We start from the raw sequence: 72,089 nt of genomic DNA on the forward strand, positions 1-72,089 counted from the left end.
TTAGAATGTTGAAAGAGATGGAGATTGGAGATGATGAGGAGGAGGTTAACATCAACATGCTAGATGACCAGGCTGGGGAGGCAATAGAGAATGAGGAGGAAGTGGTTTTCAGTCCAATTCCCACCACAAACACAACCCAAGCTCAACCCATTCTGCAAAAATGGGGCCCAATTCAGGCACAGAGGAAGAGCTCCAGAATTGACATTGGTGGGAGAACAATCATGAAAATTGCTATAGGATCAAAGAAAGTTCAGAACCTTGAAGAACCTAAAGGTAAACACAAAGGTACAATTAAGAAAAACTCATTTGAGAATTTTCATGATCCCGCATTTATTTCTGTAGCTAGAATGGTAGGGGTAGAGATTGATGAACATAGAGAAAGCTATGCTTCTGTAGTCTCTAAGAGAAATATCCCTAAGGGGCCTACAGGGCCTAACCACTTAGGGGGAAAAATGCTCAAGCAGAAAACATAGCTAGGAATTCTATACATAACACTTTAGGAAAAGATGGTGTAGAGAACTTAGACCCCCTGGGTAAGCCTGTTGGGCTGAAAAATTATGAAACTGGCTTAGATTCTCCTGTTACACCTGTGGGGTTAAACAGGGTCTCTACTGCTGCTGATGACCAGAGTATTATCTGGTCTAAAATCTCCAAACATGGGCGGGGCAAGCACCCCAAGAAAGCACTCTTTTAATATGAATTGTTTATTCTGGAATATCAGGGGTATCACTACCCCAGAAAAAAAACATGTATCATTGATACACTAACTAAGACAAATGCTAGTATAGTTGCTTTTCAGGAAACCAAGAAAGAAGAGCTTACTACTGCCTTTCTTAAGTCCATTAGTGGAAACAAGAATTTTCTTTGGCATCATCTCCCTGCTGTAGGCACTGTTGGAGGTGTTTTGGTTGGTGTAGATGCAGATATCTTTGAGGTTCTGCAATGGAGCTCACTGAATTACTCTGTGTCTTGCAACCTGAAAGTTAAATCTAGTGGGACCTGTTTTAGAGTTATAGCTGTTTAAGGGTCCCCATATGAGGAGGGTAAAGATGCTTTTATTTCTGAACTCCATAGCCTCTTTGTAGATGACCAAATGCCCACTCTTATAGGGGGAGATTTTAATCTAGTTAGATACCAGCAAGACAAAAGCAATGGTAATATTAACCACCAATGGGCTGATAAATTTAATGCCTGGGTGGAGATATGGAGTCTTCTAGAAATTAGGATGTCACGTAGGAAATTCACTTGGGCTAATAACCAAGAGAATAACATCATGACTACCATAGATAGGATTTTTTGCACCACTAAGCTGGAGGCTATGTTCCCTCTATGCACCTCCCAAGCTCTCCCTAGAATTGGGAGTGACCATACTCCCCTTCTATGGGATTCAGGGTTGGGGAGCAGTCCTAGGGGCTCCAGTTACAAATTTGGAAAATGGTGGTTGCTACATAAAGATTTCAAAGAATTGGCCATCAAAAACTGGACAGCTCCAGTCAAAAAAGGCAAATCAATAGATGTCTGGCAAGAGAAAGTTATAAGATTCAGGAAATTATCCAAAGCATGGAGTAAGAATGTAGAAGCAGAAATTAGGAAGAGGAAAACTGTCCTCACAGAAGAGTATGATGAGTTGGATATCAAATCTGAAACAACTTGTCTCTCTGATGTGGAGAATGTTAGGATGCAGAATATTCTAAAAGAGCTTCGATATATCTGGATTAAAGAAGAATAAACCAAAGCTAGACAAAGATCTAGGGATAGAGATATACTAGAGGGAAACAGAAACACCAAATACTTCAATGCTGTAGCCAACCAAAGGAGAAGGAAAACCCTTATTCATTCCCTTGTTGGTCCTGATGGTTCTACCTCAGACACAAGAGAAATGCTTAAAATAGCCTCTGATTTCTATAAAAATCTCTTTAATAAGGAAGATAGAGGAGGTTTCAATTTAAGCCAAGATTTTTTCTCTGATGAGGAGAAAATCTCTGAGGATAATAATGAAACACTCCAAGCTCCATTTTCTGAAAAAGAGGTGAGGGATGCCATCTTTGGTTCATACTCTGATGGAGCACCTGGACCAGATGGCCTATCCATTCTTTTCCTTCAAGAATTCTGGGAAATTATCAAGCAGGATATCATGGCCCTGTTTGATGACTTCCATGCAGGAAATCTTGACATTTATAGGTTAAACTTTGCTATGATTACTCTCATTCCTAAAGAGGAAGATGCTACTGAAATGAAGAAGTTCAGACCTATTAGTTTGCTGAATTATATTTTTAAGGTTTTTACTAAGGTGCTAACTAATAGGCTGGCTACTCTTATGAATTTCCTAACCTCCAGCAACCAGTCAGCTTTCATAAAAGGGAGATTCATCCTTGAAAGTGTAGTGACAGCTCATGAAGTTTTGCATTCTACTTATCATTCTGATAATTCAGGTCTCGTTCTTAAATTAGATTATGAGAAAGCATTTGATAAGGTTAACCTAGATTTCTTAATGGAGATTCTCCAAAAAAAGAAACTTTGGTCCTGTTTGGACCAAATGGATTTATCAAATTACTCACATGGGCTCTGTGGGAGTTAAAGTCAATGGGGTTGATAGTGACTTCTTTGTAACCAACAAAGGACTAAGGCAAGGAGATCCTATATCTCCTTTACTTTTTAATATTGTTGTAGATGTGCTATCTAGAATGCTCATTAAAGCAGCTTCTCATAACCTGATAAAAGGGCTTTGTTCTGACCTTATCCCTGGTGGAGTGATATGTCTGCAATATGCAGATGACACTATCCTCTTCATGGACAAAGATGAACCTAAAGCTGCTAACCTGAAAATGATCTTGACTTGTTTTGAGAGAGCATCAGGTATGAGAATCAACTATGCTAAGAGTGAACTCATTCCTTTAGGGGTTGAGGGGGAAGAATTAACCAACTTTGTGAATACCTTTGGATGTACTGTTGATACATTTCAGGGATTCCTTTACACTATGATAAACTGAGGAGGGAAGATATCCAGCCTCTTATTGATAAGATTTTAAAGAGGATGGCTGGCTGGAGGGGGAAGCTACTGTCCTAGTCTGCTAGACTAACTCTCATTAAAGCTTGTTTAGCCAGTATTCCTATATATCTGTTGTCCTTCTTTAAGTTTCCTAAATGGGCCCTAGATTTGATTAACAGTCAACTAGCTCATTGTCTTTGGAGTGACTTTGAGGGGAACAGGAAGCTTCATCTGGCCAATTGGCACCTAGTTTGTATGAAGAAAGAACATGGAGGATTAGGGGTCCCTAACATCAGAGATCTTAACCTGTGTTTGCTGGGTAGCTGGGTCAAGAGATATGCCCAAGATGAGGGCAGAATCTGGAAAAGCATTGTACACAACAAGTATATTAGGAATGCTCCTAATATATTTGCATGTAGGCCACAGGCCTCCTCCAATTTTTGGCAAGGGGTTATGTGGGCTGCCAAAGCTCTTAAGTTTGGCTATAGATGGGTAGTAGGAAATGGTAGGAAGATTAGATTTTGAGAGGATATCTGGTTTGGAACCTCCCCACTCTCTGTTCAGTTTTGGCCTTTATACTCCATTTGTCGCCAGCAATGTGTGACAGTCTTTGAAGTTTGGGATGGGAGTAACATTAAACTTACTTTTAGGAGGATATTTACCCCTACCATGATGGAAGAGTGGTACTGCCTTGAACAAATCATAAAAGAGACTGTGCTCAAAACAGATGATGATGCAATGGTCTGGCAGTATGAATCCAAGGGGGTCTACTCCTCTAGCTCTCTGTATGCTATTATTAATTTTAGAGGGGTGAAACCTGTCTATATCCCTTCTGTTTGGTCCATTGTTGTGCCTCCCAGAATCCAGGTTTTTCTCTGGCTCCTGGCGCATAATAAACTTATGACTAAGAACAATTTGCTTAAAAGGGGGATAGATAGGAATCCTGACTGTCTTTTCTGCTCTGAACAGGAAACTGTAAATCACTTGTTTTTTGACTGTGTGGTTGCAAAAAACGTCTGGGGTGCAGTCTCCTCGTTTCTTTCCATAGAAGTAGGATCTAGCTACTTTTCCATTGCCAAATTTTGGCCTGCTAACAAGAAACATGAAGTACTTAATGCTTTTTGTGCTTGTGTCTTTTGGAGCTTGTGGAAAACTACAAATAAACATGTTTTTGACAATGCAATCTGGTCTGATGTTAAACAGATCTGGTGGCTGGTCTGGAGGACCCTCAAGAGGTGGATGATTCTGTACACCAAGGACTCGCTCGAGAAAATGCAGGGGATACTACACTGGATATCCTGCATACTCAAAAACCCACTCCAATTGACTTTGAAGTGAAAAGGAACTTGATGAGCACTGGAGGTGCCACTCATGCCTCTTCCTACTCCAAGCTTAATTCTGGGGCTGGCAAAGAGGGGTTCCAGAGTCCAGACTCTTCAAGGCCGAGTGATCCACCATCAAAAAAGGCGGTCCAGGTGATTTCCAGTCCTTCGTCGCCCCTCGACTGGCCTGGCACACCAACTCAACCCCTCAAGAAGATGTAGGGGGGCCTTATGGAGCATATCAAGGAGGTCCGCAAGATGCTTGATGCAGAAGACATGAGGATGCTGGCTGATGCAGGTGGAATGCGGATCTCACTGCTGTAGTGTTTCATCAGTTTTAGTGTTTTCAGGTTTGGGGGAGTTGGATTTCTGAACCTGTAATAGGTTGCAGGCCTTTTGTTCTTTACCTTGTTTATTTTTGCTCTTTCAGAACATGCGTTTTTTTGAGGCATGCATGGTTGTTGGGACTGGCTTGGTTTCATTTATTTTGAATGGAACCGGGGGGCGACAAAACCCCGTGATGATCTAAAAAAACTTGGGAGGTGGTAGAGTAACATATTCCTTGGGCCTTTCTTTCTCGAGAAGCGCGAGGGGATAAGTCTGCACTGACGTGCGAACCTACGACGAGGAAGCAGGTTCGGTTTGGACAGAGCAAACGGCATGGCCGCGCCGGGAAACGCCATCACGGAATGCAGGCTCGCCATGCCGCCGAGATAAGGACTGGACTGGAGTGGAGGAGGGGGCCCTCTCGCGCGAGCGTTTTTGTTTCTCCTTTTCTCGGCGACAATGCATCCACAACCCACTGGTGCGTCCATTCTCGGTTTCTTGGCCCAATACGGTGAAGCCATCCCATTTGCATTTCGAGCTTTCGGCCCATGTGATAAGGGCATGGCCGAAAGGGCACCCGCCGCGCCGCGGGCGCGTAAGATTCGGCGACCGGCCGACCTATGCTGCGGGCGTGCGGAAAAAGCACGCAAAAATCAACCGAGACGACGACTCCATGGGGATGCGCGGAGCCGCGCGCACGGGCGGGCCGCGCGGCACACGGCTGCACGTGGGCATCACGGGCACGGCAACGGCCGGACGTGCCGCCTCGCGCGCCCGTCCACACGTCCAGTCAAAGCACTCATCACACGAATCGGACACAGATCGCCAGTGCCGCACGACTGCGCCGAACCGAACCAAAGAACGGAACGGAGAAGAGTTAAATACATCATGGGTGTCTCAACTTGTCCGGCGCGGTCACTTTAATACCTAAACTTGTAAAATACGCAAAAGTGGTGCTATAACTTGTCGCATAGTGCATATACGGTGCCTTCGCCCGTATGACGCCATATGTGTTGTACGCGTGATGTGGCAGCTGGCGGCTGCCCCACATATCAGTGTGTGCGAGTGTCGCCTGCACCGGTGAGGTGCGTGCAAGTTATTTTTTCGAAACACCCTAAGGTTTGATTAAATGTGATAAAAACACCCTCGCTTATGCTAGTAAGCGGGAAAAACAACAGTCACTGTTTCGATCTTGGTACCTGCAGGTTTAACAGTATGTACACTAGCCACTGGGACGACGAATACTTTCTGAACAACTGTTAGCTGGAACTAATATAGTCTAATATAGTCTACGTATTGCTCTGCAATTTCCATTTTTTTAGTATGCTGTTTGGTTTTATGATATGCAAAATTAGAAATACAATAATTACCTTAAATCTTTATTCTGTAGTTCGAAGAGGTAAGCATGACCTTTTTCTAAATTTATGTGGATTTAAACAGTTCAACATATATTATAAAATATTGTGTAAATTTTTATTTATTATGTAATGTTGCATTTTAAAAATTGTTCAGCGTGTATTAAAAATGATTGTGTAAAAACAATAAAATATGTTAAATGTTTTTGTACAAATGTAAGAATAGTTTTACACAATAAATTTTTATTACATGTTCAACATTTTTCAAGAATACGTTTACAATTTCTTAATACATGTGAGAATTTCCAAAAGTATGTTGAATTTTTTTTCAAATGCACTAACACTTTTTTAAGTTAATGGTGGTTGTAATATTTTCTTATATTTCTTTTCAAATGGGAAAAATAATCAAAAACTAATCACGAAATTGGAAAAATAAATGGAAGGAAACCTTGTGCCGGTCCACAAGACGCCATTCTGAGCATCTGGATTCATATTCCGGCAAGGCAACTTATTATTTTTCTTCCTGTTTATTATTTCACACGGTATCACTCCTTTTTATAAATAGGAATCCGTTTCCATACTGCACGTACCACTACTATCGGCACATGTGCGCACACTGTGTCCTCAGGTACTTGTCTTGAATCGAGCCGGTGCACTTTTTTCTTTTTTTATTAGTACTATTTTATCCACGTGGAAACCTGATCTGACAAGTGCGATCAATGCAATTCGTCATATTTAAATAAAATGCGAGGTGCTTTTGCAAAACAACCAGCACGATCCACTCACAGCCATTGACATGTGGGCCAATGCCATGGTGGCACGCCATGTGTGCAGTGCATACGCCTGGATACGGATGGAGGCACCATATTTGAACACTCGAACAAGTTACAACACCAGTTTCATGTATTTTACAAGTTTAGGCACCAAAGTGACCGCACCGTACAAATTGAGGCACCCGTGGTGTATTTAACTCAATGTAGAACCTCATGATGAAATGTGGCGGTGAATCCCTAAATAAATTGGACGCTGAATCAACCAAACCGGCTGCAAGATTTTACGCCGGCAAAACAGATCCAGACCCAAAGGCCAACTCCACCGCGCGACCCTATCCTGTCCGGCCCCGTCTGTTTGGGGTAAAACGGACAAACGAGGCGGCCCAGAGCGCGACGGCCCGGACCCATCTGGTTCGTTTTGTGTCCGGGCCGACCAATTTCGAGCGCAAACTTGCGCCGGGTTTGGGCCGCGGCGGACACCAAACGGACGCGCGCCTCGTCCGCGTCGGGGCCGCGTGGCAGGCGGCCACCTACCTCCCACCCGCCCACATCAATGCGCACGCGCGGGCGGCCCCGCCTGTCATCCGCCCAGGCTAGGGGTCGCGGCCCTTCTTAAATGGGAACCGTGGACCGGTCGTCGTCCACACTGTCCCACGCCACCCCGCGGCCTCCTTGAAACCCGACAGCCCCAGTCCCAAACCCTAGCCAAGAACTCGCCGGCCGGCCGCCCGCCGCCATGGGGCTATGGAACTACGGCCGCAGAGGCAAGCACGACCGTGAGGCTGGTTCCTCGTCGGGACGCCGTTGCGGCTCGGTGAAGAAGGAAGAGCCCGTGTCGCCATCGCCACCACGTCGGGCCCCCGCGCCGCCCGCGTTCTCCATCGCGCCCACGGCCGCCGGCGAGCGCGACCGGCACTACATCGAGGCGGCCGTCTGCCGCCGTTATTGGGAGACGAGCACGCCGCTGCCCTGGAGCGACGTCCACCTCCCCAATAATTGGCACCTGTCGGCCGACCGCGTGCCGATCCCGCCCGTCCCGCAGAGCGGCCGTGCGTGCCGCCAGGAGATCCAGCGCCGCCGCCTCCTCCTCCCGGACGACCTCTACTACGACGAGAGGTACGCCCCGACTCGGCATTGTGGGACACTTGGCTCCGCGATGAGCACGACGTGCGGCGGGCGTCGTTCTTCGCCGGCACGTCGACGGGGCCGCGGCGGCCACGTGAGCCCCGAGCGGCTCCCCAGGCGCGCGGGCGTACGCGGGTGCGCGGCCTGACGCCCACGCCGTCGCCATCTCCATCGCCACCCCCACCTCCTCGCGTGACGGCGGAGGAGGAGGCCCGGCTCATGGCGCGTGTGCTGGAGGACTCCATGCACACGCACAACGAGCTCCAATGGGAGGGCCTCGAGGAGATGACGACCCTCTCCGCGGCCGGCGACGTCGCCATCCCCAAGCTGAAGATGGTGCTGAAGGAGGAGGTGGTGGAGGAGCCGCCGGTGGCCGCGTTCCACCCTGACCTGGTGGGCCAGGGGTGGAGCTGGTCGTGCTCCGCTGAACAGATGGCGGCCGCCCTGGGGGCCATGAACTGGTGCCCCACGCCGCCGCGGTCGCCGGAGCGGGAGGCCTCGCCTCGGGAGGAGGTGGTGCAGGCACCGGCCCACCTGTGGACGCCGCCGTACTACGTCGACCTCGTCAGCGACAACGACGACACCGGCGGCCAGTGAAGACGGCCACGGCCACGGCATCGACGGGCGCGGGAGGCGTTTTTTATTTTGGTTTTAAGTTAATTATGAAACCGGGCCGTTTAAGTGGACTGAGAAACTGGACCGTTTTGTAGCCGTAACCCCTATATATGTTTTATGTTTTTTTAACTGCGTTTATTTACTTTTTTAGTCATTTCATTTAAGTTTTTATTTTTTTTATTCACGTCCACCCCGGATAGGTTTTGGGTGTGGCCGCGTGTTGGACGCACCCATGACCCATCGGACAAACGCGGACACGGGCGAACCCATCGGTGCCAAAAAGACAAAATCCAGCCAAACCGGGCGTCTGTTTGGGGTCGCGCGGTGTAGTTGGCCTAAATGACTTTACATTTCGAAAACGCCGATTGGACGGGAAAAAAAAATGAACAGACGGACGGCGGTGGTTGTGGGGCTGCATCGCCAGAAGACATGTGCGTTAAATCACCTGCTAGCCCCCTGGGAACACGACGGAACACGGCCAGGCCCCGCTTCAGGGCCCATCTGACTCAGCCCAGATTGGACTGAAAATGAAAATTCCCTTGAAAAATGAATTGCGAAGGACATCCTCACTTTTTTTTAATACGGTGCAGACGCAGGCGTTCATGCCTATACATATATATATACTCATCCCTATAAACGCACGCACGTATACCCAACCTTTATGAGCACCCCCGAGTGACTGAGCTGACGCATCAATTTAAGATTGACGAAGCCGCCACACACGCCTTTGTAATCGACGGGAACATCTCCTCCTATCAAACACACATCACCGAAAGACCTGAAATAAATTCAAAAAACTGCGAGCACCGGTGTCAAATCTAGGACTTGAACCTTGATTGGCTAGGATACCACTGTCCTACTTATCATCCAATCACATGTTGGTTCGCCATCCTCACCTTGTCTGATGGCGATCAATGATGAAATGGAACATCGTATGTGTGTCACTTGTCACAACAAGCGAACTTTAGTGACATTTATTCTCATGTGCAAAAGAAATGAGTGAGTTTGTTTGGGCTTTTTCGTAGATTCATTTTTTCAAAACAGTATCATATGTCTTAAACCGTGCGTTTAAATAATGTTTTCACCGTCACATTCCTTACGTTGAGATCTTCGAAATTAGATCACATTAATCTAACATTTTTATGTGAAATTATGCTTTCGAAGTGAACTAACATGTTCTTCCAAATTGTACTAACCAGTGCTCCCAAATGAAACTAAATTGTCCTTCCGCGAGGAAGGAAGCACGATTTTTTTAGGGAAAATGTTCTATATGTGTTTTAAAAAAGTTTCGTGCGTACTAAAAATATTCAACGCATATTATAAATAGTTCAATTGGCATAGATAATCATATTATGTTAAAAATAGTTCATCGTACATTAAATAAGTTCATTGTATATAGAAAAAAAATCTATGGCAGATTTTAGAAAATTGTGTAGTGAGTAATTAAAAAAATGTTCAGAGTGTACTGAAGAAATGTTTGTAGTATATAGGAAACCAAAAGAAGAATAACCATAACAACAAAATGAAAAACTAGGAGGATAGGATTTCTTTCCAAGCAGGAGGAATGGGTGTGTTTGTCTTGTGGTGTTTTTAGATTCATCTTTTCAAAACGAACTATATCGTGAATTGTGCATCCAAATTATAAACCATTTGCACCATTACATTTGTTATGTCGAGATCTTCAAACTAGATACATTTCTTACATTTTGGACCTCCGGCCCAATAAACTCGAATGGAGGGAGTACTTAGTAACATATTAAGGGATTAGAAATGAAAAAAATTCAATTTAGATTAGGAATCTTATATTTGTATTGTTTCCCCTTAAAGGAAAAATGAAAAAAATGAAGAATATAATTTTTTTAAGAAATAATGAATAAGTGCCATTGTTATTACCCTCAAACAAGAAAGAAAATATAATAAAGGAAAACAAATTGTGACAAAACTTGCACATGTTTACACAGAAAATATGTTTTTTACAATGTCTATGAATATGCATATGATAGCGGATTTTCACAGCAAATAATTTTTCTACTCTCTTCGTTCCATAATGTATTGCATCCAGATTTCTGAAACCTCACAAACTTTGACCAAGTGTGTTGTGAAAAACATTTACATATAGAATGCCAAACATATATCATTAGATTCATCATCTGATTTAATTTCATATTTGATACTTTTGGTATTGTAGATATAAATAGTTTTCTCTATAAATTGGTCAAAGTTTGTAAAGTTTGACTTTTCAAAAAAAAACTATATGCACTACATTATGGAATAGAGGGAGTAATGAGGAATGAAATTTTGCATTTCTATTACCATTAAAAAGTAAGGAAATAAAATAAAAACTAAAAATTAAAATATTGATGTTTTCTAAGAAATAATAAATTTGTGGTATTGCTATTATCCTTTAAGAAGAAATAGAATGAAAAAAATAATGATCAATTTTGTAGACAATCTACATAAAAATTGCGCTCTATTTAATATGCAAGTATAAGAATATAATACTGGAATTTTTGCAAAATAAAGTAGTTTGCTAAGAAAGAATGAATTAATGGCACTGGTATTGCAAAAATAATGATGTTTCCTAAAGAAGAATGAATTAATAGCATTGGTATTACCCTTTAACAATAAAGAAACTAAAAAAATCAAAAACAAACAATGACAAAATTCGCACATAGTTTACATTTTTTTTTATAATATGCAAGAATAAGCATATAATAGTGAAAAAATGTTTTAAAAGAAGAACCTAAGAACGAAAGGTGTAGTTGATATACCCTTAAATAAGGGTGGAAATGAAATAAAAAGTAGAATAGAGTTCAAGTTTCGAAGAAAGAACTAACCACTGGCTTTGGTATTACCCATCAAGAAAAGAGAAAATAAAAATTACTCCCTCCGTTCCTAAATATTTGTCTTTTTAGAGATTTCAAATGGACTGCCACATACGGATGTATATAGACATATTTTAGAGTGTAGATTCACTCATTTTGCTCTGTATGTAGTCACTTCTTAAAATCTCTTGAAAGATAAATATTTAGGAACGGAGGGAGTAAAACTTAATCATGTAATAAAGTTTTTTCATGAAAAAATAATTAGTTGTATTGGTATTGCCCGTTAATATAAATAAATAGATAGGCAGATAGATAATCTAATAAATGGCAATAATTGCACACAATATTCGCAATTTTTTTAATATGCAAGAATAAACATATAATTGTGGATTTTTTGCAAAAAAAAATTAAGAAGGAATGAATTAGTAGTATTGATGTTACCCTTTAAAAAAGTAAAGGAAATAAAAACTAAAGATCGAAATAATGAAGTTTGTAAAAAAATAATAATTAGTGGCATTGGTATTACCTCTAAAAATAAATAACATAAAATAATAAATAAATCAAAATAATAAATTTTCTAAGAAAGAGTTAGTGACATTGGTATCACCCTTTTAGAAGAAACGTAAAAAAATACAAGACAAACAATGAAAATTTTACGCACAATATACAAAAAGTGTGAAAAATAGGCATGTAATAGTGAATTTTCACAAAAAGAAAGTTTTCTAAGAAACAATAAATTAGTGGCATTTGTGGTACCCTTAAAGAAGAAGAAAATTAAATAAAAACTAAAAATCAAAACAATGAAGTTTATAGGGAATAATGAATTAGTGACTTTTGTATTACCCTTCAAGAAGAAACAAAATGAAAACAAATTTAAAAGTCTTACACATAACTTTGCATTGAAATTGCCAATTTTCTGGCATCCACAGAATAATCACATAATACTTCAATTTTCACACAAATTGTGTAATTTTTGTATGTACTCATTTACACTTTCCCAACATCGTAAAAATACCCACGAAAGAGAAATAGATAAAACCAACAAAAAAAATGTGAGGGAGAACTTCATTCAGTGACTCCGCGATCGCCCTCTAAGCGATCAAAATAAGGTAAAGCTTGAAGATAAAGACACATAAAAACTGAAGAAAACAAGAAAGTGAGAAATTGGAAGGCTGGGTCATCAAATGGGCTTGATAGAAGTCGCTCGTTCTCACGGGTGAAGCCCATTAAGAAATTGACTGCCCAAAACAGAAGTCAATAAAAAATTCCAGCCCAAAACAAGACACACCACTCGACGGGAATAATGGAGTACAAATCTTGGGGCAACAATCAACGGTTAGAAAAAACGAGTCACCCAAATTCAATTTTGTGGCAATACGTTTAACTAGAGTGATTACTTATGACAACAAATGATTGGCAAACTCTTAACAACATTTGACGACTATACCCATGAGTTATTTCCAACCTTGCAAAATCAAGGATGATCATTTTTGCTGCTTACAGATATCTATTCCACTGCAATGACGCACGGAAAGCAGAGATACGTGCACTAATGCAGGGCATGGCCCTAGCCCTATAACATCCCGAGCTTCCCGTTGTCGTGTTGTCGGATTCGTCCTTGGCCCTGTCGATTTTCAGTGGTGATTCACTACTTCAGTCTCGATATGGTCATTTAGTTTTGGAGATTAATTCCCTGAGAGAGAACCAGGAGTTTATTTCGTAAAAGCTTCATCGTAGCCAGAATAGAGTTACAGATTGTCTGGCAAGATATAGTCGTACTGAACGTAACACAACGGTGTCGCTACACAGAGGGCACCATGTACCCAAGAATTCTTGCCTCTTAATTGTAACTCTATTATATTGAAATAAAACTTTTTTTATCCCAGCAAAAAGAAAAATCAACAGGTGCCAACATAATCTGTATACGCGAAGAAACTCGCAATTACTAGAAATCCAAGCCCAGTCCAAGCATCCATCCATCCCACTGGATGGTCCAGTTCACCCCCATCCTCTCCAGCCTCACCCGTTATAAATAGCGTGGATTCCTCAGTCCTCGCACTCCCCACATTCCCCTTCTCTCAGTCTCCACCACTTCACCCTCCCCTCCAAGCATACAACACTTCAAGAAAAAGCGCAAACCCATGGAGTTCTACGATGACGAGAAGTGGAAGTTCTCCAAGAAGAGCCGGAACAACGGCAGCTGCAGGCGCGTCTCCAGCGGCGGGGGCGGCGGCGGCGACCCGTTCCTCAAGAGGTCGGCCAGCACAAGGGACCAGGCGATCGGCCGGCGGGCGAGCGCCACCGCGGCCGCCTCGGCGAGCGGGTGCGCGGCGCCTTCGTTCTCGAGCCGGTGCGCGGGGCTGGTGAAGGAGCAGCGGGCGCGCTTCTACATCATGCGCCGCTGCGTCACCATGCTCGTCTGCTGGAAGGACTGCTCGTAGCCATGGCCTCCCGCCGCCGCCGCGCTCAAGATCTCCCCCGCCCCCGCCCGCCGTTTCTCCCCCGGATTAGCCACAGTACAGAGGCAAGAGATCGAGGATGTCGAGTAGGCGGCTAATTGGGTGATGTATGTACAGATCAGCCTCTTACTAGGAGTCAGTCTTGTTTTTCCTTCCTTTTTTTCTCGTCCCATTTCTGGGACGGTTCTTGGAGAAACTACTACTAGTGCTTGATTAGTTAGTGATTAGCAGCAGAGTAGTTAGTGCTGCAACCTTAGAGGAGGTGGTACTGTGGGCAAGTTTTGGGATCGCCATCTGAAGGAGAGGGAGGATCTTGTTGTTGTTGTTGTTCAGCTGCTGCTGCTGCTGCTGCAGAGCAGAGGCTAGCTAGGAGAAATCTGAGACACGGCTGGGCTAGCTAGGCCTAGCTGAAATCTAGTGGATCTTCTTCTACTCCTACTATTGTACTCCTACTGCCAGTGCAAGGCTGGAAAGTTGTGACTACTGTATGATGTATAGGTAAAGAAATGAGACGCCACAGCATATACTAGTATGTGCTCATCCTCCTCCTCCTCGATCTTGTCATTTCTCCTGGCCACGGCCCACGGCAAGGATGCTAAGTAGAGAGTTGCAAGTGGACATAAGAGGAATCAAATGGATGGTGTGGTGGAGGAAGACGAAGAAGAGAAGAGTGGTGGTGAGCAGAGGAAGAGCGTTTGCTTTGGGATCAGGGAGGGGGCAGTAAATGGGGGTGGTGACGGTGATGGCATCCTCTCCCTTGTCCTCACCCTTATGGGACTGCCATTTCCGGCGTGGCCAGCTGACGCCACTCCATTATTGCGCTCTCCCTCGCCCTCAGACTAGCCAGAGTAACTTTCAGCAGTAATATAGAATCCAACTCAGCAATTTTGCTTACGTGACAATGAGTTAATGAGAAGAGAGGTAGCTGTAGTAACTTAGCTAGTTACTGTAACATCACATGTCCCAATGCAATATGAGTCTATAGCCTAATAAATGAAGCTCTGCATGTTACCACACTTATATTACTATCCATTATGAAGGTAATAACATAGTCTAGGGATATGTGTATGTTACTCTCCATTGTGGCTAGTCTCAGCTTGGAACAAACGCAAAAACAGAGTGACCCAGAGAAATACGCACACTCAGCCATGAGTGCCTCACTTGGTGGTAGGAGTAGTAGCTAGGACGCTCTGATCTGAGGCCGGCCGGCCGATGCAGTTTTTAATTTCGTGTGCAGTCACATTGCGTCAGTGGAGTAGGCCTCGGAACCCATTGTTAATAGCCGGGGAACGGGGGGTTGGAGCGGTAGATCGATCAACATCAACGGAGGGAATCAAAGCATCAAACAGTGTGCAAGGCAGGTTTTTGCTAGCAGTACCACTAGCACATGCCGCTCCTTTCGGCTTTGCCCCTCTCGCTCGCTCACCCTGCTGCAGGTGAATCGGGCCACGCCTCTCCTGCCGATGCACGCATGCAGACGCAGTACTCCGCCGATCGATCATCATGCCCCTCTGCGCCGCACGGCGACGCCGCCATTGGCCGCGGCGCGGGAGGACGCTGTGCGCTCGTGTGGACTGGATCTCGAGGGCCGGGGTCGCCTTCGCTGTTCGTGCACGCACGCACGCACGTACGGACGACGCGCCGCACGACGACGGCCCGTGATCTCTAGCAGCTGGGGAGGCGTTTGGCGCGCACCGGGCAGCACCTGAATCTTTACCTACACACGCCTGCACCCGCAGATGCGCCAAAGCGTACGCGCGCACCCGCATGCATGGCGATCACAATCTTCCGATGATCGTCTCTTCCAAGCGCACGGCAGCGATCAATCCTTCACAGCATCCTGGGATTTAGGCAAATCTGCGCTGCAATCAGTACGTGGTCTGGTGCGAGGCGTCGCCCGGACGAAACTCTTTGCTGGAACGGGTCGGCAGCGTGACGGGGACCTGGCTACGGGCAACAGAACAGGTAGGCCCGGGCGTTTGGGCTCTTGCGAGCGCAAGCAGGAGCAAGCAATTAGTCTGCTGTTACAGGTTGGTGGCTGGGGAAAGCTACGTGAGGTATCGTCAAAAGAGTAATGGAACTCGTGTCAAAAATAAAAAAAGAGTAACGGAACTGTGGTGGTGCCGAACTGAGGCCCCAAATTGAGAATGAGAAGGAACTCGATCCGGTCCACCACCACGGCAACCTACCCTTTTTCTCCTTCGGATCGCGCGAAAACTAATCTTTCTCATCGCACAAACCTAGGCATGCCGGTTAGTTTACGATATCGGCTTACTCCTGCCCGATTTCCCAAGAGACAGACTGAATCATCTCGCAGAATGTGGCAAAGTCAGGTCAAGAGAAGACGTGCGCTTTCAGGCTTGCTAAACTACTACTACTAGTACTAGAAGTACTTTTATAAGTAATTAGCCATGAGATGGACTCGGGTCCCCTCGGTGGGTTATACCGGACCCCGGCCGGTTGACGGAGATGCATGGGCTCTTCACGCCCAAGCAGAGCGCTGAGATAGATAGGGAGATTATCACGGCTTTTGCTGCCACGGCGGACATGGGTGCACTGTGGAACTATTACACCGCTGGTACTTGTACCAATCCACCATCATCAGCTACTAGCTGGGAAACGTTACCCCCGTGGTGCAAGGCACAACCCAACCCAACACAAGGGGAAGGAAAGAGCGCAAGTGGTCGACCCAGCACAGGAACGAACACTGTGCCTCCGTGGCCCCTCCTCTCGTGTCCTGGGCGAGACAGTCCATGTGCCCGGCCCGCACCAAACACCGAAGTGACCCTCCCTATCTTGTCATGCCCTGCCTGGTACTGCTAGTAACAAGTCTAGTAATAGTAGTGGTAGCAAGGATAAGCACGGCTCGGCAATTACAATCGCCATGCGTGCCACGGCAGAGCAGGCAACTGATTAGTAGATCAATCGGCTGGAAAAGCACTGTGCCAATCATTCATGCCCATTGGCCAAGACGATACGATGCTCGCTTCACTTGCCCAAGTGACAGGGACCGACCGTGCAAATAAAAACGTGCTGCCTGGGGCCATTTTCTTCCCGGTATCTATAGAACGAGAATTTATCCATCTAGACCCTAAGAGATATATCCTCTAGTATACATATAGTATGAAAGAAAGGAACTAAAAAGGGAGCGATTGGATTATGGATAGCGGGAGCACTGTTACCACGTATGACTATATGATGAGGATGGAGCCAGATGCTTTGCTTTTTCATCATGTCGCCGATTGCTGCTGGATTCTTCGAGTGATTGCTCGCTAGATACTCTGATGATTGTAGCCGCCGGCCCAAGATGCACTTGTGGAAAACGGCATGATATATTTTTGCCTTCCTTCGGTAACGGAGAAGTTTGTCCCCGAATCTTTGCGATCGGTAGTAAAATCCATGTCAGAGCGCGCGTGCTAAATCCTGTCGCACGTTCGTTTGACTCGATCCGGCTGGCGCTCCTCGTGCGTCGTTTCTCTGGGGCCCCTTGTTTCGGTTTCATCTTTGCCACAACTTCTGTAAACATGTCTGTGTTCTTCCCCCTCAGTCGCCTTATGCATGTGCTACATCAGGGTTTGCAGATAGTTATTAATCCATGTAGTAGTACAGCAGCATATGTAGTTTAGATCTACTGGCAGAAATGTGCCGTTGAACGTACTACTCCGCTTCTTTTCCCCGGGGCCATTGAACGTACTTTTTTTTTTGAAACGGAATGGCGTGCGCGTGCCGTTGAACGTACTTGAATGGCCTGCTCTTACCGGCGGCAAGGTCGTCCTTTTTCTTTTTGCAGAGTATTCTGCGCAATAACACAGACGACAAGGGGGATTTGTGATCTCGGGGACAATAGCACCGGTGACAAATCAATTGGGTACGTTCCCAGTTCTAATTCACACAGAAGATGCCAGAAAGGAACAACAAACCGCATTTTTTGGGAAGCAGTGGCGAGGCAACGGAAGTGTGATTGCACGATCGTTTCCTTTTGCCCGCGCAGCGCAAAACGAGACGAGGAAATGCAGGAAGGAAGGAAACGCCTCCCGGCAACGCAGCACGGGCCGCGACTTTTTTCCCACTCGAGTACACAGCGGAACGAAGCAACCACCCACCCGTGCGCGCGGATGCGACAGATGGCAACCTTTTTCTCCGTGCTCTCGAGAGTTGCCGCCGCATGCACGCACGCACGCACTGAGACGTACGCAGGTGGAGCCGGAGAGGACGGGCTGGGTGGGTCATCATTCAACATCGAAATAGGTTTCAGCACCACCGCCAGCAGATGTGATGATGCTCCAGACCGCGCGAGATGGAGGTGAATACACAAGCGGCATGGATGGATCCCCACACGCACGCACGCGCGCGCGGCGTTGCCGGCTTGAGCTATCCAATCGGCCGCGGACGTCCGTGCGTGCGGGCGTGGAGCAGAGTGGAGACGGCACGCTCGCTAGCTCCCAGACGGCGTCCCCGAGCGTGAGCTGGTCGTGCCACCACATGTACTACATGGACGTGCGTCCGTGCGTGCCCGAAGATCAACGCTGCGCTGCCGGCTGCGACAGGGGCGGGATCATGGGCCGTGACGCTGACCGTTGACCAGCCAGACACAGCGGTGCGCGGAGCCCACGGACGGATGCATGATGGGCTGGAGGCCGTCCGGCGATACGTAACCAGCATCCCGGCCGGCGTCCAAGCATGCACATAGAGCCGAGGAACCGCGACAAGGCTCAACATCACACGTGGGAGTGGCGGCCCCACGCTCCCCCACCAACCGGACCTGGGCCCGCCCCGCTGATTTCGACGCCCCCGGACCCCGGCGGCCGGGACCGCGACGGCGTACATACATACTGCCCTGCCCTGCCCGTGGGTGGCGCGTCACGTCGTACGTCGGCGCCTCACGGCGTGGAATCCACGGCGGCGAGCCGGGGAGCCGGGCCACGTGCGGCGGGCCCTCGCCAGCCTCTGTACTGTCTGTCACGGCACGCTCGCGGACGCATAGCCCCGGCACGACGTGCGTGCTCACATGAATGGCGACTGGTTTCACACTCACACCCCACACTGAAAACCTGTGTAGAGTACGTACTTCCTTTTTATGTGAGTTCTCGCGCCTGGCCACTGGAAGATCTGCCGGTGGACTCAACAAGTTCCAGAGAAATTAGACCACACCCACGCAGCTGCTCAGGGAGTAGTACGCATGCGCATGCATGTGCACGTGAGAGAAGATGGTAATACTGCTGCACAAAAGTGGGTGGCTTTGACTATCTGTGACGGATGACCACGCACGCACGCACGCACGACCAACTCCACTTCCATCGTGCAAGTGCAGCGCAGACGGTGCAGGCGTGCAGGTGACTACTTGAAGGCCGAGTTGATTCTGGCACCAGCACAAGGCTGCTCTTCGACTTGCTATCTGCTTTGGAGTATAAGTAGACTTTCACACTTGCGTGTAGTTTTGCCCACAGCCAATAAATGTGGAAATGGACAAAACTATCCCTTTTGTGAAACATCAACACAAAATGAACGCAATCTAAAAATATTTTATAAAATGCCCCTCTTTTGCATTACGTCCGGTGCTAAGGCGCCATGATAGCGATATCTAGCATCGCCCCCCGGCCTAGGACGCCATGCCAAATAGCATGGCGCCCTAACCCGGGGCGCCATGCTATAGCCCCGAGTGTCATGCAAAAGGGCCACTTCATGAAATATTTTCAGATTTGGGTCATTTTGTGTTGAAGTTTCGAAAAAGGGTCAGTTTTGTCTATTTTAACCCAATAAGTCTTCTTTACTTAGAGCATCTACACCCGGAGACCCTAAATCCGCCTCAAACGTCTGGGCGTACAGTCCAGTCAGTGACCGATAAGAAAAAACGACCTAGACGTCCGCCTCAAACCTACCTCAAACGCCCGGGCTGACCGGCACCCCTCACATCTAGCTAGGCCAAATATGGGGTGCATATGGGGAGGCCCGGGCGTGACCGAGCACGTCTGCCACGTCGAACCCAGCACACGTTGGCCCACCCGATCCCACAACTAACTGTCCCCATCAGCTCCCCGGACTAAAACCTAACCACTCCCCTTCACCCCCAAGCTCCCGTCCGGCGATCTTCGACCTTCTCCGGCATGGTAGGCAGCGGATCTGACTCCGACCGGTCTGGATCCATCGACGTCGACTGGGGTGTTGTCGTGGAATTGTCACGGCAGATGTCCTCGAGCTAGGACTTAGTCGTGGAGCCATCGCAGCTAGGAAGCTTGAAGGGGTTAAACGGGACAAGGAACACGAGGATTATACTGGTTCGGCCCCTTACAGTGAAGGTAAAAGCCTACGTCCAGTTGAGGTGGTATTGATTAGGATTTCGATGACCAGGGAGCTTAACTGCTATGCCTGGCTCTCGACGAGATCTTTCTTCTCCCTAAACCGCCGTCGGGTCGTCCCTTTATATAGAGAGGTTGACGCCCAGCAGCTCTCAGAGTCCCGGCCGGCTCATAAGAGTGTCCGGCTCGGACTCTCAACTATTCTTGCCTTACACTACAAGTTCTATCATAATGGCGGTTGTAACTACGGGCCTTAAGCCATATCCGGGTCTTAATCCCATCTTTGGCCCGCCGTCTTCAAGCTTGGCGCCGGGCTTCAGGCGATGACCATTATGAGTAACCCGGCCCCTCCTGGTGGGTGACTTTAAGGTTTATATCCTCAACATTAGGCCCCAGATTGATTTGAGCCGGCTCATGTCAATCTTCAATCCTTTCGACAGAAAATCTCCGGCTTACAATTGTGTGAAGGCCATACCCGCCGTGACGTCATCTTCTGGATTCCGGGTAACCCGTCGTGACGTCATCTTCCATTAAGTCCATTTTTTACTCCACCATATCCGCAACGGATCTTATCTTTAACTGCCGTCCCGAAAATCGAGGCGTTGTTACGGTGAGATAACCGCGCCGTGGCCTCCTCGTTTCTCGCACCCACTTATGAGCTTGCCCTTATAAGTAGCCCGGCCCAATGAGCCTCCAGTCACTTCGCCACCTCCATCTTCTTCCTCTCGCCACTGTGCTGCGCTCGAGCTCCACCGCCGCCGCCGCCGCCGCCGCGGGTCTTCCTGTCTTCACCAACTCCGGCCGCTGCATCAACCTGTCGTGACCAGATAACGGTGGCGATCTCCGCATCTCTCCAGCACCCGTAAGTCCCCGTTACTCCGTAGAGTAGATCCACATTAGGTTCTTGGCTGTTCTTCCCGTGTTCTTCGCCGTTCATCGCGAGCCCTTGGTAGATTTCATTTTTACCACCCTTCTTGATCTTCAGACTGTATAGACTGTTGCGGTAGTTGTTTCACTTCCATTCCCAATGTACATAGATCCCCTTTTACTGCATAGAGGCTCCGTTCGAACCCGCGAACTTCTTCTGCGTCTGTTTTAGGTCTAGAAATTTTCCTCTTAAGTCGACCATTTTGATCCAAATTAGTTACTGCGATGTGTGAAACCTGTTTTCACCACACTTAGTAAAAACTGCATCTGTTGAGTCATGGCGGCTTACATGTCCGGCTCAAAGAAGCCACGCGCCGTAAAATTTTCCGGCTCATTTATGATAAAGCTGTAGACAATTGAATTACTCTCAATACCACCAGCGGCTTATATAACCCGATGCATTTAGCTATATGTCATTAGGCCCCTTTCATAAGCCGCCACTTTAAACATTGAACTGTAAATTTCCTCCGGCTTATAATTAAACCGGACATTTCCTTTTATCATATGCTTCCGGCTTTCACCATGCTTCCCAAAGCTCCCAAAGCACCCATCACATGCAACTGGATGAGGTCCAACGTCACTGACGAAACCTTAGCAGACTTTGTGAAAACGGGTTACCTGCCCAAGAAGGACGTCATGTCTTACCGCGCCCCTGATCCGTCAGAGGAGAGACCACAGCCAAGGGACGGGGAGGTGGTAATATTTGCGGATCACATGAGCCAGGGCTTCGCACCGCCCGGCTCAAAGTTCTTTAGAGATGTACTGAATTTCTTTGATCTGCGGCCACAAGACATAGGACCCAATTCCGTGTCAAACATATGCAACTTCCAAGTATTCTGCGAAGTCTACCTTGGAGAAGAGCCCAGCCTTCTGCTTTTTAGAGAGCTATTCTATTTGAACCGCCAGAATGAGTGCGCCAACGGACCAAGCCTGGAACTTGGTGGAATCTCTATTCAACGCCGGAGAGACTGCCTTTTTCCTTACGCCGAGCCGCCAAGCCACCCAAAGGACTGGAACCAGACGTGGTTCTACTGCCAGGACACTTCGCCGGCTGACGAGAGCCCGCTGCCCGGCTTTCGTCCCTCACGCCTGGAACCAACTCACCCTCTGTCAGACAAGCTATCGCAGGCGGAGCGCCAACCTCTGATCCTCACCATCAACAAAATCAAGGCTCTCCCGGGAAATGGCCTCAATGGAATTGATCTGGTCCGGGTCTGGATCTCGTGGCGGGTGATCCCCTTGAGTCGCCGCCCCGGCTTAATGTGTGAATACACAGCCGGAAAGATGACCCCCTGCGACACAGCCGCAACGATCTTCCTGAAGACGTTGCTGAAGACATGACCAAGGCCCTCTTGAATGAGAGCTTGGCAGACTGCGGGAGGACCGGCTTAAGCCCCTTCTGCAAGACCAACCCGGCTCCAGCGGTAAGCCGCTGATCTAAACATCTTATTTTCTCCTTTAGATAGTTTTCATCTAAACCTTAAGAAATCTTCATTGTATTTTTTCAGGCTGATGATAAATTCTGGAAGGTCAAGTATGACCATGAGGCGGCCAAGAAGGCCAGGAAGGCTAAGAAAGCCGCCAGGAGAGCCGCTCCCCGCAAGAAGGGAAGCAGGCCTACTGCTTCAGATCTGCTCCAACTAAGCGACAGCTCCGAGTCAGAGGTAACCCCTGAACCTGTAAGCTCTTGCTGTATTTCTTGTTTATTTCTGTCCACCTTATCAATACTGTTCATCAGCAGGATGACACCAGAGCAAGTAACCCGGTGATTGAAGAGGTAATGACACTTTCCTCCGACTCGGAGCCCTTGCCAAGGCTGAAAGTCCGAAGAGTAACCCGGAAAGTAAGATTTTCACATCCTTTAGCTTATCAAGATCCTCAATTTCTTTTGAAGCGACAGATTCATGAGAGCCGGCGGCACACCCGGACAAACAAGGACGCTGACCTCTCCTCCGGTTTACCTGAAGCGTCGAGGAAACACAGGACCGAGGTTATCTCCCACTTGTACCCTTTTCATCCTTTGGCGGGTGTTATACGTCAACCGCTCAATTCTTCTGATTCAAACTATCAGGAAACCTCACCTTCCTCTGGTGACTCGATGCAATCAAACCTGCCGGCCTTCAAGACCGTACCCGGGTAATGATGATCATCTCTTGTTGTGCTTATCTTTACTCATACTTTTGTACTAACCTTTTGTCCTTTCAGTGCCCAGGCAAAGCTCAACAAGAGGGCGAAGAAGAACAAGCCGGTCGAAGAGCCGGACTTGCCTGAGCCGGAGGTTGCAGCTCAAGAACCGCCAGTTGCCTCTGCTCCTGAAGCCACCGCTCCAACCGACAAGCCAATCGCAGAGACTTCTGCTAACCCGGAGACCTCCAGCCCGGCTCAGCCGGCCGATGACCCGGACGTGGTAATCACCCAGACGGAGTTTGTTGAGCAGAGGAGACCTACTGCGCTGGCCAAGTGCTCCGCCAAGGAAGAGTTGCTAGAGCGCCGCCGGGCCAATCTGGACCTCACCAACTATGCTCACTTGAGCATCGGAGAGATCGTCTCCGGCTATGTTAGTCAGGTGCACAAGAGCCGGGATTTGGAGATCGACATGGTGAATTAGATACAACAAAAGTCTAAGGTACCACTCTATTGCTTACCGCATAGGTATCTTTACCATACTCTAGCGCCCAAGTCTACTACTTATGATAGAATATGTTGTAGACTTAAGTTCCGGCTTACTTCCATGAACCGGTAATTTGTAGATGGAAACTTTCAACATGCATTAGCCCCCCAAGTGCCAAGTGTCTTTGCTTGGAAAGTGCTTGGGACTTTAAAATCGCATAATAATTGTTCAGGCTATAACCCGGAAATTGTGCAGGCCGCTTGCAAAAAATTTGAAACTGATATCTCTGAGCTGAAGAGCCGCTTGAAGACTCAGGAAACTGAGACCCGGAAGGCCAACGACAAATTTGAGTCCAGTATTGCTGCTCAAGAGAAGCTGAAGAAGAACTTTGAAGCCGAAAGGAAAACTTGGGCCGAAGAGAAAGCTACTCTGGTGAGTCGGGCTGAACAGGCGGAGAAGGCTCTGTCGGAGAGAACCACCGAACTCTCCGGCTTAAAATGCCACGTGTCACAGATGGTCGCCGCAATCTTCGGTAAGTCATTCCACCGGCTCTCGTCAAGTTTATAATCTTGATGTCTCATAACTCCCATCATTGCCAGCTGCTTATCTTACTCTGTTAAACAGGCCCCAGAAGCGCCAACCTCAATCAGAGCGTGCTGACCAAGCTGAAGGCCGTGTACACCCTGGTGGAGCAACTCTACACCGGGTCACAGCGCGCCTTGGTCGTGGTGGCCCTATCCAATGAGGTTCCGACTCACCTGGCGGAAGTACTTCGTCGGCTGGCCGTTCTTCCTCAGCGTGTTCAAGAGCTGCGACGGGCCTCTGCAAGAGCCAGAGCCATAGCTGCTCTGAGCCGGGCCAAGGCTTTCCTTCCAGAGCTAGACCCGGCGGACATTGCCCTTGGCTACCCCAGCTTGAAGGAAGACGGCACCCCTTTCGACCAAAAGGACTTTGCTGCTTGTGTGAAGATCGTGCGCCCGGTGGCCACCCTGATTGGGAATGACACTGATCTGACCAAGTACCAGCCGGGCTACGATGCAGAGAATCAGAGGATCCCCACTCCGCGTTATGAAGCCATCAGCTTAGTCCCGCCGACTCGTAAGCACACCTTTTCCCCGGACATTAACCCGGCCGGGTTAATTGACGAGGAAGCTCAGTTTGAAGCTTTGAGCGGCATTGACTGGAAATCGTCAACCTTCCAGGTCTTGTGAACAGCCGGAGGAGCGGAGAGGGATGAGCCGGAAGCTTCAACTCGACAAGCATCTTAACTTGTAGGCGGCTCATGACTACATCTTTAAAACAATGCCTCATCTTTTGGACTCGGGGAGTCTTGTAATAGAGTAGGATCAATATTTTAACTTTGTCGTGCCATCGTGCACCTGTTGAATGCTTAACTCCATTTGAAGTGGCTTCCTTATATTCTTCCGGGTCATAATTGATCATTCATTTTCCTTAAGCTCAAATAGTTGTCTTTAACTATCCTGCATAGAAAAACAAATCACAAGTCTCCTGGCGGTTTACCGTACTGAGAAATCATCGTCTCATATATATAACCCGGAATATGAATCTAAATCACCCAAGACCGGTCCTCAATTAAATCCTTGATATAACCGTAATAACATACTTACAGGCCTTCAAATCCGCTTCCGGTTTGTATAACCCGGATAATAAGGTTGGTACCTCAACTCCGGTTTACCTGTCTTGATAATACTGATTGCGTGTAACTAACCTTGTGAATGAATCAAAGTTAAGTCGGCGGAATAAGAATCGCCGTGTACACTGTTGATACAACCAGAAGAACTTGTTGTAAGCCGAAAAATCAAAACTTAGGGGCTTTCGGTTCGAATACGACCAGAGACCCGTCCCAAAGGGGTTAAGCTAAGATTCGAATGCGATCACATAGCCCCCAGTGGGTTCGACGATGCCAATCAAGAGGGTACCGACAGCTATGTTCTCTTGGGTTCGAATACGACCCATGTTTGAACAGGAAGCCCCCAAATGACCTTGAGAATTGTTTAACGACGCTGATTCGAATACGATCCACGTCGGTTCCCAAAGGGGTTGAGCCATGATTCAAATATGATCAAGGAAAACTCCCCAATGAGCTCGGCACTTTGCCAATCAAATCGATATCGACAACTATGTTCTCTTTGGTTCGAATATGACCTATGTTTGAACAGGAAGCCCCCAAGTGACTATATTACGTACGGCTAGATTCGAATACGATCATAAGCTGGATCCACCTCCAAGTTACCATGTGATCTTGCAATGGAAACAACACATTTACCTTTGGAGGAGAAAAAGGACAGAGGTCATGCTTTATTGCTTATCATAATATATACATGGCTTATAGAAATATGTACATTACGAGAGCCGGTGGCTCAAGTGTAATAAGGCCGAAGCTGAGCCATGTTCCACGGCCGACGGGTCTCCTCCTCCGACTTGCGTGAATCTTTGTGCTCCCGAATGTCAATGAGGTAATATGACCCGTTGGGCAAGTTCTTGCTGACCACAAAGGGTCCTTCCCAAGGCGGGGATAGCTTGTGCGCATCTGTTTGATCTTGGATGAGCCGGAGCACCAGGTCACCTTCCTGGAAGACCCGGGACTTAACCCGGCGACTGTGATAACGGCGCAGGTCTTGTTGGTAAATCGCTGAACAAGCTGCGGCCACGTCACGCTGTTCGTCCAACAAGTCAAGAGCATCTTGGCGCGCCTGTTCATTATCCGCCTCAACATAAGCCGCCACTCGAGGCGAGTCATGACGGATGTCACTGGGGAGGACTGCTTCTGCTCCATAAACCATGAAGAAAGGCGTGTTACCCGTAGACCTATTAGGAGTAGTGTTGATGCTCCATAACACGGAGGGTAACTCCTCCACCCAACAACCCGGCGTCCGTTGCAAAGGGACCAAAAGCCGGGGCTTAATGCCCTTCAAGATCTCCTGATTAGCTCTCTCAGCTTGACCATTGAATTGAGGATGAGCCACTGATGAAACATCAAGTCGAATATGCTCTCGTTGACAAAACTCCTCCATGGCGCCCTTGGACAGATTGGTACCATTGTCAGTTATAATGTTGTGTGGAAAGCCAAAGCGAAATATCACCTTTTTCATGAATTGAACCGCCGTGGCCGCGTCACACTTGCTAACTGGCTCTGCTTCAACCCACTTTGTGAACTTGTCAACTGTCACCAAGAGGTGGGTCTTCTTATCCTTGGACCTTTTAAAAGGCCCAACCATATCAAGCCCCCAGACTGCAAACGACCAAGTGATTGGTATCATCCTCAGCTCCTGAGCCGGCACATGAGCCCGTCGTGAGAACCTTTGGCAACCATCACATTTACTGACCAAGTCCTCCGCATCAGCATGAGCCGTCAGCCAATAAAAGCCATGACGAAAAGCTTTGGCCACAAGGGATTTTGAGCCGGCATGATGGCCACAATCCCCTTCATGAATCTCACGCAAGATCTCTTGGCCTTCCTCAGGGGAGACACAACGCTGGAACGCTCTCGTAACACTGCGGCGATGCAACTCACCATTGATAACAACCATTGACTTAGACCGCCGGGTTATTTGTCTCGCCAAAGTTTCATCCTCAGGTAAATCTCCCCGGGTCATGTAAGCCAGATAGGGCACTGTCCAGTCCGGGATGATGTGGAGAGCCGCCACCAATTGTGCCTCCGGGTCAGGGACAACCAAGTCTTCCTCTGTGGGCAACTTAACAGAAGGGTTATGCAAGACATCCAGGAAAGTATTAGGCGGCACCGGTTTTCGCTGAGAGCCCAGCCGGCTTAAAGCATCGGGCGCCTCGTTCTTCCTGCGATCGATGTGCTCTACTTGGTAACCCTGAAAGTGTCCAGCAATGGCATCAACTTCACGGCGATAAGCCGCCATAAGAGGGTCCTTGGAATCCCACTTGCCCGATACTTGTTGAGCCACTAAGTCCGAGTCGCCGAAGCATCTTACCCGGCTCAAGCTCATCTCCTTAGCCATCCGAAGACCATGGAGCAAGGCCTCGTACTCAGCCGCATTGTTAGTGCAAGGAAACATCAACCGTAGCACGTAATGGAGCTTGTCACCTTTAGGGGAAGCCAATACAACTCCAGCCCCCGAGCCCTCCAATTGCCTGGACCCATCTAAGTGAATAGTCCAATATGTGTTATCCGGCTTTTCTTCGGGCACTTGTAACTCTGTCTAATCGTTGATGAAATCCACCAAGGCTTGAGATTTAACCGCAGTGCGTGGTACGTACTTCAGACCATGAGGCCCGAGCTCTATAGCCCACTTAGCCACTCTTCCTGTAGCTTCTCTGTTTTGGATGATATCTCCAAGGGGAGCAGAACTAACCACAGTGATACGGTGACCCTGGAAGTAATGCTTAAGCTTCCGGCTTGCCATGAACACACCATAAACAAGCTTCTGCCAATGTGGATACCGCTATTTGGACTCGATGAGCACTTCACTGATGTAATAAACCGGCCACTGAACCGGATGCTCCTTGCCCTCTTCCTTGCGTTCCACCACCACAGCCACACTGACGGCCCGTGTGTTAGCAGCTACATACAGCAATAAAGGCTCCTTGTCAACCGGAGCAGCAAGGACCGGGGGCTCAGCCAGCTGTCTCTTCAAATCCTCAAAAGCAGTATTAGCAGCATCATTCCAGACAAAGTTATCAGTTTTCTTCATCAACTGGTACAATGGCATGGCCTTCTCACCCAAGCGGCTTATGAACCGGCTTAAAGCAGCGATACGACCCGCCAGGCACTGGACGTCGTTTATACATGCCGGCTTAGCCAGAGAGGTGATTGCCTTGATCTTCTTCGGGTTAGCTTCAATACCTCAGTTAGAAACCAAGAAACCCAAGAGCTTGCCTGCAGGAACACCAAAAACACACTTGGCCGGGTTAAGCATCATCTTGTAGACCCGGAGATTATCAAAGGTTTCCCTCAGATCGTCTATCAAGGTTTTCTCTTCCCTGGACTTAACCACAATATCATCCACATAAGCATGAACGTTGCGCCCAATCTAGTTATGAAGACAGTTCTGCACGCAACGCTGATAAGTCGCCTGTGCACTCTTGAGCCCAAAAGGCATAGACACATAGCAGAAGGCTCCAAAGGGAGTGATGAACGCCGTCTTCTCCTGGTCCTTAACTGCCATTTTAATCTGATGGTATCCAGAATAAGCATCCAAGAAACTTAAGCGCTCGCAACCCGCCGTAGCATCAATGATTTGATCAATACGGGGAAGAGCAAAAGGATCAGCCGGACATGCCTTGTTTAAGTCCGTGTAGTCCACACACATCCGCCAGGTGCCGTTCTTCTTGAGTACGAGCACCGGGTTAGCTAGCCACTCCGGGTGAAAGACTTCAACAATAAAGCCGGCCGCCAAGAGCCGGACCACCTCTTCACCAATGGCTTTCCGCCTCTCTTCATTAAACCGCCGAAGGAATTGCCTGACCGGCTTAAATTTCGGATCAACATTGAGAGTGTGCTCAGCGAGTCCTCTAGGTACACCTGGCATGTCAGAAGGCTTCCATGCAAAAATGTCCCTATTCTCATGGATGAACTCGATGAGCGCGCTTTCCTATTTTGGATCCAGATTGGCACTAATGCTAAACTGCTGAGATGAATCACCTGGAACGAAATCAACAAGCTTAGTCTCATCGGCCGACTTAAATTTCATTGCCGGCTCATGCTCCGTGGTCGGCTTTTTCAGAGAGGTCATATCTGTTGGGTCGACATTGTCCTTGTAAAATTTCAACTCATCTGTTGCGCAAACAGATTCTGCATAGGCTGCATCACCTTCCTCACACTCCAAGGCCACCTTCCGGCTGCCGTGAACCGTAATGGTCCCATTGTGACCCGGCATCTTGAGCTGTAAATACACGTAACACGGCCGTGCCATGAACTTGGCGTAAGCCGGCCGCCCAAATATGGCATGATACGTACTTCTTATCTTGACCACCTCAAAGGTCAATTTTTCCACCCTGTAGTTGTACTCGTCTCCAAAGGCCACTTCCAACTCGATTTTGCCAACTGGATAAGCCGACTTACCAGGCACCACACCATGGAAAACAGTGTTTGACTGGCTGAGGTTCTTATCAATCAACCCCATACGACGGAAAGTCTCATAATAAAGAATGTCGATACTGCTGCCTCCATCCATGAGCACCTTAGAGAACTTATATCCTCCCACCTGAGGAGCCACCACCAAGGCCAAGTGACCCGGATTATCAACCCGGGGAGGGTGATCCTCCCTACTCCACACGATAGGCTGCTCAGACCATCTTAAATAGCGTGGAACTGCCGGCTCAACAGCATTCACAGCCCTCTTATGAAGCTTCTGATCTCGCTTACACAGACTGGTGGTAAATACGTGATACTGTCCACCGTTCAGCTGCTTCGGATTGGTCTGATAACCCCCCTGCTGCTGTTGATGACCCTGGCCAGACTGCTGATTGAAGCCCCCTTGACCGTTCTGAGGATTAGAATTTGAGCCGCCGCCCGGGCCATGAAAACCGCCAGCGCCTGAGCCGCCGCCCGGGCCATTATTACCGTTAAAGGTATTGGAATTCTTAAAGGCCTTCATGATCGCGCAATCCTTCCATAAATGAGTAGCTGGCTTCTCCCTAGAACCGTGCCTTGGACAAGGCTCATTCAACAGCTGCTCCAGCGTCGGGCCTGACCCGCTGGCTCGGGGAGGTGGCCTCCCCTTGCGTCGCTGGTTATTACCCTGTGAGCTGGCGTTGGCCACGAACTCCAGGCTGCCGTCGGCCTTACGCTTGCCACCTCCTTGGTTCCCCGGGTTATGCTGAGGACCCTTGCCATTGCCGTTCTTCTTTCCCTTCCCTGTCCTTTCATCATCTGAAGCGGGGTCCTTGGTACTATCAGAGTCGGCATATTTGACGAGAGCCGCCATCAGCGTACCCATATCATTGCAGTCGCGCTTAAGCCGCCCGAGTTTCATCTTCAGGGGCAGGAAACGACAATTCTGTTCCAACATTAAGACTGCAGAACCGGCATCCATCTTATCAGATGAATGTATGATCTCTTTGACCCGGCGAACCCAATGTGTCGTAGACTCACCCTCCTGCTGTTTACAGTTAGTCAAATCCACAATTGACATGGACTGCCTACAGGTATCTTTGAAGTTTTGGATGAAACGGGCTTTCAGCTCAGCCCAAGACCCGATGGAATTCGGTGGTAGCCCTTTTAACCAAGTGCGGGCAGTCCCATCTAACATCATGGTGAAGTACTTGGCCATCGCAGCTTCACTGACCTCCAGCAATTCCATGGCCATCTCGTAACTCTCGATCCAGGCCCCGGGTTGTAAATCAGCCGTGTAATTAGGCACCTTCCTCGGCCCTTTGAAGTCCTTGGGTAGACGTTCATTACGGAGAGCCGGCACTAAACAAGGGACACCTCCGGTCCTCGTAGGGATACCCACGTCGACGGAAGTCGTCGGATAAGCCGGGGGTGTCTGGTAAGCCGTCAACTGAGGCGCCTGCTCCGCCTCTTGTCGCGCTCTGTCTTGGTCCGCTGCGTGAAAGACTCCGTTATGAGCCGGGCCATGGCCATGGGGCGGGTCATGGCGTCAGACATTACTTGAGCCGGTCGCAGAGACCATGTGTCTGCTGTAACTCGGACTCCGGCCTGGACGAGGGGTTGAGTGGATCCTGTCTCGGCTGTAAGAATACGCCTCCTGCTGTGCCAGCGCTGTCTGAAGGAGTTCTCTGACCCGGCGGGTTTCAACAGCCGTTGGAGAGTCGCCGTCAATTGGGAGAGCCGCCAGCCGTGCTGCTGCGGCGACCATGTTCTCCAGCGGGTTAGCATAATGACCCGGTGGTATTGGCACGTACTGAGGCGGGGCAGGGTTCACTCGGGGAGGCCCCATCACTTGTGGCTGAACAGGGGTCCCAGACCCGGGCACTATGACCCCCGGCGGGTTACTAGACCCTGCACCTGGCATGTTGAAGAGGTTTCGAGGATCGTAGACCGGAGGGAGTCGAGATTGGGCCTTTTGATGCCTCCTTCTCATGACCTCATTGGACGCGTTCTGATCCATTGTGAGCCGGAAGGACTGCGCCTGAATCAGCTGAGTCTGGGCGTCGAGAGCCGCCCTCTCCGCAGCCATCCTGATCCCTTCCGCTGCCAGATCCTCCTTGGCTTTCACTAGATCTAATTTTAATTGCGCCATCTCCGCGTCATGCTGAGCTTGATCCGCCGGGTCGACCGTGGCGGTCAACAGGGCCGTCATCTTGTCCGTGAGATCCATCAGCACCTGAGCCGGCGAGGGCACCGGATTTCCTGACCCGGCCGCAGGGTTTTGAACAGGCTGTGCACCGGCCATGAAGATTCCAACCCGGCTCGGTGGCTCAAAAGGGTCCGGAATACTGTCATCATCGGAACAGCCCCTGAGCCTGCCATCTTGAAGTTGATACAACGAGTTTGGCTCATCTGTGGACGACTCGCCGTCAGAGCCGGCGGCCGTCTCATCACCAGATCCATCAGAGATCCCTCCATGGACACATCCCACAAAAGCATGCCTCAAGGCAGGCAGGGCCCGGACGGGTCGTGCACGCTGAGCCGTCTCGATGAGATCGGCGCAAAGATCCGGCTCGGGGCCCGGCTCACCAATCTTGCCAATGAAGACATGAATTCCGCCGAAGGGGACCCGGTACCTGTACTCCACTGAGCCAGCGCCGGGGCCCCAGTTTGCATCGTCGATGTAGAGCTTGCCGCGACGACTCTTGGTCATCCGGCCCACAGCGTATCCCTTGAGCCCTTCGAAGCTGCCCTTCAAGAACTCAAATCCACCGTGCGCTGGCCCCACGGTGGGCGCCAACTGTCGTGGAATTGTCACGGCAGATGTCCTCGAGCTAGGACTTAGTCGTGGAGCCATCGCAGCTAGGAAGCTTGAAGGGGTTAAACGGGACAAGGAACACGAGGATTATACTGGTTCGGCCCCTTACAGTGAAGGTAAAAGCCTACGTCCAGTTGAGGTGGTATTGATTAGGATTTCGATGACCAGGGAGCTTAACTGCTATGCCTGGCTCTCGACGAGATCTTTCTTCTCCCTAAACCGCCGCCGGGTCGTCCCTTTATATAGAGAGGTTGACGCCCAACAGCTCTCAGAGTCCCGGCCGGCTCATAAGAGTGTCCGGCTCGGACTCTCAACTATTCTTGCCTTACACTACAAGTTCTATCATAATGGCGGTTGTAACTACGGGCCTTAAGCCATATCCGGGTCTTAAGCCCATCTTTGGCCTGCCGTCTTCAAGCTTGGCGCCGGGCTTCAGGCGATGACCATTATGAGTAACCCGGCCCCTCCTGGCGGGTGACTCTAAGGTTTATATCCTCAACAGGTGTCGTTCCGTGCGGGTTGGAGGAGGCAATAGTCGTCTACATTGTACTCCGCCGCTCCCAGGAGGACATCGCCCACCGACGGCGGGATCTGTATGACACAAGTCCATTGCGTCGGCGCATCGGGCGCTCGGATCCTCCGGGGCGGGATCGTCAAGGTCCTCCCGGGATCCTTCCAATCTTTCTTTCCCCATCACCGGTCCGCAGGAGTATGATAGCTACTGGGACCGATGTGGCCGCCGTGGGAAGGAGAGGATAAGGGGGGCCAAGGCCCGGCTCGCTGCCGAAATGGCGGTGGCGGAGGCGGCTGATGTGGCGGCGCTGGCTACCGCAGAGGAGGAAGCCATCCGCGCCCGCATTGTAAAGAAGCGACGGCGGAGGAACACGCGCGCCCTCGCCCGAGAGCAGAATCAGGCGGTCCGTGCCATGGCCGGACTGCCCCCCCTTCCCTAGGGAGGGTAAGAAGGGCAACTCAGACAACTCCGGCGATGAGCAAATCCGGCTGGGTCCATACTGCGTCTTTGACCGCTACTTCCGCAAGAAGGACGACAAGGATGCCGGGAAGGACAAGGGAAACCATGGATGATCTTCTCCATAGCTAGCATGTAGGTAGAACATGCCGAATTTTGAAAGTCCGATAGAATGTCCTGATGTAGTAGCCGGACAATGTGTGCAATGCATCGTTAGGCAGTTGCATGAGTTTGTATGGATTTGAGGTATGATAATTGTGGTGTCCGGTTGTGGAATGAATTATTTGATGCGTGACCGGTCACTGTCGCCGACGCGCTCGGACGGACGCGTCCGCGGGCGTTTGAAGGGTCGGATTTGCCAAGTTCGGTTGTAGATGCTCTTAGAGTATGCTTGGTAGGCTATCCCTCCAAACATGTCGAGTGGATAAAAAAGGTTTGTTTGGTTGGTCAGAAAAGGCAATGATCCGCACGCGCATGAAACTTAAAAGCAGCTCAGAGCTTGGCTCGCTAGGAACGCTCAAATCGAAGCAACCCACATACTGAGGCGAGCGCAAGGGAAAAGCAGCGTACACTTTGGTGCGGGCATGAAGATGATGGATGACCCAGATCTGCATGTGGAGGCTGCCCCGAAATGTGGCGCCTCACCTCCTTTTACTCGCTTACCTCTAGCGGGAGCACGAATCGAGGCTAAGTCTCGACATCGACATCAATGGCGGTGGTGACTTAGATCTGTGATGCCAGCAGAGGCGGCGTCGGTAGCTTAGATCTCCTGCACTTGACATGCTCCTCCCCTCCGTGAGCTGCTCGTGCCTTCATCTCAATGGCATATGAAATTATTTTCATATTGCAGGATGTTATTTGACACTATCACTTAGTGTGCTTTGTAGTAAAATCATCACTACTGAAAAAGAGTGACCACGACATTGTGTCAGGAGCAATCAAACGCCGTGTTTTTGGTGCATCTTCACAACCATAACCCACACTTGGTTTACCCAGCCAAGGTCCAAGATCTATGGAACCCGGGACATAATACTTGGAACAAAGACTTGATCACTTTGCTCTTTCAGGATCCTACGGCTTCCATCATTATTCACACTCCTATTATTAATGATGATTGTCCTGACATTCTCTGTTGGGATCTCACACCTGATGGCAAATGCAATTCAAAAGGTGCATATAAGCTTTGTTTGCAGGACATACAAAATCAGCCAAACAATCGTCCCGCACAGGTTTGTTCTTTTGTTAAGGACATGCATAAGCAGGTGTGGAAGACAAAACAGCTGTCCCCCAAGGGTCCAAACCATTGCATGGAGGCTCCTTTGCAAAGCCCTTTCCACAGGTATGCGAGCTGGTAGGTTCTCTCAGCACATTGCCACTAATTGCTGTTGGTGTGACCAACAGGAGGATGATATGCATATATTTGTTAGCTGCCCTTTTGCCAGGGCTGCTTGGTTTGGTCATTCTTGGTAGATCATCTTGTAGAGAATAATCATTCCGTGCATCAACTCATTCAGGCGCTGTTGAGCATTAATCATCCCTATGCCAACATTTCTAATATTTTCAATTTTCTCTGGTGCCTTTGGAAGTCCGGGAATGGTTGCCTTTTTGCCAGAAGAAATGGTCTCCCTCTGCAGGTTCATCACGCTGCAAAAGCACTTGCTGATTGTTAAGATTTGTAGGGTAATTCCAAGGAACAACATCATAGCACGTCTCAGACTCAATTTGTCCAAGATACTAATTCTTTGCTGTTACAATCAAATCTGATCTGCTTGGTGTAGGTACAAAGATCTTCTCTGATGCTTCTTTCATGTGCTAAAGAATCCCAGGAATTCAACCACAAGAAGTAGCAACGGGAATTGGTCTTTTCATTGACATCCCAGATGGACAGGGAGGGACACAACTTCAAGTGCAGGCCTCAACAGCACCTACAGATTTCCTTTACGTTCGAGCATCAGGTACTCATTAGCAGATTTCTTCTCCATATCCAGCGAGCTACAGCAACACGAACACCAGGTTTGAGTCCATCCAGGAACCTGGTAGTGTAATGCAGCGAATTGGGCGCCTCTTCATACGCAGACAGCTGGTCATATAAATCAGCGAAACGTTCCACATAATCAGCTACAGAAGAAGTCTGAGCTATCCTGAACAACTGACGCAGGAGTGTCTGATGTTTCTTACGCCTGAAGCGGTTCTGCAAACTCTGACAAAATTCAGACCAACTTGCCTGCAGTTGACGACGTTGCATCGACTCCAACCAACGAGCAGCAGCACCCTCAAATTGAGCCGTGGCCAGAGAAATCCATCGGTGAGTCGGGGTACACCACAGCCGGAACTGATCTTTGCAACGCGTTTGCCACAGACGCGGATTGGCTCCATCAAATCGTGGCAATTCCAGGCGAGCACCAAACGCAAACGAATCAGCAGCATCAAAGGAATTCGACTCACGGCCCAGCGAAGGATGGAACGGGAAATTGGACTCGCGCGCACCTCTGGCCGGAGGAGGGACATAATGCGCCTTCCCCCCGGTGATCGTGGTCGAAGCCGAGGGAAACAGTCGGGGCACCGCCGCGACCATTCCCAGCCACACGCGGCGGGGACGGATCTTCATGTCGCGAAGGACTCCCCTTCGACTGGTCGCCGCGGATCTGCTCCAACTCCATCAACAGCTCGCGGACCCCGTCCACCCGCGAGGAGAGCAAGCCGTCGAGGGTCAAGGTATTCGTCGAGATCAGCTTCTCCATGGCCTTGAGGAGATCCGCACCTTGTTCTCGGAAGCGCTTGTTGAGGTCGACCGCGAGATCCGCCCGGAGGAGCTCGTAGACGCCGCGCCCATCCTCCGACAACTTCTCCATCGCCGCCGCTCGCCGCCGATCTCATCACCGCGTCTCGTGATGGTGTTGAGGAAGCGCCAGGACCGCCGAATCTGATACCAAGTGTAAGGGCCTCGATCGATCTACAGTGAGGAGCTAGGGTTCATGGCGAAATGGGGAATTCGGTAGCGTGTATTTCCTCCCAACCTCCCTCACAGCTACAATTCAATTACAATCGGCCGCAGCCGCCGTCCAAGTCCAAGCCAAGTCAATTCGAACGTTACACAGTGGTATTTAACTACCGAGCCCATTCTGGGCCATCGTTCCACCTGGGCTTCGTCTTGGTTCGAGTGGGACGCACCGTGGGCCCGCTCGAAGCCTGGTTCCTTGCCGTTGTTTCCTTGCTTGCCGGATGGTGAACAGTATTTGAACCTGTTGCCGCCTGATGATGATCTTCAGTATCATGCGCCCGTGCGTCGCTGACAATCAGGTTCTAAGCAATACTCAAGAACATGTCTTTGCATGTACTTCTTCAGCTCATAGACATAGATCTTGCCCTTTCATCTCTAGGATCTCCCAAGTTCATCTTCAGGGCTTTGTAATTCACGCTGTATTGTGTATGTGAGCTGAATGAAATGAATTTGACGCGCGCCTTTCCCAGTTACAAACAAACATAATCCTCAACCAAACGTCAGGTAACAAATGATGCAAGACATGCAGCGAAACGAAGTGCAGAAGTCAGGCTCCCGGCCACATACACAATTGGTTGTAGGTAACCAAGCAGGCCCTTATGATTTGGCAAAGGAAAAACTGTGGGTTTGCACGGGATTCGGTTTAGAATATTGCGCTGTTGCGCTAATCTCCTGCGCAATGTGTCTATCCAGCTCCTGTGACCTTTGCAGGACAACAAAGGACGGTCTCACAACTAAGCAGCCAACATAACGTGAGTCCTGTTGGGTTAGACATGAGTACAGCCTTCGTTTGTATAGCACATGCCATATTTTTTTTACACGATAATATGTGTCTCATTCATATCATAAAGATCAAAGTACAAGTTACATAAAGACCGACATGACAAAACTAAAAAGACAGCAGAACGTCTTTGAGTTTGACACGAACGCCCATCACCTGCCTCAGGCACCACCACAGCAGCCACCGAAAGAAAACAAATGACAGACCACCTCCTCACTCGAGCTCAACGCGGCTCCATCACTGATAAGCAGCTTTGCGGACCTTCAAAGTGGCTCACCAAAAATTAAGCCATTGTCGTTGAACAAATTAGACCAGTGCAACACCCCGGACACGCCATCGAACTATAGATTTGGCACCCCGCCACGACTAAGACGCCGAAGGAGGAAACCATACCTGGTTCTGTCTTCTAGTTGTCGTCGATGCTCCACGCCGACGTTGGAGCAGACGTCGTCACAACGGTGGAGCGTGAGGACACATGTCCACCACAAGGATGACGCCACCGCCACAAGATACCCGCTTGAACAGACCAGTTTCCCACTCCATCACCGAATAAATAGACGTTCGCCTCGAAGGAGAAGAATCTAAAGCTTCTTTATTCAGCATCATCATCGCCGCCGCCAAAACCAAGAGGTCGAATGTTCCAAAAACCTAAGCTACTAGGGGCCTAGGAACCTAAAGTTAAAACAATCCACACGCGTGGGATCTGGCAATACCCCTCACCACCGACGACCAAGAGGTCACCGGCGGAGGGGAGCCACAGGGTTGGCTCTCCTGGCGGCGGCAGCGGCTAGGGCTGGTCGCTCGTCAAAGAGTTGCGAGATACACGTGCATTGATTTAGTACTTAATGCACCTGTCACAGCTAAATCAGCATCAACTGGCACATCATACATGTAGAAAAAATATATCGCCTGATCAAAATTCACTGCCCAAAACATGTCACCGTAGGTAATATCAATAGTCTGTTGGTTCACAAGAAAGAAACAACTAGTGATATCAAGATTAACGAACAAAAGTTTAGATGACCATGTCGATCAAGGTTCGCTGGCCTGTTCACCATCGCCAGTTTTCTGGCGTTTGGTTGAAGGCTCATTCTCTTCTTCATTCGTGACAGTCGCTCCAGTATCTGAAGCTGGCTTATCTGTCACCGCTCCATTTCCATCTTGGTGGCTGATAGCTCCATTGAGAGCCTCTGCGCCCAACAGAGAGATATGCTTGCTAGTAATTCTCCGACCTGCCCTGACCTTCGGACCCCAGTGACTTTCTGGGTTTGGAAGGAACCGATTCACCTTCTTAACCTGAGCCTTGCTGAGGGCAGCAACTGCTCTAGAGAAATTTGCCTATCATGAAAACACAAAATGAGGAGTAAATATACAATTTTGTTCACATACAAGCATATAAGGGACACTGTAATCTGAACAAATAGCATACTTCTAGCTGTGGAGATTTAGAAAGGATTGCAGTGCCCGGAGAGTCACGCGGCTGTTCCTTGATTGGATGGTTTTTCACCTGCGTTCAAATATTCCAGAAAGCTATAAGGTAAATAGAAGTTCATGGGGTACTTGAGGCTACATACTGAATGGAAGTTGTGATCAAAAGTCACAAACAATCAATATTTACCCAGCAGCGCATGATGTCCCAAATAACATCCCAGGGGGCATCAGACTTCAACCCAAGCGGATTACAGTGACTGCTTGAGATCTGATATCCTGCATTTATAACCGCTGACCGGAACATAACTGCAGATGGTGATGTGCACTTCACAGTCCCAGATATGTTGTGGAGACTAAAAAATAATGGAATCTCATGCAATTCCTGCATAACAAGAGAAAACATGAATGCAGTTTAAAGAGAACACATAATAATTTATCAGTCCCATATAGTCTATCCACAAATATGCACACAACAAATAAATGCTAAGCTAGATGGTCTAATTACTGCAAAATCATTCCAATCCTTCGCTACAACCAAGGACCATTTACAAGCTTCGGCTTTTATCAAGCAAAATGGGAAAAAACAGACCAAGAAATGGTCTACTACTTCTAGCTGGAGTAACCAATTTACTGGACAGCAAAATTCTTCCTTGGTTCTAGATGTGTCATTTTTTTTATCTTACCATGGGTTATGATTAATAGTTCATTTGAGCAGTCTTGCTTAAAACTTCTCAAGAGTTCCCATCAATCTGGCGATACAATAACACCCTGGATTGACGGACCAGTTTTGCATAATCACATATGCATCAACAATAAAACTTGGCAAAAGAGAGATACTAGCCATGGCAATACCTCTGATACAGTAGTTAGAACTGAAGTAATTTTGTTGTATGCGGGATATCTATCCTTCATTTGCCTAACATCTGTCAGCGTAGAAAGTACCCAATCTTGATCATGAATAGGAGCAGACCATATTGGCCCACCCACATTAAATTTCTTTCCACAGTCGCTGCATTCTTGAGGAACAACAGGTCCAATACCAGGCGCATGCTTCAAGCTATTATTCTTCAGTCCAAACAGAAAGAACAAGGAAGAAAGCTTCAGACTCTGGCGTGGAATTTGAGGGAAGTTATAGGATGGGTGAATGATACGCAATACATACCTTAGTAACAGTCCTCCCAAGGGACTGAAGATGGAAAGAATCACAGCCGGCACATTGATATACATAAGAAAGTTTAAGTGGGGTATTCTTTATTTCACTTGCAGAACTGCAGTGAAATCCATATGTTATGATGATTAGAAGCACTGCCAAGTAGAACTAAATAAAGAACATAATAGAGTATTTGCACAGAAAGAAGGTACAAAGAATCTCACGTGAATACTCGAACAAAAACACGGACATAGAAATCCATATACACAGAGAGAACAGGCACAATATATCTCTTGTACCGATTTGCATGGCTCTGGTGTAAAGAGAAATGGTAAGCATGGGAAGAATTAAGATACCCGAAGGACAAAACATGGGAACTAGAGTTAAATTTACAGATCATTCAGCAAAAGCTTGTAACTGAAACTAAAAATATAGTACCTTCATAGATATTGAAATTTGTGAATTGTTTGACTGTACAAGTAATATATGTTTCATGATAGCATTTTATGATAGCTCATCAACTGATCATGGTTCAGCATAACAAAAGTTCAGAGTGAAATCATTCAAAATTTGCTTTGGAGTTGTGTACCTCGATACAGGCAAGGAGGATTCTCAAAGCCATTTCATGGCAATACTTGCCTTTGACTGGGTAGGAACCATACCTACACAACAGAATTGATTGTTACAACTTACAGAACAACTGAACAACATACAAACTCTTCAGTTGGAACTTTTTGGTGAGTACTGCCCATACTTGGAGTAGCAAACTTCTCCATTAGTTCCACAAAGTACTGCCAGATCAGTGGCTGTGCACATCAATAGCCCACCATCAGCAACAGCCTGTACAGCTGAGTCGAGGAATACAGATGGTGACCCATAGGGGTCAAGATCAACCTAAAAGACATTGGAGAAACATAAACCAGCAAGAAAGTAGGGGAAGAAAAACAAGCAACGCGAAAAACATCTTAAATAACATTTATTTGTAAAATTACTGTAATGATCATGTATACTTAATGCAATGACCCAATGTCCTATTTACATTAGTACTTTGGGCCTTCAGACCAATAACAAGGTTCACATAAAGCCTTACAACATACAGATTCCAAATACTTCAAACAGTAGAACCTTGGTCTACCTGAGTAGCGTACATAAAATCTATAAACATGTAAGGGAGCAAATCCACAATTATGTTGCCCAAGATTCTACCAGAGTTGTCAGGAAGTGAGTAGACAGAACATAATATAAGTAAACGCCCTCATCCCCCAACAAACAGTCAGATGAACACAAAACACCAACCAAACCTCCTGCAAAGTAGCACAGTGGCATCTTGAAAATGTTTAGAAGCCTTACCACATCAAATTCTTTTGGATGTGTGAGCATGTAAACTCGAGCATCAGCCAAGTGAGCTTCAACCTTGCTAATAGCAGAAGCCCCATTGAACTTGATGTTCCTCTTGCAAGCTTCAATAGAAGCTGAAGAAAGAAAACCACATTGAATGCAAGCACGGCGGCATTCATAACTAGGAAAGAAGTTTAGAAACGTGTGTATTACCTTTATCATTGTCCAGAGCAACTACCTTTCCTAATCCATCAACTTCACGAGCATAACGGAGAGACCTCAACCCAGAAGCAGCTAAAGCCTGCATTTTTTTGTTGCCAGTGCAAATCCGACCTCAGGTAGTGTTAATATGTGAATAAATAATTGACTGGATGTCGCTATGGTCCAAACTTCTTGCAGAAAGAGATACGACATGTCTCATTTGTACTAGAAGTCTCACCTCAAGAACAATTGGTGGCTTAAGCTCTCTGGTTACTTTCCTGGAAGGTGTCTTCGTTTCTTCTTTTGACAGATCTTCTATTTCATTTGTAGGCTGATTTGTCTCCTTTTCATGAACAACACCGATTTCATCATGCTGGCTAGTTAAAGCAGTGTCTCCATTTACAACAGGTGTTTCAACCTGATTGCCTTTTTTATTAGACTTATTATTCCTTTTATTCATCAGTTCCTCATATTCTTCCTTGCGCTTGGCAACAAATGTCCTTAACACAGCAATGGACATATCTCTGTTGTGCACCTAATCAAAGCAGTAAACTTGAGCTTTACAGAAATATATGCATGATGGTTAGCTGCAGGAGTAACCCTAAGTTTACAATGGTATGCAGTTTCCCTATGGCCCTTTTATTAAAAAAAATAGCTAGTGTTAACCAAGCATCTATACTGCCCATCTAGCCGCCTACCAGCAACAAATTGTCCAATTAGTATGCTGTTTCAGACACCATACCCCGAGCTGTTGGCTGATATTTGACCTGATAATATAATTATTAACAGATACTAATTATTTCAAAAAAGAAACTCTGCATTCATCATCATGTTTCTCTACGGCAAAAGTTCAGGGACTCACAAAGTCACAATGCAACTTGAAACCCTTTAATTTTAGAAAAACTTTGCCGTAAAGGGGAGTACTATAAAGAAACCAAGTCATAGGATTTGAAGCCATACAGATATCAATCCAGTTGATTTGTCCAGTTCCAGAATACCACGTAGGCAAAGACGCTTAGCTGTTAGGGGCTTTGATATATCTCTGAACATTTGTAAACTTAGAATTTAAAACAGTATAAGGTGGAGGGCAAACATAAACTATCAACAGAATTAAGAAAAAGTAGTTTAGCTAGGCAGAAACCACCATTATAATACAGCGAGTTCAAGTTGACACATACAGATCCAAACACAATCACATATTAATCGTTCCCCAGCACCCAATCTGGAGTCCTAAAGTAACTCAAAGCTCTAAAACTGCTACGCCCCAATCAAATAGAAGCCAGCTGTGGATGTAACAATACATACTAAAGCAATAAAGCAAAGCCCCGCAATCACTAGACGCCTACGCCCTAAAGGTTAACTTAAGGAGTGCAGATTTAATCCCTAATCCAGAGCGTATAATAAAAACAACAGACAAATATGAACGCGAAGATACCTGGACGGGATTGAAGAACACGGCGTTACTCGCGAGCATGAGGATCTCGGCCTCGCCTTCCTTCTTGACCTCGTAGTCCTTGAGAATGTCCTCCACTTCCCCCATGTCTCCAAATCCAAACCCAACCACGGAATCCAACAGAAATTAGTAGCCCGCGGCGAGAAGGACGAGGTTCGGCGAGAGAGGGCGGAAGCTAGCGCTCAGCGACGCGCGGTTTGGGGGCTAGTGGCACGCGGATTCGGGAGAGACGACGAGATGTGTGAGCAGTAGGGCGGGGAGGAGAAACTGGGACGGAGATGAGGTATATGGCGGCGGCGGCGGCGGGGGGGAGACAAACTCGCGGAACCCAAACTAGCAGCCAGGGCTTAACGTAGGCTGTGAGGGTTCTTTCGGAAATATCATCAAAATAAGATTTGGGAACTTTTTTTATTTTATTTTATAGGGAAGGGAAATAAGGGCGTCTCCAACGCGACTCTCAAATTGCCTGCAAACGTCCACTTTGCCATTCAATATGGTGTCGCATCTGTTTGCGAATGCATTCGGTTATCCAAAATCCCGCAAACTGAAAGCAAACAAGCGAGAGCTTTCGGCACCGTCGCCACGTGTGTGTCCGACGCTCTGGTCCCACTCAAAATCATCTCTCATGCCCCACTCTCTCCCGCGCGAACGCATCTCTACTCTCTGTGTTGCATTCATGCTAGTCTAAAGCGGGCGCAATCGGTCACTACAGACGGCATTGAAGTGGCGCGCCGGCTGAGCCCCGATCTCCTCGCATGTTAAACGTCGGAGAGACGTTTCTAGACTATACAAGATGGGACAACTATCTACCACATTGAAATCGGTTGCCCGTCGTCTGTCTGTCGGCATTAAACAGGCAAGGCAGCCGACAAACTAACTCTGACGCCCGCATTGACACAACCGGCGCTTGGCCTGGCCAGCGTCTCTATTTATATGTGGTCATGCCAGGCACGATCTAAATAGCACCACGGCTGTTTCATTTCCTCATCCGTACACCACCTCTGCCATGACCGCGAGCTCTAGAGCGACGTGGAGAGCCTTTCGATGGAGCAGAAGCTCGACTTGTCCAGCCTTGCGTCCAGCTGGCAGGCCCGTCATGCACACTGGATAGAGGCTGCCTTGCCAACGAGCTCGCCGAAGGTGAGAGATGACTACCCCCCCCCCCAATGGAGGAGGTGTTCGACACCCTCGCCTGCACATGTCCATGTCGTCTTCGCCATGAAGTAGGCGCAGGCGGATTTCAACGTTGTCATGGCGGAGGAGCAGCTGACACCGCAGCCAGTGGGGCTTTTCGGCAGGCGCAGGAGGAGCAGCGGTACAACCTCAACCTCCTCACGCATCGACGATTGGCGGAGGGCCAAATCTACTGTGAGTTCGCGAGCGAGGAGGCCGTGGCGGTCATTACCGCAGAGAGCCCAAACTTTGTCGCCGAGTAACGGGCGCTCTACGAGGCCGTGCGCAGCGCTCGCCCCGGTAACAACGCGGCCACAACATAGTCGGACGCGGAGGTGGCGCTGGCGATAGTGGACGGGAACGTTGGCAGACGCGCGTGTTCGCGCTGCCCAACGGTTCAGGTCGGGCCTCTACGACCACAAGGTCGGCCATCTACGTCCATTGTGGACCTAACCTCCATCAACGACGTCTAGGCCGCGGACTCCGACGAGGGATTGGATCTATCACTTGGTGAAATGTCTCTCATTAACTCTCAAGAATCTCTCTTAGATCTAAGATTTAGTGTGGACGAGAGTGAGAGGGAGCACTTGGTGTTCTTCGGGTGTCTTGTAATGAAGTGGTCATCCCTCTACTGGAGTGGTGGAGGGTGTCGGGGAACGACACCTATGGGATCACGGGGATCCCTTTTACAGTTGGCGGGGGTGTGGAGTGTACAAAGAGCAGATCTAGGCGATCAACACGATGGATTTTTTACCTAGGTTCGGGCCGCCGAGAAGCGTAATACCCTAGTCCTGCTTTGAGTGTGTATTGGATGTCCTTTGTATGCAAGATGGGCCGAGAGGTCCAAAAAGCCGAATCCCCCTCCAGTACGCCTTGAGCCTCCTTTTATATGTCCAAGGGGTCGCCACAGCGGCACACAGGAGGTGTAAAGTATCTACAGTGTATGCAGGAGGTGTAAAACCGCTACAATACACATGCTTATCTCGGTCATCTCAGGACAAACGCATTAAATGCGCTGCTTACATGCCCTCTAGCTTTATCGGTGGCGGGAAGAGAGCCCGTTCCGTCCTTTGCCACCCCGCCCCGTCTCGACACGCGTCCATGCCGATGAGGCATGCAGTGCCAGGTTGGCTGGCCAGCTGCTGTGCTGGAGAGTGATACGTCTCCAACGTATCTACTTTTCCAAACACTTTTGCCCTTGTTTTGGACTCTAACTTGCATGATTTGAATGGAACTAACCTGGACTGACGTTGTTTTCAGCAGAACTGCCATGGTGTTATTTTTGTGCAGAAATAAAAGTTCTCGGAATGACCTGAAAATCCACGGAGACGCGTTTTGGAATTAGTGAAAAATATTGGCGAAAGAATCAGCATCAGGGGGCCCACACCCTGTCCACGAGGGTGCAGGGCGACCCCCTGGGGCGCGCCCCCTGCCTCGTGCCCCCCTGGGACTCCACCGACCTCAACCCCAACTCCATATATTCACTTTCAGGGAGAAAAAAATTAGAGAGAAGGATTCATCACATTTTACGATACGGAGCCGCCGCCAAGCCCTATTCTTCCTCGGGAGGGCTGATCTGGAGTCCGTTCGGGGCTCCGGAGAGGGGAATCCGTCGCCATCATCATCACCAACCATCCTCCATCACCAATTTCATGATGCTCGCCGCCGTGCGTGAGTAATTCCATCATAGGCTTGCTGGACGGTGATGGGTTGGATGAGATTTACCATGTAATCGAGTTAGTTTTGTTAGGGTTTGATCCCTAGTATCCATTATGTTCTAAGATTGATGTTGCTATGACTTTGCTATGCTTAATGCTTGTCACTAGGGCCCGAGTGCCATGATTTCAGATCTGAACCTATTATGTTTTCATGAATATATGTGAGTTCTTGATCCTATCTTGCAAGTCAATAGTCACCTACTAGGTGTTATGATCCGGCAACCTCGAAGTGACAATAATCGGGACCACTCTCGGTGATGACCGTAGTTTGAGGAGTTCATGTATTCACTAAGTGTTAATGCTTTGGTCCGGTACTCTATTAAAAGGAGGCCTTAATATCCCTTAGTTTCTAATAGGACCCCGCTGCCACGGGAGGGTAGGACAAAAGTTGTCATGCAAGTTCTTTTCCATAAGCACGTATGACTATATTCGGAATACATGCCTACATTACATTGATGAACTGGAGCTAGTTCTGTGTCACCCTATGTTATAACTGTTGCATGAGGAATCGCATCCGACATAATTATCCATCATTGATCCATTGTTTACGAGCTTTTCACATATTGATCTTTGCTTAGTTACTTTTTCGTTGCCACTGTTACGACTACTACAAAACTGCTACTGTTACTTTTGCCACTGTTACTGTTACTTCCATACTACTTTGCTACTAAATACTTGATGGAGATATTAAGTCTTTCCGGTGTGGTTGAACTGACAACTCAAATGCTAATACTTGAGAATATTCTTTGGCTCCCCTTGTGTCGAATCAATAAATTTGGGTTGAATACTCTACCCTCGAAAAATGTTGTGATCCCCTATACTTGTGGGTTATCAAGACTATTTTTTGGCGATGTTGCCGGGGAGCATAGCTCTATTCTTTGAGTCACTTGGGATTTATATCTGTTGATCACTATGAGGAACTTGAAAGATGAATGAACCAAGATTTTTCCCTCAACTACGAGGGGAGGTAAGGAACTGCCATCTAGCTCTGCACTTGATTCACCTTCTATTATGAGTAAATTTGCGACACCTACACTTGTTATTGATTCTGATATGTCGCATGTTATTGATGATGCCACTTCTGCTGTGCATGATGCTTATGATGAAACTACTTCTATGCTTGATAATACTGTGCCATTAGGTGAATTTCTTGGTGAACAACTTGCTAGGGTTAGAGAGAATGAAATTATTGAAACAGATAATATTGATGAAAGTGATGATGAATATTCTCCCCTAGATATGAATTGCCTGATGTGCCTGAGGGTTATGTTATGGATGAAGAAATTGCTAGAGACCTTTTTGCTTGCAAAGATAGATATGATCTTAAGAAACTATTAGCTAAGCTGAAAGAAAAGTCTTTGAATGCTAGAATGAAATATGACCCTGCTTTTGCTACTTCACCTATCTGTATTTCTGATAAGGATTATGATTTCTCTGTCGATCCTGAGTTAATTACTTTGGTTGAATCTGATCCTTTTTATGGCTATGAATCTGAAACTGTTGTGGCACCTCTTACTAAATTGAATGATATAGCCACCCTATTCACTCATGAGGAAAAAATTCATTACTACTATATCCTTAAGTTATTTTCGTTCTCATTAAAGGGTGATGCTAAAACATGGTTTAATTCTCTTGCTCCTGGTTGTGTGCGTAGTCCCCAGGATATGATTTATTACTTCTCTGCTAAGTATTTCCCTGCTCATAAGAAACAAGCTGCCTTAAGGGAACTATATAATTTTGTGCAAATTGAAGAAGAGAGTCTCCCGCAAGCTTGGGGGAGGCTTCTTCGATTACTTAATGCTTTTCCTGATCATCCTCTCAAGAAAAATGAAATACTTGATATCTTTTATAATGGACTAACCGATGCTTCCAGAGACCACCTGGATAGTTGTGCTGGTTGTGTTTTCAGGAAAAGAATTGTTGAGCAAGCTGAATTGCTATTGAATAATATATTGAGTAATGATAATGATTGGACACTTCCTGAACCAACTCCTAAGCCAACTCAGAAGAAAAGGGGTATTCTATTTCTCAGTCCTGAAGATATGCAAGAGGCAAAGAAATCTATGAAAGAAAGGGGTATTAAAGCTGAAGATGTTAAGAATTTACCACCTATTGAAGAAATACATGGTCTTAATAACCCGACACAGGTAGTAAAGGTAAATTCTCTCTATAGGTTTGATGAAGGTGATATTCATCGTAATAAGTCTGCTAGCCAATGCTTGGATGAGTTTGATAATTTTATTGTTAAACAAGAAAACTTCAATGCTTATGTTGGTAGACAATTGAAACGTAATGCTTATATGGTTGAAAACTTGAGTGATTATATGTCTAGAGTTAAAGGTGACCTTAAACTTATTAGTAAACATGCTTCTATGGTTGCCACTCAGGTAGAACAAGTGCTTAAAGCACAAGATGATTTGCTCAATGAATTAAATAATAAGAAAAATGATAATGTTGTTAGAGTTGTGACTAGAGGGGGTAGAATGAATCAGGAACCTTTGTATCCTGAGGGCCACCCTAAGAGAGTTGAGCAAGTTTCTCAGAGAACTAATGTTAATGCACCTAGTCCTTCTGAGAAGAAGAAAAAGAAAAATGATAGGACTTTGCATGCTTCTAGTGAACCTATTGTTGACACACCTAAGAATCCCAATGATATTTCTATTTCTGATGCTGAAACACAATCTGGTAATGAACATGAACCTAGTGATAATGTTAATGATGATGTTCATGTTGATGCTCAACCTAGCAATAACAATGATGTAGAGATTGAACCTGTTGTTGATCTTGATAACCCACAATCAAAGAATCAACATTATGATAAGAGAGACTTCGTTGCTAGGAATCACGGTAAAGAAAGAGAACCATGGGTTCAGAAACCCATGCCTTTTCCTCCTAAACCATCCAAGAAAAAGGATGATGAGGATTTTGAGCGCTTTGCTGAAATGATTAGACCTATCTTTTTGCGTATGCATTTGACTGATATGCTTAAAATGAATCCTTATGCTAAGTATATGAAAGATATTGTTACAAATAAAAAAAGATACCGGAAGCTGAAATTTCCACCATTCTTGCCAATTATACTTTTAAAGGTGGGATACCAAAGAAACTAGGAGATCCAGGAGTACCAACTACACCATGCTCCATTAAAAGAAACTATGTTAAAACTGCTTTATGTGATCTTGGAGCCGGTGTTAGTGTTATGCCTCTCTCTTTATATCGTAGACTTGATTTGAATAAGTTGACACCTACTAAAATATCTTTGCAAATGGCCGATAAATCAACTGCTATACCTGTCGGTATTTGTGAGGATGTGCCTGTTGTGGTTGCAAACGTTACTATTCTAACAGACTTTGTTATTCTTGATATTCCCGAGGACGATAGTATGTCGATTATCCTTGGTAGACCCTTTTTGAATACTGCAGGGTCTGTTATTGATTGCAACAAAGGCAATGTCACTTTTCATGTTAATGGTGATGAGCATACGGTACACTTTCCGAGAAAACAACCTCAAGTCCACAGTATCAATTCTATTAGAAAAACTTCAAGATTACTATTGGAGGTTTTGAATTCCCTCTTCCTACTATCATGAAGAAATATGATATTCTTATTGTTGGGGACATGCATATCCCCGTTGAGGTAACCTAGTGTTATTCGAAAATTCTCCGGTTTCATGTTATCCGGAAAGAGTTTGTTAACAAGACTTAATCAACCTTGTTAGTGGATTCATTTTAATGAGCACGAGATGGATGAAGTTAGAAAGCACAACTCTCTGTACCCTCCTTTTACTTTCTGTTATTTAGATTAAATAAAGCAAAAATAGTATTTTCTATCAGTTTTCTGAATTATCCTTGCAATAAAAATACCCCGAAAATAAAAATTCTCCAAACGTCCTGAAAATGAATTATGATTTTTTGTAGAATATTTAAGAATTTCTGGCACCGAGAACACACCAGGGTGGCCCACCATTTGGCCACGAGGGTGCAGGGCGCGCCCACCCCCTGGGGCGCGCCCCTCTGCCTTGTGGGCCTCACGTGGACCCCTTCCACTTATTCCAGCACCCACTCACTTCGTCTTCCTCCAGAAAAAATCCTCCCATAGCTCAAACCCGTGTTCTAGCTCATCTTGCTGCCATTTTCGATCTCTTTGCTCAAAGCTCCATTCACAAAATTGTTTTGGGTGGTTGTTCTTCGGTATGTGACTCCTCCAATGGTCCAATTAGTTTTTGTTCTAGTGCTTTATTTATTGCAAATTTTTGCTGCTAAGGTGACCCTGTTCTTGAGCTTGCATGACAAATTTATATGGTTAAAAGTAGTTTTAATGCATGATATAGCCTCTAGGCACTTGTGGGAGTAGTTGCTATCAATCTTGTTGAGTTTGGTTCACTTTTATTTTGAGTCACTAAAATTTCAGAAACTTTTCAGAGAAAGAAAAATGCATAGGAAAATGTACCAAGTTGGTTCCTCAAGGAAACAAGGACCAAGGCTCGCGATACGTGAGCCGGACGATGAACCACCAAGGGAAGCTCAAGTGCGGCCTTGTGAATGGCCGTCAGAGGAGTTTATAGTCCAGGCAGGCATCAAGGATGAATTTGACGCATATGTGCGTAGTGTTGATCTTGAGGACTTCGTGTGAGATAAGTGCCTACAATACCACTACCTAACTGATTCCTTTGTGAGGAGGTTTAAATTTACATCCTCGCGCAATTCTCACACTGTTTTATTTGATCTTTATGATAAATCATATACCATGGACCTAGAAGATTTTAATACTGCTTGTAAACTCCCGCAGTGGGGCAATGTTAGTGAACCTCGCAAATCTGAATATAAAGACTTTCTTGCTAGTATCACTGTGGGGGAATCTAGAGAAATCACACAAGCTACCATAGGGAGCATTCATTTCCCTTCCATACATTATTTTGCTGTCTTTATAGGTAGATGCATTAACGGTAAAGATGAGGCTTGTCACATGTGCGTTCCAGATCTTAGTGTCCTCAAGAGTGCGGTATTAGGTGATAAACAATATAACTTGGGGGCCATTGTTGCACGAAGGTTGCATCTTAACGGTACAAGTGGAGATTTGTTTGGTGGAATTTATGCAACTCGTGTAGCTAATTATCTTGGTGTACCCATACATGGAAATGATATGGAGTTGCCTCCTGCTTATCTAGATTATAGTGCTATGGTTCGCCATCAGTTTCTTGAGAGGAATGAACAGTTCCTCCAGTACCGACTAATCTTTGACAGATAGCGCAGTATCCATGTTGCCCTCCCTGCTCCTACTTTCTTTAACTTTCAGGCAAAAAGGAGATATGTTATAACCAGGGAGGAGGCGAACGAGTATGAGAGGAGGACGGAGGTAGCTCGCCTCCAAGCTGCAGCTCTTCAGGCAGTAGTTGCTGCATCTCAGTACAATCTCAGCTACGACTTTGGATATCCGCCAGGCCAGCAGTGGCCATAGACCAACTTAGGCCAAAAGCCTAAGCTTGGGGAGTACGTATTTCTCACCGACATTACATTCATGTTCACACACTCATTCTAGTTGTCGGTGCTCATACTTTTTCATTGTATTATCCATGCTAGTTTATTTTCTTTTCTAAGCCTTCTTCTTGTGTGTTTGAAAACCCTTAGAAAAACCAAAAAGATTAGTTATAACTTTTAGCAGTTTACTTTCCATGCCTGTAGTAGTAGTAATTAAAAGAAAACCCCAAAAGATTTCTCGTTCTTCTTTTGCTTGTTGGGAGCTTTCCCGTATAAATAGTTTTATTTCTTTTCTTTTTTTTGGGGGGGGGGGTCGAGAGGAGAAGACCATGATGAAAATGTTGAGTGGCTCTCATATGCATTATTGTTGATTTAACCAAGAGCCCATATTACCTTGTCTTCTCCCTTGTATTAAATGCTTGCAGATTCCAGCTTAGTCCAATGCACGTGCATTATTATTATTATCCACACCGTTCGGTCGTGCGAGTGAAAGGCAATAATGACGATACATGTTGGACTGATTGAGATGAGAGAAGCTGGTATGAACTCGACCTATCTTGTTTTTGTAAATATGATTAGTTCAGCGCTCCTGATTCAGCCTATTATGAATGAAACATGTTTGCAATGACAATTAGAGATTATAGTTGCTCATGCCATGCTTAATTAGCTAGGAGTTTATAATGGTTTACCTTGCGTGCCAACATGCTATTAAAATGGTTGTGATGTGGTATGATAGGGTGGTATCCTCCTTTGAACGATTCGAGTGGCTTGACTTGGCACATGTTCACGCATGTAGTTGAAAAAAAATCAACATAACCTCCATGATATTTATGTTCATGGTGATTTATATCCTACTCATGCTTGCACTCATTGTTGATTAATCTTATTGCATGTTCATGACTGTTGTCGCTCTCTAGTTGGTCGTTTCCCAGTCTCTTTCTAGCCTTCACTTGTACTAAGCGGGAATACTGCTTGTGCATCCACTTCCATAAACCCCAAAGTTATTCCATATGAGTCCACCATACCTTCCTATATGCGGTATTTACCTACCATTCCAAGTAAATTTGTATGTGCCAAACACTAAACCTTCAAATGAAATTTTGTTTTGTATGCTCGAATAGCTCATGTATCAACTAGGGCTGTCTATATCTTCCATGCTAGGTGGGTTATTCTCACGATGAGTGGACTCCACTCATCATTCACGAGAAAATGGCCGGTAACCAGGATGCCCAGTCCCATGCTCAAATCAAATCAAAATAGTTGCAAACAAAACTCCCCAGGATTGTTGTTAGTTGGACGACACCCGTTGTTTTGGACAAGCCATGGATTGATGTTTGTTGGTGGTGGGGGAGTATAAACTTTACCATTCTGTTTGGGAACCGCCTATAATGTGTGTAGCATGGAAGATATCGAGATCTCTTGGTTGCTATGTTGACAATGAAAGTATGCCACTCAAAATATTATTTATCTCTGTTTCAAAACTCGAGCTCTGGCACCTCTGCAAATCCCTGCTTCCCTCTGCGAAGGGCCTGTCTATTTACTTTTATGTTGAGTCATCATCGTCTTATTAAAAAGCACCAGTTGGAGAGCACCACTGTCATTCGCATGCATTGCTATTAATTTACATTGAGTATGACTGTGACTGGATCTCTTTTACCATGAATTACAATGTCTAGTCAGTCCTTGATCTTCAGGGGTGCTCTGCATTTATGTTTTGCGGTCTCAGAAAGGGCTAGCGAGATACCATCTTGTTATATCATGTTATGATTGTTTTGAGAAAGTGTTGTCATCCGAGATTTATTATTATTGCTCACTAGTTGATTATGCCATTGATATGAGTAAACATGAGACCTAAATGTTATTGTGAATATGGTTAGTTCATAATCTTTGCTGAAAACTTGAATGCTGGCTTTACATATTTGCAACAACAAGATCAAACAGAGTTTGTAAAGGTTTTTCTTTATCACTTTCAGTTTGTCAACTGAATTGCTTGAGGACAAGCAAAGGTTTAAGATTGGGGGAGTTGATACGTCTCCAACGTATCTACTTTTCCAAACACTTTTGCCCTTGTTTTGGACTTTAACTTGCATGATTTGAATGGAACTAACCCGGACTGACGCTGTTTTCAGCAGAACTGCCATGGTGTTATTTTTGTGCAGAAATAAAAGTTCTCGGAATGACCTGAAAATCCACGGAGACACGTTTTGGAATTAATGAAAAATATTGGCGAAAGAATCAGCATCAGGGGGACCACACCCTGTCCACGAGGGTGCAGGGCGCACCCACCTGCCTCGTGGACCCCTGGTACTCCACCGACCTCAACCCCAACTCCATATATTCACTTTCGGGGAGAAAACAATCAGAGAGAAGGATTCATCACGTTTTACGATACAGAGCCGCCGCCAATCCCTAATCTTCCTCGGGAGGGCTGATCTGGAGTCCGTTTGGGGCTTCGGAGAGGGGAATCCGTCGCCATTGTCATCATCAACCATCCTCCATCACCAATTTCATGATGCTCACCACCGTAATCCCATCGTAGGCTTGTTGGACGGTGATGGGTTGGATGAGATTTACCATGTAATCGAGTTAGTTTTGTTAGGGTTTGATCCCTAGTATCCATTATGTTCTAAGATTGATGTTGCTATGACTTTGCTATGCTTAATGCTTGTTACTAGGGCCCGAGTGCCATGATTTCAGATCTGAACCTATTATGTTTTCATGAATATATGTGAGTTCTTGATCCTATCTTGCAAGTCAATAGTCACCTACTATGTGTCATGATCCGGCAACCCCGAAGTGACAATAATCGGGACGACTCCCGGTGATGACCGTAGTTTGAGGAATTCATGTATTCACTAAGTGTTAATGCTTTGGTCCGGTACTCTATTAAAAGGAGGCCTTAATATCACTTAGTTTCCAATAGGACCCTGCTGCCACGGGAGGGTAAGACAAAAGATGTCATGCAAGTTCTTTTCCATAGGCACGTATGACGATATTCGGAATACATGCCTACATTACATTGATGAACTGGAGCTAGTTCTGTGTCACCCTATGTTATAACTGTTGCATGAGGAATCGCATCCGACATAATTATCCATCATTGATCCATTGCCTACGAGCTTTTCACATATTGATCTTTGCTTAGTTACTTTTCCGTTGCCACTGTTACGATTACTACAAATACTACTAGTGTTACTTTTGCCACCGTTACCATTACTTCCATACTACTTTGCTACTAAATACTTTGTTGCAAATATTAAGTTTTTCAGGTGTGGTTGAATTGACAAATCAACTGCTAATACTTGAGAAAATTCTTTGGCTCCCCTTGTGTCGAATCAATAAATTTGGGTTGAATACTCTACCCTCGAAAATTGTTGCCATCCCCTATACTTGTGGGTTATCAGAGAGGCGGCAGGGTCTTCACGAAGATCTACATGCCACAACGCAGGCGCTTGCCAGGCTGACAGGTCAGCCCCCGCGCTGGAGTGGTGACTGGGCAGAGTCTGGCCACGGTCTTGCCGATGTCCCCGACAAGGATCTTGCCGGGGCCTCGTGGGCGTCCTCGACGGGGATCTTGCCGGGGCCTCGTCTTCTGGCCTTCACAAAGATCTGCACGCCACTATGCACGTGCCCTTGGATCCTGGCCTTAACGTTGTCGATGGTGTCAGAACTCTTAACCCCAAGGGTGGTGCTCTTGTTGGTGTGTTGTAAGTCATCCCGGCAGGGATCTTGCTGGGGTCTCGCAAGCCGTCCTAGCAAGGATCTTGCCGGGGGTCCCGCTCGTCCCGGCAAGGATCTTGCCGGGGGCGCGGCTCGTCCTCTGGTCTCTGGCTCGGCCGCGTCTCTTTGTCTTGTATCTGGTTTTTATCCTTAATCATCCTCTTCATGCCTTGCCGCGGGTGTGGCTATGACTGCCCGTGCACAAGTATGGGGTGCTAAAGGGCCCAAACTTTAGTACACCGATAGGAGCCCCCGGGCCTGGGCCAGACACGAGTGCGAAGCGTTGTTGGGCCAGGCCCAAACAGTGCGCAGGCACGCGTGGAGGGGAATAACTGCTATAATCTTCTCGTTTGTTGTGCTTGCAGTGGCCCGTGAATAGCCTTTATTCCCGGGATGGTAATCGCCGTTCCACGTTTCCCACTATGCCCGCCTTTTTCGCCACGTACACCGCATGCATCGCGCGGGGTAGGTGGCAGATGCGCGGGCTATGGGAAGGTGTGCCATGGCCGATACCCATGCGCCTTTGATTGGCGCGGGGAGGGCGGTCGACGACCTCGCTCGTTGCCAATGGCTTTAATGAGCCGGATTCAAAGGGGCCCTTCAGAGAAGGTATAGAGCCAGCCCCCAGCCCTTACTGCTTGGCTATAAAAGGGGAGTCGGTAGGAGGAAGGTGGGGCATCTCCTTGCATCTTCTCTTCTTCTCCGTTCCTCATCCACCATCATGCCGAGAGGGCGCGGTCGCGGCCGTTCCTCTGCGGAGGCGACTAGATCTTCTTCTCGCCAGAGGGCCGCAGCGGTCAAGGAAGAGCCAAGCAACCAAGGCGGAGGCGCTGGACGGGGTCGCGGTCGGCGAGGTGGTCGAGGCAGAAGAGGACGTGGAGGTGGGGTACCTGCGGCGCCGCCGTCTCCTCCCGCTTCGTCAAGCGGCCATGTTGGAGACATGGCGCTGGAGTTTAGCCTGCAGCTGTGCGAGCCGCCGCGTAGCCGTCTTTGCCTTCCCAAGGCATTCACGAGGGTGCTGGAGGTCGACCAGCCGTCGAGGTTGAGGCTTCACATGAAGGGATGTTGCAATGGCGACATGTGGGGGAACACAAGGTTCCCCGCCCCTCATGTAATGCTTCTTCGTCAGGGTTGGAAAACCTTCGCATGCACCCACTGCCCGATGAAGGGGCACGTTCTCCACTTCAAACTAGTGGAGGCTGACCTGCTCTCCGTCAAGGTCTTCGGGCGCTCGGGAATCAGGTTAGGGTGCTGCACGGAGAGGTCGACCGATGATGAAAGCTCCTCCTCGAGCGATAGCGACGAGGAGGAGACCGGTGGGGAGGACGACGGGGACGGGTCCAACTAGACGTCGGGCGCCCCGTCCCTAGGTGATGCCGGCAGCACCATCATCTGCACCTGGCCTTCTCCCCGGCAGAGCGATTTGCCGGGGGGTAGTTCTTGGCGGTGGCTCCTCAAGCCAGCTCCTTGAACTTCTCGGGGCCGTCGCTTTTGGCGGCTGGCGCTGGAAGGCCGGAGAAGATGAAGAAGGCAGGTGGCGGGCCGTCAAGTTGGAGTATGATGGCATCGATGCCTTCGTCTCGTATTGCCGGCCCGCTGCCTCATCTTTCGGCTCCTCTCCCGGCACCGTCATCACCAGCCATCTTCTGGACGGCCGCCGGGATGTTCTCTTGGTGGCTTCTGCTGCTCGTACCTCGCCTAGGCACTCCTTTTGCATCCCGCTATCTTGATCCGCTTCCTGAGGAGAGGGACAAGAAAGGGATTACGGGCATCTTATCTTTTTTAGATCTTAAGCCTGCGGGCACTTGTCAAATTTAAACTTTGCAATCCCTTGCTCATGTTTACATTCCGTATGAATTGTACTTGTTAATCAATGTATTAATGAAGAAAAAGGGTGTTTGCCGGGTTCTTTTGTGCGTGAGCGAGGCTCACACCAAGGAGCGAGTCCTTGTTATTATTCATTAAATAAACAACGTCGCCCGGGAACAGGCCTTGCCGTCCTCCCGCTTTATACCACGACTACGCTCACGCCCTTGGTGGAGGCAGGGGCAAAGCAGGATTAGGCCCTTCGTTTGTCTCCCTTCCATCGCAACTACAACCAAGTTCTAGACCAAAAGGGACTTTGGGTATAGGAAAGAGGGAGCACGGTGGCATCGGATCAGGCGAAGTTTCGTACGTTCAAGTTACATACGGAAGTACGCAGCTGGGGAAAAAGACTTATCTGAATCTGCTGTCCCCAGCAGCCTTGGCTTGCCGGGGTCGGGGTGTCAGTTCGTCTCCTTTCCTCCAAAAAGTTCCGCTGGGCGCCCGTACAGCCTGCGAACCAAAAAGGACTGTAAGGGACAAAAGGACGCACACCCGACCTCTATGCTAGGGGTTAGTTGCCGCTAAGCACTATCAACCCTATCAGTAGGGCTGGAAAAAAGCTCGAAACTCGCGAGCTAAATGAGTAGCTCATGACTCGGCTCGAATCGACTCAAACTCGAAGAATAACGAGTCAAGCCAAGCTTTATTTTAAGATTGTTTATAGGCCAAGTTAAACGAGCTGAGTTCACGAGTACTCGTGTAACTCGTTAGGCTCGGTATAAAACTCACCCACCCATCACCACCTTGCATCCCAGGCCAGTCGCATAGGCACAACACAGGGTCCATCCGCATACCACTAGGCCCAACCACCTAGGAGATGCACGCCACAATAGCGAGAGACCAGTATGTCAATTCCCTTCCTGAATCATGAGTTCGTGACAGCGGCAGTGCCGTCTAAACCCACATCTCGGGTCATGTGCATGTTGCTAACTTGTTGATTATTGTGGTTATGTACCATTGTATGTGGAATTATGGTCATGTACATGTTATAGACTTGCTGATTATTGTGGTCATGTACATGTTATTGACTTGCTGACATGTTGATGGTACAAACAATTGTAAGTTAAGCTACTTACAATTGTTTGTGAACATCGTACATGCTTAATATGTACATGTTACATTCCCAATTAATATATTTTTATCATACTCCTAAGGTTTTATGTTCATACCTATAACGAGCTTAACAAGTTAAACGAGCTAGCTTGCGAGCTAAATGAGTCGAGCCAATCTTGGATTTGAGCTCGTTATAGTATCGAGTCGAGTCGAGCTAGCTCGTTAACGAAACGATCTCTAGCGAGTCGAGCTAAGCTGGCTCGACTCAGCTCGAATTCCACCCTACCTATCAGAGAGAGAGAAACTCAACCTAGCATGCATGCTAATTCTTAGGGCGCCAGCGCTTCATTTATCCATTTGTTGCTTAGGGTCTGCGCCTGGCTTTGTACAAAGGGTCACATGCCTTGTCGGCAAGGCTTGTACAAAAGGTGGTCTGTTAGGGGGCCCGACAACCGCGCCTCACGGGTAAAACTTGCGAAGATGTTCGATGTTCCAGGAGTTGCTCATAGGGATACCATCTTCGGTCTCCAGGCGGACTGCGCCGGGCCTGGTGACTCGTATTACCCGATAAGGGCCTTCCCACTTTGGCGTCAACTTGTTGGAATTCTTGGCCGACTAAACGTGCCGAAGAATAAGGTTGCCTTCCTCAAAGCTTCGGGCATGAACCTTGCGGCTATGGTAGCGGCGCAAGGCTTGCTGGTAGCGTGTAGCTCGCACAGCAGCCTAAAGACGATCTTCCTCAAGGAGCGTAGCGTCATCTTTCCGCAACTGCTCTTGCTCAAGCTCATCATAAGCGAGCACTCGAGGTGACCCATATGTGAGTTCTGTGGGGAGAACAGCTTCTGCCCCGTACATGAGGGAGAAGGGTGTTTGGCCGGTGGCTCGATTTGGCGTTGTCCTGATCGACCAAAGAACCGTCGGCAACTCATCAATCCAGCGTCTTCTGCACTTGTGCAGCCTGTCAAAAGTCTTCGTCCTGAGGCCCCGCAATACTTCAGCATTTGCCCTTTCTGCCTGGCCATTGCTTCGTGGATGTGCAACAGAAGCAAAACAGATCTTGTTGCCGAGGTCTTGGATATATTGCATGAAGGTGCGGCTTGTGAACTGCGTGCCGTTGTCGGTGGTGACCCTGTTCGGCACACCAAAATGACAAACTAGCCCTTTGAAGAACTTGATGGCTGATTGTGCTGTCACCTTTCTCACTGCTTCCACTTCTGGCCACTTTGTAAACTTGTCGATCGCAACGTACAAGTACTCAAAGCCCCCGATAGCACGGGGAAAGGGGCCCAGTATGTCGAGCCCCCAGACCAAAAATGGCCAGGAAAGAGGGATCGTCTGAAGAGCTTGAGCTGGTTGATGGAGTTTCTTTGAATGGAACTGACATGCTTCACACTTGGTTACTAGTGCAGTTGCATCTTGGAGAGCCTGTGGCACCCCGGCTCAGAGAAACTGGAACACCCCGTATTCTAGCCCAGAGATCGAGGAGAAGTCTCTGGAATACGACACTGCTTGACATAGAACAAATCAGCTCTTATTACAAGAATAATAATACAAGGGTCTGATGTTACAAAGAAGCACATCAGCACGGTGACACTACGCCTGCGATACTACACTTGCTCTTGCTAGCAGCGGAACAACTCGTAGCAGCGGAATACTTCTAGCAGCAGAACAACGATGAAGGTGGTGAACTCCACTCCGCAGGGACTCTGGCTGGGACACGATCTAGCTCGCACGCACAGAAACCTCGACAAGCAATCAAGCAATCACGGCATCACCTGCAATCTGGCATACACGCCAGGTCAGTACATTGAATGTACTTGCAAGCTCACAACAACCTTAAACATCAAGGCAAGACTGTCGGATCATGGGTTCTGGCAAAACCCTCAAGGTTCGAACAATGGGGTGCGCACGAAGATTTCCTCCCTACCGATCCATGCCCTAGCTCGCTAGGATCTCGTGGACGAACTCGACGAATTCACAACACAAAAGACACAAGAGTTATACTGGTTCGGGCCACCGTTGTGGTGTAATACCCTACTCCAGTGTGGTGGTGGTGGATTGCCTCTTGGGCTGATGATGAACAGTACAAGGGGAAGAAGAGCCTCCTGAGGCTGGGGAGCTCTTGTGCTCGGTGTGTGGCTAAGGGTTGGCTCTAGATCTGATTGACCTGCCTTCTACTGTGGTGGCTAGTTCTACTTATATAGGCCCTGGTCCTCTCCCCAAATATTGAGCGGGAAGGGAGCTAGCAACGGCCAATTCGAAAGGGGACAGCTAGTATAGCTTATCCTGACAAAAGCAGTCTTCGCGTGCAAAAGGCTCTGGTGGTAACGCCGTCTTGGGCTCCATGGTGACCTCCGTCTTACCGTCCTGCTGGTCTTGATCTCGTTGCACCGATATGGAAACCTTTGCTTGATGCCTCGGTACTCCGCGCCTGCGCTTCCCCCCTTTAGCACCAAAGAGGAATCGAGGATGCTGCGCGCGCTGGCGCCCGCCTGGTCTCGATCGTCATGGCTCACGTCACGAGGACCACACGAGGTTTGCCTTGCCTTGATCTCTCCGCCCCTCGCGAGCCTGCCTAGCGAGGCCGCTCCTGAGAAAGTCTTGCGTCGTCTGCCTCGCGAAGGTCTTGAACGCCTTGCTGATGAAGGTGGGCCGTACAGGCCCGCCAGCACAGCCACGCTGTGGGCCGCAGGCAGGCAAGTCTGGGACCCCCGTTCCCAGAACGCCGACAGTAGCCCCCGGGCCCAAGGCGCGCTCGGGCTTGGCTTCGAGGCGAAGCCAAAGGTCAAGTACGGAGCACCGTGGGCCCCAAAAGCCTGCGGCCTTGGTCGACGCGTGGCGGTTGATTGGACGTGGGTGTCTTCGCTTCCCCACGCTGCCTCGGCAACTGCCCGACGTGACAAGTCCCTGCGACATGCAAGGGAAAACCATCCTTACATGTGATCGTGGGAGGCACCGGTTGGCCTTCTCCTGCTATAAATGGGGAGGGGGCGGAGCCCCCTCGCCCATCTCTTCCCAGTCCGCTTGCTTCTTCCTCCTCTGCTTCACCACCGATTCCAATGGCGCCGTCGAAGAGGTTCTCCGCCACATAGAAGGGAAAAGCCCCTCGCGAAGGGCCCAGCTCCCCAGCGCCCAAGCGGGGATGCAGCCGTCCCCGTAAGCACACCGCGACCCCCTCCGTGGCCCCCCGATCCCGCGGGGGCGCCACCGCGCGCGGCAGGGGTCGCTCCAGTCGTGGGAGCCCTGTCGACGAAGGGAGACGCGCCATGGTCGCGCGGCCTCCCCGGCCGCGCTTCCATTCTGCAGAGGTGTTGCCGGAGTTCGTTGTCTGGTCGGAGGATCCAGCCGGCAACTGACTCCAACTTCCCCGCTTCTTGGCCGACGAGCTGTCGGCTTTCAGTCCAGGTGGGCTCTGGCTGCAGGCGGATGGTTGCTGCAGCCGGGCTTCTTGGGTTGCCGTCCAGGTCTCCGTTGCGGGCAACATAGGTCTGGCCCGCGGTTGGCAGATATTCGCCCGCGCGCGCGGCCTGGGCAGGCGACGCACCCTCCACTTTAAGTACGATGGCGATGCGACCCTCTATGTGAGGGTGTTTGGGGAAGATGGTCGCCGCGCTGGATGCTGCCCCGAGGTGAACGATGGCGAGGAGGTGCTCGGCCTTGGCGATGGTCGGGACGAGGGGGAGGACGAACCCGCCGGCCGCGCCTCGTCCAGCTACGGTGGCTCTTCTCTTGGTGACAGCTCCAGCAGCGGGCGGCTATGACCAGCCGCCACACCGCCGCGCTCGCTTCGAAGGTGGTAGCGGGTCGTCTCGTCACCGCGCCTCCATGAAGCGCGAGGAAGGATCCGGCTAGGCTTGGAACGTCGCCGAGGGCCTGTCCCCGCGGACCACCGCAGGGCAAGCGTCGCTTTTATTTTGTTCCTCCTTTCTTTCCTGCATAAAAAATGAAACCAGTGTGGGCCCGGAGGGGCGTGTATTGAACTATGATTCCTCAATCATTATGCTATGCTTGTTGTTTCTGTGTTGTGCCGTTATTTTGTGCAAGGATAGCTTAGCTTGGCGCATTCGGGGCAGCCTCTTCTTCACGAGGCACTTGCTTCCTCGTGCCCGTCTTGACTTAGTGGTCGCTCAGGAACTGCAAAAATTCATTAGGAAGCTCGCTAGGAAACTTGTCGTTCACCCAAGCCTTGGCCCGACGTTTCATATCGCGGTAACCGAGGGGCACAGATTTAGGGGAGATGCGCCAGCTTGTGGGTTCGAACGAGGGTGCCTCACGAGAAAGCAGACGGAAGGCAGAGAGAGGGAAAAACGCTCGCGAGGACACCTGCCTAGCCCCCTCGTGAGGTATAAGAGAGAGAGAACACAGGTGACTAGAGTCAGAAATAGCGGGAAAAGGCGACGGAACCAAATCAGCAAGGAACACTAGAAGCAAACTTCCATAAAAAGAGGGCAAGCCAGCTACGGAAAGCAAATGAAAAGCCGCATCCGGCACCTAGTCTAGTCTTCAAGTCTTCTCTCCAGCGCAGAGCTAAGTGCTGCCACTAGGCGTGGGAGGGAACCCCCGAGGCCTGAGGGCGGCTCTCCGGAGACTCCGGGGCGTGTACAGCCCCACTCATTATTACGTGAGAGTGTCACGGGCGGCGATTCTTCACAGGCACCGGGTCTTCTTCACAAGCACTGGGCCTTTCTTCACAGGCACTGGGCCTTGCTTCATGGGTAGTACTTCCGGAGGTGCTGGATGTTCCAGGCGTTCTGGATGGGCACCCCGTCCCGCGTCTCCAGGCGCGCGGCGCCAGGCCTGGAGACATGGACGACCTTGAACGGGCCCTCCCACATAGGTGAGAGCTTGTGCAGCCCTTCCCTGGAGAGGACCCACCTCAGGACGAGGTCGCCCGCCTCGAGTGTCCTAGAACGGATGTTGCAGCAGTGGTATCGCCACAGCGCCTGCTGGTACCTTGCCGCCCTTAGTGCGGCCTCGCGGCGACGTTCCTCCCCCAGCACGAGGTCCATCCCCCGCGTGGCGTCCTGCTGCGTTTCATCAAACGCCAGGACCCGTGCGGAGCGATGCTTGACCTCGTGAGAGAGGACCGCTTCGACTCCGTAGACGAGGAAGAACGGGGTCTCACCCGTTGGCTTGGTGGCGGTGGTATGGATGGACCATAGCACGGACTGGAGTTCGTCGTGCCAGCCCCTGCCGCAGGCCTCGAGCTTCTTCTTGAAGGTCCTGGTCTTGAGGCCCCTCAGGACCTCTGCATTAGTGCGTTCAGCCTGACCATTGCTCCTGGGGTGCGGCACCGAAGCGTAGCAGATCTGCGTTCCAAGGTTAGCACAGTATGTTTTGAAGAGGTTACTAGTGAACTGCGAGCCATTGTCGGTGATGATGCGGTTGGGAACCCCGAAGCGGCTCACGAGACCCTTGATGAATTTGACTGCGGAGCCAGCTGGGATGGTGCAGACGACTTCCACTTCCGCCCACTTGGTGAACTTGTCGATGGCGACGTAGAGGTAGCGGTAGCCCCCAGGCGCTCGAGGGAACGGGCCCAAGATGTCCAGCCCCCAGACTGCGAACGACCATGTGAGTGGGATGGTCTGGAGGCCTTGAGCCGGCTGATGGATCTGCTTGGCGTGGAACTGGCAGGCTTCGCAGGACTTCACCAGCTCATCTGCGTCGTTGAGCGCCGTGGGCCAGTAGAATCCACTGCGGAATACCTTGCCGACGAGGGTTCGTGATGACGAGTGGTGCCCGCAGTCCCCGCCGTGTATGTCAATCAGCAACTCCTTCCCCTAGTCCCTGGAAATGCAATGCAGTGAAACGTCATTTGGCCGCTTCGTGTACAACTCACCGTCCTGGATGCAGTATGCCGTGGCTTGCCGGGCCACGCGCTTTGCGTCCTCCTCCTTCTCCGGCAGCGCCCCTTGCATCAGATATTCCTTGAATTCCTTGGTCCAGCATCCCTCCAGGGGCTCGAGCGCCAAGAACAGGCGAGCTCCTGAAGTCGGGCCACAGGCTGGGGCTCCTATGGCAGGCGGCTATGGGAGCTCCTCCCGAGGCTGAGCTGTGCTTGAAAGTGGTGGCGTTGCTGACGGCTTGAAGAGCCGCTCCTCGAAGACGCCAGGCTCTTGGGGCTGCCGCTTTGATGCCCTCCTGGTGATGTCGTTGGCTTCCTTGTTGGTGCCACGGGGCACATGCTGCAACTCCAGGCCCAGGAACTGCTTTTCCATCTTACGCACTTCCGCGAGGTATGCCTCCATGTGCTCGTCCTTCGGCTCGTACACTTTGTTAGAGAAGTTGACGAGGAGCCGTGAGTCGCCCCTAATGGTGAGGCGCTTCACCCCCAGAGCTGCCGCGGCCTTCAGGCCAGCTATGAGGCCTTCGTATTCTGCGATGTTGTTGGAGACCTTCTCGCCCTGCTGAAAGCAGAGCTGCACAGCGTAGTAGAGCTTGTCCTGAGTGGGCGAGATGAGTACTGCTCCAGCCCCCGCGCCCTGATGTGCGAAGGCGCCATCAAAATACATGACCCAACCGTCTGGCGCCTCACTTCCCAGTAAGGTGGACCGGTCTTCGCCTACTTAAAGTGTTAGGGCGTCCATCCATTCCACCACAAAATCAGCGAGCGCGGCTCCCTTGATGACCCTGGTAGTGCTGAACTCCAACTGGAATGCCTGCAGCTCGATGTTCCACTCAGCGACCCTTCTAGCAAAGTTGGGGCTCCTGAGCATCCTCTCCAATGTGTAGGCTGAGACGACCTTGATGGGGTGGCCCTGGAAGTAGTGCCGCAACTTGCGCGAGGCCACCAGGAGCGCGAGCAGGAGCTTCTGAGGCACGGGATACCGTGCCCTTGTGTCCTGCAACACCGTGTTGACAAAATACACCGGGTGCTCGATGAGGGCAGGCGCGTTGGTGAGGCTCGTGTCTTGTGGAAGTAGGGGTGTCTCCTGAGGTGGTGGGACTCCTAGCGCCTGATCGCTCGCGGGAATCTCCATGACGTCGTCCTGCCGAGCCTGGTCTTTTGTTGTTGCCGCTGTGGCTCTTGCTGCGCCTTCCTGATCTTGCGTCATCTCGGTTGGCGGCGTAGCTTGGCGCGGCGCGCCCTTGGCTTGGTGCTCCTCCCGAACCGCCACTAGCGCCGCACTGGTGGAGTACGGGGTGGCGGCGAGATGAAGTACTAGAGGCTCGAGAGGTCGTGGCGCCACCATCACCGGAGGGCTGGTCAGGTATCTCTTGAGGTCTTGGAAAGCTCGGCCGGCCTCTAGGGTCGACTCGAATGGGCCCTTCTTCTTCATCAGCTTGAAGAAGGGTAGGGCGCGCTCTCCCAGCTTGGAGATGAAACGTCCCAACGCAGTTACCCGACCAGCCAGCTTTTGCATTTCCTTGAGGGTCTGCGGTGGGCTCATATCCTCAATGGCCTTGATATTTTCTGGGTTCACCTCGATCCCTCTGTGGGACACGAGGAATCCCAACAGCTTGGCGGAAGGGACACCGAACACACACTTCTCCGGGTTAAGCTGCAAGTTCACCTGGCGCAGGCTCGCGAAGGTCTCCTCCAGATCTTGGATCAAGGTCCTTGCCTCCCGAGACTTCACTACTATGTCATCAACGTAGGCCTCTGTGTTTCTCCCGAGCTGCCTCCCTAAGGCGATGTGCATCAGCCGCTGGAAGGTCGCGCCCGCGTTGCGTAGTCCGAAGGGCATGCAGGTGTAGCAGTACACTCCACACGGGGTCAGGAAGGCCGTCTTCTCTACATCTTCTACCGCCATCTTGATCTGGTGATACCCTGAGAACGCATCCAGGAAGCACAACAGGTCGCACTCGGCGGTGGAGTCAACGATCTGGTCGATGCGTGGGAGCGGAAACGGATCTTGGGGGCAGGCCTTGTTGAGGTTGGTGAAGTCGACGCACATTCGCTCCTTCCCGCCTTTCTTCGGCACTACGACGAGGTTCGCCAGCCATTCGGGGTACCTAACCTCGCGAATGGCACCCGCCGCCTCTAACTTGCGGGTCTCTTGGATGATGAAGGCCTGCTTCTCCGTGGACTGTCGTCTCGCCCGCTGCTTCACAGGGCGCACATTGGGGCATACCTTTAAGTGATGCTGAATCACTTCTCAAGGGACCCCCACCAGCTGATTGGGCTCCCATGCGAATATATCCTTGTTTGCGCGCAAGAACTTCACCAATGCTTCCTCTTGGCTTGGGTCAAGGCCGGCACCTATGGTAAAGGTGGCTCCTGAGGACCCATCCTCGCTGACCGGCACCTGCTTGGTTTCCACCTTGTCTTGCATGAACAACTGCTTCTTCTTGGTTGGCGCGGCTCCCTTGGGCTCGGAGGTGCTCGCGTCGGCAGGCTGTGCCGCCGCGGCGGTCTTGAGGGCGAGCTTGAGCGCCGCCAGGGCCTCCTTGGCGTCCCCCTTGATAGTGAGGACGCCTTTGCTTCCAGGCATCTTCATGAGGTTGTAGGCCGGATGAGTCGTTGCCATGAACTGGGCCAGAGCTGGGTACCCGAGAATGGCGTTGTACGGGAGGCTGATGCGGGCGATGTCGAAGTCGACCAGCTCGGTGCGGTAGTTGTCGCGCGTGCCGAAGGTGACAGGGAGGCGGATCTGCCCCAGGGAGAAGGCAGTGCCGCCACCAACTCCTGAGAAAGGCTTGCTGAGGTTGAGCCGCTCGAGCGGCACGTGAAGAAGGCTGAAGGCCTCCACGGAGAGCAAGTTGAGGCTGGCGCCGCCGTCAATGAGGGTCTTGGTGACGGCCACATTGCAGATGGTGGGCGTGCAGAGCATCGGAAGCATGCCCGAGCCGGCGGTGGTGACAGGGTGGTCTTCTCAGCCGAAGGTGAGGTCGGCCTCAGGCGCAGCCCAGCCCGGCGGAGCCCCCAAGCGCTTGGAAGCGTCACCAATCTGGCGGAGGAACGGCTTGATGTGGCAATCCGAAGGCGGCGCCTGAGAGCCACCTAGCAGGGCTGTGACCGCGTGGTGTGCCGGTGCCGCGTAGCACGCAGTGAAGAGGTCGCGCAGCTCCTCCCAAGACGCCACCGTGGATCCGGGGAGGTTGAGCAGCCAGGCGCGCGGCTCGCCGGCGAAGGCCATGGGAAGCCAGTTGGCCATGACCTTGTCGTCTCCCCTCGCCTTGAGGACGGCCTCCTCATATGCCAGCAGGAAAGCCAACGGGTCCACCGCGCTGTCGTAGCGCGGCACATCTCCGGCTTGAACTTGGGTGGCCACCGTACCTGCCGCAGGGCGGGGGCCAGGGCTCGGAGCCCCCTGGCCCCGTCGTCAACACCGGTCGTTGGAGTCGGTAGCAGGGCGCCTGCCATGAGGGCGGAGCGCGGTGGCAACAAAGTGCAGATCGACCGGGGGGGGGGGGGAAGCTACGGCGCACCCCTACCTGGCGCGCCGAATGTCGGATCACGGGTTCTGGCAAAACCCTCAAGGTTCGAACACTAGGGTGCGCGCGAAGATTTCCTCCCTACCGACCCACGCCCTAGCTCGCTAGGATCTCATGGACGAACTCGACGAACTCATAACACAAAAGACACAAGTTATACTGGTTCAGGCCACCGTTGTGGTGTAATAACCTACTCCAGTGTGGTGGTGGTGGATTGCCTCTTGGGCTGACGATGAACAGTACAAGGGGAAGAACAGCCTCCTGAGGTTGGGGAGCTCTTGTGCTCGGTGTGTGGCTAAGGGTTGGCTCTAGATCTGATTGACCTGCCTTCTACTGTGGTGGCTAGTTCTACTTATATAGGCCCTGGTCCTCTCCCCAAATATTGAGCGGGAAGGGAGCCAACAACGGCCAATTCGAAAGGGGACAACTAGTATAGCTTATCCTGACAAAAGCGGTCTTCGCCTGCAAAAGGCTCTGGTGGTGACGCTGTCTTGGGCTCCATGGTGACCTCCGTCTTGCCGTCCTACTGGTCTTGGTCTCGTTGCACCGATATGGAAACCTTTGCTTGATGCCTCGGTACTCCGCGCCTGCGCTTCCCCCCTTTAGCACCAAAGAGGAATCGAGGACGCTGCGCGCGCTGGCGCCCGCCTGGTCTCGATCGTCATGGCTCACGTCACGAGGACCTCACGAGGGTTTGCCTTGCCTTGATCTCTCCGCCCCTCGTGAGCCTGCCTAGCGAGGCCGCTCCTGAGGAAGTCTTGCGTCGTCTGCCTCGTGAGGCTTGGCCCCTCGCGAGGGTCTTGAACGCCTTGTTGATGAAGGTGGGCCGTACAGGCCCGCCAGCACAGCCACGCCGTGGGCCGCAGGCAGGCAAGTCTGGGGACCCCCGTTCCCAGAACGCCGACAAAGACAATAACATAGCATTCACAGGTTAATTAATGAACAACTACTATGATGAATCAACTACTAAGCATAGTATGAAACTACTATCTTACTGATAAACCAACATCTAGATCTCCATAACCACATCACTCTTGACTAACTGGCCAAGTAATATACCATCTCGATCACCTCGTGATCAAAACCAAACAGTGATCATTCACGGATCACAAACAGAACCACACTTGGTTCAACGGGTTACCTCATAACCAAACGGTGATCATTCACGGATCACAAACGAAACATCCACATGATCACCTCGTGACCACATCACAACTGAATGATCATCCTCAAGATCATCCCAGCATCATCATCAACATCCTGCCAAACTGTTACTGCTCACAATATCAACATATACATCACCTATAAGTCATTCCGTCATGTGAGTGTTGATCGAACGGTGTGACCTAGTACGAACTTATGCCCATGACCGAGGACGCGGCTATCGATAGTTTAAACACACACACTCTGCAGAGGTAGCGCACTTTACCCACACCACAGAACCCATGGCCTTGCACTCCCATTCGAGTGGACCAATGTCGTTCCGACAAAACTGACCTACTGCCATGACACTCTCCCGGCCACTCCGACCAACACCCCTTTTTGGGTTCAGTCCTGGGTGGCCCCGTGCCTACCAAAGGCACCAACAGCCACCGTCGTGGCAAAACAAAAACGGTCCCAAACAGGGACAAGAGATCTCAATACCAACTACGGGCACACAAGGCTTATGCCGTCCTACCTGATCAGGGTAGCGCCCGTGCATAACCTTCCCTCATTGGAGGCACCGGCGAGAGGCACGACAATAGACCGCATTAGGGCCTTCCCATAAAGGCAAATGTGGTTGCACTGGAAAAGCCCGGTCAGGTGGCACCTGACCAACTTAATGACAGAATTTATCCCCAACATATAACAGTGATAACTGATACTCTGCTATCATCTACCAACTTGTGATCCAAGACATAGCAATATCCAACAAATAATCCAAAGCATACTATCGACATAACAAAATACTCCAAGGATAGTATAACACTTCTATCTTGATGAATCCAAGAACGATAATACTATTACTCCAATAACAAGACAAGCTATCCAACTAAGATCCACATGCAAGCATCATCTCCAACATCATACTCCAAAATATAATATCAACTAGCATCATGATGAAAATAACACTAGCCACTAATAATCCAAAGGCAACATGACATCCAAAGTAATACTCCAAAGCATAATACCACCATGAAAATAATCATAATGGCCACTAATATCCAAAGGCAACATGACATCCTCATAATCATCAAAATATAATTCCTACAACTCCAAGCAAATTCATGGCAATAGCAAGATCAAAGTAATACTCCAAGAAATGCCATGAACAAGATCACAAGTAGCTAAAATAATATTTTAAACAAGTTCAAATATTTAGACCATGTCACTGCATTGCAATCATGCAAATGGAGGGTGTGGCTTGCCTGGGGTGGAAGAAATCACCGGGAGAAAGTGCGAGAAGCTCGCGGAATGAATTGCCGGAAATCTTTCTCTCTCGGAGGGGGCTGAATAAGGGCAATGGCATAATGGTCATTTTCAGAATGTAAAAACATGGTGAAAATTGTTCGATCGGAACGGGCTCGACGAAACAAAGAAGTGGGCTTTGGATTCACCTGATTTGGAGCTACGGGTAAAAAGAAATGAATGTTTTTCTGCCAGGGACCCATTTGTAAATATAAGCATCACAAAATGGCCCTTAGCCCGAAAAACAGAACGCGCACTCCAGAAAATACGCCTTCTCTTCTGGAAAACGTATTCACAGCTGTAACAGAGAGAAAATACGTCTTTAGCAAGGGAAAGCGTACTTCGGCTGAAGGAGAGGCAAAATACGCTTTTAGAAGAAGAAAACGAAATGCCTCGGAGTTCGTCTCCACTTATCTGACATGGCAAGGCGGGGTCAACGGCTGAGGGGCTGACGCGTGGGGACCGCGGCCAGCTGGCAGGGGGGCGTCGTCTCCTTCTTCTCCTCGCTCGCGCTCGCGCCTAGCCGAGGCAGAGCCGGCCCCGACGGCACTCGCCGGTGGCACATGCCACCGCAGGCGGCGCCCGACCTACCCACGGGCTCAGGAGACGGAACCGCGTCGCCTGGGGTAGGCCTCGTTCGCCAAGGGCGCGGGGAAGGGCATGGCGATGGCTACGGCGGAAGAAGTCTTCGGCCGCCGGTGAACTCGGGGCAAACAACCACCGGAGGAGAAAGAGATGTGCTGGGGCGGCTCAGGGGTAGTGGTGGAGCTCTCTGGCGGTGGTGGAAGAGAAGGAGGGGGACGGCGTTGAGCGAATTTAGGCCGAGACCGAGGCGGGCACGACGGCCATGGAGGAGGAAAGGGGGGCGCTCGAGCTCCGGGGAGCGGTCGGGGAGGCTGCTAGGAGTGAGTGAGGTCGAGTGGTGAGGTCTAGAGGCCTCAGGGTGGGCTTATATAGGCGGGGGAGGAGGGGGTCGAGCTAGCGTCACCGCGGACGCGTGTCCGGCGCCGCGGACGCGTGCCCACACTCGCGAGCTCGGAGGTAGACGACGTAGGAGGAGCAGTGAAGGTTCTCACGGGGAGGAGAAGGCCAAAGGAGCGCAGTGAGGAAGAAGACGCGAGCTCCGAGCCAAAACGCCACTGTTCGCCCGTGAGCGAGCATCGGCGAGCGTCGGTGAGGAAGCTGCCGGAGGGGGAGAGGGGTCCAGGGGAACGGCGATGATGAGGTGAAGCCAAGGGACACTCTCACGTGCGGGAAGACGACGAGAGGAGGAGGTGCCGAAGCACAAACGACGCTTGGGCGCGGCTGCAGCACACAGAGCGCGCACACTGTTATGCCATTAACGTGGTCACCGTGTGCACTGGCATGTAGCGGGGGCAATGAGCTGGAACGTATTGTCTAGTGGTAAGTTCTTACAAGGGAGGTTTCAACTGCGGTGGTAGATCGATGAAAAATGCTCTGGTTAAATGGTAATCATTGTCTGAAGTTTACTGCAGTAAACTTGGCTGTGCATTGGTGATCAACAGGGAAGTGATTGGGCCAAATGGATTTGTCTGAGGTGGTTAGCTTAGGAAGGACTATAATGTTTGAGAGTTTGAGGAGAATTAGACCAAGGATTAATGTAGTTGCTTTGCAACTGACCAAAATGGTCCAGAAATGAGATTAAGATGATGCACTCAAATGGTGATTCCACTTGAGCTCAAATTTGGCAAGGCTTAGTGATTTGGACAGATAAAGGTGTTGTAAAAATTTCATACCAATTGGATTCACCAAAATGGTACTTCCTTCACAGCTATTCTCTCTGTCCAGAAACTTGCAATTTTTTGGAGAAATATTGACTTGATGAATTGGTCCCAGATTTGGTGGAGAGAGGTTATGTGGGCAGGAGCACAATCTGGTAATTTCTCAGAATTAATGAAGCAATATAAAATATACTTGCTTCTTAACCTGAAAATATTAATAGAATCAAAGATTTGGTCCTGTGCTCACATAGATGATTTGATGGGGCTGAAATTTGGAAGAGTGTCATAATATGAGCACATGAAGGAGTGTGCAAAATTTCAACTCATTTGGATAACCCTAGCTAGTTCTTCCTTCACAATGCCTTATGTCTAACAGAAAGTTCAAAAAGTTGCTGAGGAAGATTGGCTAGGCAAATAAAGTTGAATTTTGGCATGAGGCAATTATTTGGGCATAAGAAAATGCCCAAAAGGTTTGGGAGCAATCAGGAAAGGATAGGTGGCACTTCCTTCATAGAAAGCCACATTGGACAGAAATGAAGAATAATTATTGGGGAATTATTATTGGGCTAGGACAGGAAAGTTTGGGCATATTTGAGCAATATATGACCCAAGGGAATTATGAAATTATTTGGGGATTTTTGGATGGACAGAAATATAGGTTGCTTCACAACCTAGGGCAGATAGGGTTATTCCTTTAA

The 72,089-nt window shown here is 49.0% G+C and overlaps 2 protein-coding genes across 2 annotated transcripts; one reads left to right on the forward strand and one right to left on the reverse strand.

The window, feature by feature from the left end:
- The first annotated feature begins 13,373 nt into the window (after nucleotides 1-13,373).
- Nucleotides 13,374-14,328, forward strand: LOC123097913 (small polypeptide DEVIL 11). Its single transcript, XM_044519761.1, has one exon. The coding sequence runs from the start codon at nucleotides 13,473-13,475 to the stop codon at nucleotides 13,770-13,772; it is 300 nt and encodes a 99-aa protein (XP_044375696.1). The 5' UTR covers nucleotides 13,374-13,472; the 3' UTR covers nucleotides 13,773-14,328.
- A 23,802-nt stretch (nucleotides 14,329-38,130) lies between these two features.
- On the reverse strand, nucleotides 38,131-43,175 carry LOC123097914 (probable tRNA (guanine(26)-N(2))-dimethyltransferase 1). The gene is made up of 12 exons (XM_044519762.1): nucleotides 42,796-43,175; nucleotides 41,599-41,895; nucleotides 41,373-41,460; nucleotides 41,172-41,293; nucleotides 40,576-40,715; nucleotides 40,411-40,483; nucleotides 40,046-40,134; nucleotides 39,834-39,939; nucleotides 39,524-39,736; nucleotides 38,859-39,053; nucleotides 38,670-38,747; nucleotides 38,131-38,578 (listed from the first exon to the last, which is right to left on the reverse strand). The coding sequence occupies exons 1-12, from the start codon at nucleotides 42,898-42,900 to the stop codon at nucleotides 38,273-38,275; spliced, it is 1,812 nt and encodes a 603-aa protein (XP_044375697.1). The 5' UTR covers nucleotides 42,901-43,175; the 3' UTR covers nucleotides 38,131-38,272.
- Between the last annotated feature and the right edge of the window lie 28,914 nt (nucleotides 43,176-72,089).

Source organism: Triticum aestivum, chromosome 4D (assembly GCF_018294505.1).
Source record: "Triticum aestivum cultivar Chinese Spring chromosome 4D, IWGSC CS RefSeq v2.1, whole genome shotgun sequence".
Lineage (NCBI taxonomy): Eukaryota > Viridiplantae > Streptophyta > Magnoliopsida > Poales > Poaceae > Triticum > Triticum aestivum.

Bases quoted from the DNA above. Each gene is read 5' to 3' on its own strand.
- LOC123097914 (XM_044519762.1), bottom strand. From the start codon at position 42,900: ATGGGGGAAGTGGAGGACATTCTCAAGGACTACGAGGTCAAGAAGGAA. The intron at 40,716-41,171 runs GTAAGGCTTCTA...AATGTCTTTTAG, and splicing joins ATCCAAAAGAATTTGATGTG to GTTGATCTTGACCCCTATGG. The intron at 38,748-38,858 runs GTAAATATTGAT...ATTTGAACGCAG, and splicing joins GGGACATCATGCGCTGCTGG to GTGAAAAACCATCCAATCAA.
- LOC123097913 (XM_044519761.1), top strand. From the start codon at position 13,473: ATGGAGTTCTACGATGACGAGAAGTGGAAGTTCTCCAAGAAGAGCCGG.